Source organism: Ranitomeya variabilis, chromosome 4, assembly GCF_051348905.1.
Source record: "Ranitomeya variabilis isolate aRanVar5 chromosome 4, aRanVar5.hap1, whole genome shotgun sequence".
NCBI lineage: Eukaryota > Metazoa > Chordata > Amphibia > Anura > Dendrobatidae > Ranitomeya > Ranitomeya variabilis.
Genome location: NC_135235.1, coordinates 654,300,846 through 654,367,055, shown reverse-complemented (window position 1 = coordinate 654,367,055; position 66,210 = coordinate 654,300,846). Strand labels below are relative to the sequence as shown.

The following is a 66,210-nucleotide window of genomic DNA, read 5'->3' as shown; positions in this document are numbered from 1 at the left end:
TTTCCCAATTGCACTGGTAGATGAATACTGATTTCTTCAGCACAACCATGTAATGATCGTATATGGAAGCCTGGCAAATCACTTGTTCAGATACAAATCCTTCGGACAAGAAACCCCATTTTTCATCAGCATTATAAAAATGCTGCTGGAGAAAAGAGCGCAATAGGGTCTTACCCGAGATACAATTGACTAGGTAGATCAGGTTCTACTAACCAACTTCAGCCAAGGAAAGGCTCGTAGATATATCCTGCTGCAGCAGATCCACCAGTCCACGCGTGACCATCAGAGGCAAAAAAAAGGGGGTAAAATGTGGATTTAAACTGCGCTGCTGAATGATTCAAGGTCCAAATATGTAGCCATTAGATCGTGGATTTATTCAACGCGTTTTCAAAGTACAAGACTTCTTCATCAGGACACCACAATATACATATACAGACATTTCAGGCCTTTAATTAGATGTAACATTCAAATCCAGGCGCCAAATGAGATCACCTGACATACCAATGTTAGAGTTCAGAGATGAGCACATGACATATTCATAGTATATATTTACGGAAATAATTATTTATATGGCATTATTAATATTAAAAATTATAGTGGATGTAATAAAAAAAAAAAGGGAAAAAACGGGGTTCTATAGAATGGAACTCGAACCCGCTGTTCCAAAAAAAGAATGCCATGATTTATGGCCATACGTCGCGTCCGTCGTGCACTGGATGCGTTGTGTTTTGACGGACCGTCATCACGAAAAAACGTTCAAGGGAAAGTTTTTTCGTACATCGGGTCCTGCATTTCCTACCGCGCATGCGCAGCCAGAACTCCGCCCCCTCCTCCCCGGGACTTTTGAATGGGCAGCGGATGCGTTGAAAAACTGCATCCGCTGCTCACGTGGTGCCGAATTTTCACAACGACCGTCGGAACGTCGCGCCGACGCTTCGTGACGGCCCCGTACCGACGGAAGTGTGAAGGAAGCCTTACTTCCTATGACTCTTTTTACACCAGTGAAGTGTGCGCGATCCCTTCACAACCCAAATAGTTTGGCCATATAAACAAGAACTTGATTATAGTGATAATCTGTATCTGATAGTAGGCGGCTTTTTTGTAGAAATTTCATATAATATTCTTCTCTCGCAAATGAACTCTGTGGTTAATATAATGAAAGAGGAATAAACAGTTTTTTTATAATTTTTACATATTTAATAAATAAAGAATCTTTTTAAAATATTTTTAATTACGGTATTTAATTAGTTGTATTAAATTGATTTGGAATTAATAAAATAAATAACACATTTATGTATAAATATATTCATATATGTTTAGATTAAATCTGTTCAAGCCATTTAGCTCATATGCAATGTCATCAATTCCGGCGAGTCAAAAATCATGGCATTCTTTTTTTTTGGAGCAGCGGGTTTGAGTTCCATTCTATTTAACCTCGTCTTTTCTTTTTTTTTTTTTTTTTTTTTATTACATCCACAAACAATATGTTTTTTTTCTATGAAAAAAGAGAAATAAAAATGTTGTTAATGCCATATAAATAATTATTTTGAAAATATCCGTAAATATATACTATGAATATGTCATGCGCTCATCTCTGAACTCTGACATTGGTATGTCAGGTGATCTCATTTGGCGCCTGGATTTTAATGTTACATCTAATTAAAGTCCTGAAATGTCTGTATATGTATATTGTGGTGTCCTGATGAAGAAGTCTTGTACTAATGGCTACATATTTGGACCTTGAATCATTCAGCAGCGCAGTTTAAATCCACATTTTACCCCCTTTTTTTACCTCATTAGCAGTATAACAATAGCCTGGAAAGAAGTCCACACCCAACTAGATGGCATGCGTGGCCAATTGTTGCGTAAAACCGTGTGGCTAATGATGCTTATGATTTATCCTCAGTATTGTTCATTAACATCGGAGCAGTTGGAGTCCGATGCTTCCCACTGAACAGTTATGAGCTTTGGTGATAACAATATGTAAACCTTTTATGGAGCTGAGCACCGTAGCACCCTTAATTGTGCATTGGGCTCTCCTGGGTACTGCAGCTCAGCTCCTATTTATTTAAAGCACCACTCCAACGTTTTTTATTATTGAAGCGCTGGAGTGGTGCTTCCAATCTAAGGTTCCTGATCCTAGTCTTATACTTGCCCACCGCCTTCTTCACCTTCTATCAGCGCCGCTCTGGTCAGTCATCAGCAGGTTGTGACTTACCGGATCGCTCTAGTATGTGCTGGAGTGAGCCCGAGGTCAGTTTTCAATATAAATCTTTGGAGAGCCTTGCTCTAGCTCTCATAGACTTGCATTGAGAGTTTGTGACCATTAATTCTAACTTCTGGTCAGTCAGAAGTCATGGTCACAATATGGCACTGCGTTAACCATGGCGGTGGCAGGTAAGTATAAAACTAGGGTCCGAGCCCTTGAATTAGTAGCACCACTCCAGCACTGGGCGGGAAAAAATCCACTGGCATGGTGCTTTTATGTAACAATATACCCCTATACTGAATGCTAAGGCTGCATTCACACATCCGTCAAAGTTTGTTCCTCCATCAATAATGGAACATTTTCTCCCATGTATCATACATTTTGCCTGTGTTTGTATTTTTTAGAATTCATTTTATCTCCTCCTTTCTAAAAAAAAAAAAACTTAACACTTTTTATTTGACCATTGATCAGTTAAAAATGGTTGAAGACTAGATGGAAAACTAATTTAAAATGGATAGCTTCATTTTTCATAAATCCTCGTAAACTTGGATAGCCAGGTCTGATCTGCATAAATGGATGAGAATAGCACACGTGATAAGTTTTGTGTGTACGTGGTTCATTTAAACTCTATGGATGTTAGGTGTCGAGTTCCCGCCGCCGCACAGGGGGAATCTTGAACCATGTCTGCTGCGGTCTCCCATTCTCCTCCAGCCACAGTGGAGCCTGCTCAGCGGAGAAGTAGGTCCCAGCGTCTGACTCGGGCTGATACTGGACGACTGGTTACTGCTGCCCTTCCAGGCTCTGTCATTGTAGCCAGCAATGTTCAGCAGCGAGCAGGTCTTTCTGGGACTAAGTCCCGCTTTTCCCATACTGAGCATGCCCACGGGACGACCTCCCATTGGAGGTCTGGGGTCACATGCTCAGGTTCTGTAGCAGCTCCTATTGGACCACCAGGAAGGTCCTTGTCTGCTACAGATATAAAAGGTTTGCATGGCCGCACGGCCATGCGCTAGTATCAACCTATGTTTTGAGCCTTGCTACTGTGTGGTCATGTTTGCATGAGGTCAGGGTTGGCTGAAATAAGCCCCTAGAATACCGGCACCTCCGGTGAGGAGTTGTGTGCTATGCTGACTGCATGACCACAGTTTTGCTCTGTTTGGTAGCTGTGTTCCTCTGTGAGGTTAATAGGGCACAGCGTTTCCCTATCCTAGCGATTCTGTGAAGTAACAGAGTTTGCTAATACCGCTATATAGCGCCGCCAATTGCTAGCAACAGGTTCCTCTCCTGCACGGTGGACCCCGGGTTGCAAACGCACCTATTATTACATATATCTATACTCGGTGCGTTCCGCCAACCCTAACAATGGATCATTGTGCAGTCCATTTGAAAAAAAGCACAGACACTGATAAGAGCAATAAATGTGTGAATACAGCCTTAAATAAATTGATGAATTCATATACTCTATTTTACAAACTTCTTTTCGTGAGCCTTAACTGTCGAGACACTATTGATTTGGAGATTTAGGGATATGATCCATGTGTAATTATTAACCCCTTTACCCCTCCAAGGCTGTTGCACGTTAATAACCGGGCAAATTTTTACAATTCTGACCATTGTCACTTTTTTGAGATAACTCTTGAAAGCGTCAACAGATCCCACTGGTTCTTAGGCTATGTGCACACGTTGCGGATTTCCTGTGGATCCGCAGCATTTTTTTCCACTCAGAAACGCTGCAGATCCGCAAGTGATTTACAGTACAATATAAATCAATGAAAAAAAAAATGCTGTGCTAATGGTGCGGAAAATTCCACGCGGAAACGCTGCGGATTAAAAGAAGTAGCATGTCACTTCTTTTGTGCGGATCTACAGCATTTTTGTACCCATTCCATTATAGAAATCCGCAGGGGTAAAAACTCAAGAAATCCGCATAAAAAATTCATCAAATCCGCACCTGCGTTTTCTGCCAAGAGATGCAGAATCCGCACAAAGAATTCCAGAGGCAAATTCGCAACGTTTGCACATAGCCTTAGATTTTTTTCTCGTGACATATTATACTTCATGATAGTGGTAAAATGTATTCAATATGACTTGTGTTTATTTGTGAAAAAAAATTGAAATTTGGCAAAAATTTTGCAATTTTCAAAGTTTGAATTCTTATTCAATCAGAGAGTTATGTCTCACAAAATAGTTTACAAGTAACTTTTCCCACATGTGTACTTAACATCAGCACAATTGCTTGTGTACCATCATTTCTACTGTTTCCACTAAAACTGTAGCCTCTTTTCTGTTTGATTTTGTGGATGTGTTCTCAGAAAAGGGTTGCCAGGAACTGCCTCCCCACTGTGTGTATGATTGCCCCATAAACTTGCTCCCTGGAGCGAAATTACCCCAGACCAGATTATATAATCTGTCTGGTCCTGAAAAGCATGTCATGAAGGATTACATCTGAGAGTCTTGCTAAGGGACATATTAGATCTCCCAGTTCGCCCGTAGCGGCGAGGTTCTTTGTTAAAAAGAAAGATAGGGGGCCTGCATCCCTGTTTAGATTTTTGTGAATTACTATCCAAGACCTGTATCCCCTCCCACTCATTCCTGCCTTATTTAATCAGATTGTTGGGGCAAAATGGTTCCCTAAGGCTACTTTCACATTAGCGTCGTGCACTGCGTGCAAATCACAGTTTGCGTCGGTACGTCGCATTGCGACGTGCGTCGTACGACGCTAGTGTGAAAGTAGCCTAAGTTGGATTTCATGGGAGCCCATAATCTGATTAGAATTAAGGAGGGGGATGAGTGGGACATGGCCTTTAACACACTCCTGAAGGGCATCATTTGGTTTGACTAATGCCCCCACCATTTCCCAACATTTTGTTTAACAACATTTTTCGTCACTTTGTGGGTAGATTAGTAGTGGTGTATCTTGACAATATTTTAATATACTCACCTGATCTCAAGTCTCATCAGGTACACAGAATGCAATAGATGCTACTGCGCACGCGTGGCCGCTGGCGCCATTTTGATTAAGATTTTTGCCCATAAAACAAAATGCCTAAATACAATGAACGTATGCATATCATACATCATATCAGGCTAGTGCCGACGCCTGCATGATGAATGTTATTATTTTGTTTTTTTTAAAACAATAGTATATTCAGAATGTAAAATAGGGGGCAGGTCCCTGATGGATCAGTGACCTGTCGTATGCCCATACTGATGCATATGTAAGCAGACGCTCCAAAGCACAAGAATCTCATTAACTGAAAACTGCAAATAAAGATTAAACAACAACCATAAAGATTAAACAACAACCACAAGACGGATTTCATCAACCCAGGTATCATTTTAATCAGTATAACGGCGCAAATTTGGCAGTGTCTGTAGTTCACTGAGCACAATCCTGCTCACAGGTTCACTTTAATCTTAGACAAGGTAGATGGTCTTTGTTTTTTTCCAGATTTAATTTTATTGTCACTTACCTTACCGTCCTGGGATTAAGAACTTCAAAGCTGACGCTTTTTCTCAAAGTTCCCCTAGGGGTGGTTGTTTGGATGAAGCTTTCCCTATTCTACAGAAAGAAGTGGTCATCCCTGCCATGTGTTCTGAGCTGAACGGAGAGATATTGCAGGCTTCTTGAGCTTTCTCTAAGTTTTAAAATCCACAACCTTTTCCACAGGTCAGTGCTCAAAAAATAAGCAGCACCTGTGGAGCCGTCGCCCTTGCCGCTGCTGCCACCAATTATTATTATTAATAGTCATTTGGAGTTTCAGGTTTCAGGAATTGTGGATTCTCATATGGTTCACCGCTGTTTACAATACTTGGTGCACTGGAAGGGGTATGGTGCTGAGGAAAGGATGTGGGTACCAGCAACTGAGGTTAATGCCAGTAAGCAAATTCGGTCATTCCCTGTGGCCCATTCAGATAAACCCGGTCCCGAGGGTCCAGTGGCTCCTCATAGAAGGGGGATATTGTAACGAGGGTGTCATGTCCTCCTGGAACACTTGAAGTTAGACTTTCACGTTGGGTAATGAATCACAGAGAGTGTGAATCGTGTCCTAATTTAAATGGATATCCCTTTCCTTCAGCACTGAGAGGGTTAAGGACTTTTACATACTGGCTGAGACCTTACAGTCTGGTTGTTCTCGGCTGCAACTGCTTACCCTTTACGTCCTCTATATATACAGGCTCTGGGGTTTTATTCCCTGCCGTTGAACGATCCGTCTTCCTGTGCTGTGTGCTAAAGGTAAGTAGTTGAGGTTTGGAGTTGGAGTTGTGGCATTCTGTAGTTTGCTGTTGTTCGTGTGTGTTTATCTCCTGGTCCTTTTTCCCATTTATTCCTCCCATTTCCTATCCTCCTCCCTAGTGTTGGTTAGTGCTTTTGTATGGTAGAGGTTTTCCGTTATCCCTTTTTTGTCTGTGTCTGGTTTTAGAAATGAAATTCTGTCCCATGCCTCATGGGGTATGGGAGGGGAGGGACAGATTAGGGTTTTTACAGGAGCATAGTAAGGTCAGAGACACCGACCTCTCTACCTTTTAAGAGTACTCCTGGGACAGGGATATTTAGGGTTTCGGGTACAGTATGAGGCCCCTCTTCCTTACTGAAGCCAGCCACGCAATTTTCCCACTCGCTCCCAGGACAGGGGGCTTTCATGGGGTTCAATCCTGGTGTCCTTCCCCTCATAAACCCTAAACTTGTGGGTGTACCATGAGGTATTCTCACACAGTTTGTACAGCTTAATTCTGTACCTGGCCCTCTTACTGGGCAGATACTGTTGGAATTGGAGCCTCCTCTTGAAATAGATTAGGGACTCGTCCACACAGATGTCCCTTTGGGGAACGTACACCTCAGCAAACTTTCTGCTGAGGTGCTCAATGACCGGCCAGACTTTGAAAAGACGGTCGAAGTTGAGTTAAACTCTGGGAGGACACTGTGCATTATCATTATAAAACAATAATTTTTGTATGGCCTCAAAACATCAACATTCCAATATTGACGAAGTACCGGCTTCTTCAGTGTCCCCATATCGAGGACCAGGCCCCAAAACGTTATCATTTTTACTGTGTCAACAGGAATCTAGTTAGAAAATTATGTTTGACCCACTACGAGGTTTACAAAATCCTCAGAGAAAAAGACTTTGAAAAAGTCAATTTTCGTGAGGCCAGTGGTGTCAAATTTAATTCCTGATTGCGCCACACAATCAGAAATCAGAGGCTCATAATCTTTGGGGATTGGGGTCAGTAACGGTGGGTGCTGGTTCAGTTTCTGTCCTGGGGCATCTGCATGGCAGTTCATCATCACTTGAAGGAGGAAAAATAAAGGAAGGTGGGATCCTCTCCCTCATTACCAGTGTTGGAGGCATATGTATTCAGTGGGATTAGAGGAACATTTTGTTTATGTGTGTGGTGTTTGTGTGCATACCAAATTTTATTCAGTTGCGGGTGTGTGATTGCTTGGTGTAAACTTTTTTATTTAGAAAAGATAAAATAAAAAAACAACAAAAATGGGACAAAATAAAAAAAAATCCTTGCCAAAAAACAAGCACGGGTGCTAATCAGTGGTGTACGTCTAATCACAGAGGTGGTGCAAAGGGGGGAGAGAGAACAATTAGTCACTGAAAAAAAAAGTGGAAAACAGCGGGCATGAGTGTGGATCAGTGATTGCAACACTGATCAACCCTCAGCGGCTGCTGAATGCACGCACCGAAGTTTTGCAAAGGGGGGGGGGGAATGAACAGGGATACAAAAGTAATGAAAAACAGCGAGCACAGGCGTTGATCAGTGATTTGCGTCACTGATCAGTGCACGGCTGCTGCAGGACACACGGGAAAAAAAAACTGCCAAAAATTTAATGATCAAGTACTGATCAGCGAGGGGGTGGTAGTGAGAGGGGCAAAAAGAGGGAGAGTGGGATTGAGGTGGATGAGGAGAGATCAGGCAAGGATCAGGAACTCTTCTTTTCAGCAGGAGCAGAAGCAAGATCTGTCCTGACGCAGGCTGCTGTGACACCACAAGCACAGCACACAGAAGGGCAGAGTGACTGCCTTGTAAAAATCTGAAGCTATAATGAGGAAGTACAGGGCGGTCACTTGCAGTTCACACTGCATCTATGCGCTCTGATCAATGTCATTGTCGATTGCACCAATCAGAGCTGGCTCAAGTGAGCCTGGCATTGCCAGGCAACAGTCTATGATCGGTGCTCTAACAGCACCAATCCAAGGCTGGACATGAGGGTTTCAGGCAATCTGATTGCCTGAAATAGTGATAAACGCTGCGATTGGCTGTTCAGAATTGAACAGAAAATAACGACTTTGCCATATACCCTGAAGTAAGATGGAGCCGGAACTTTATATGTTCATTATGACTGCAGTTACGGTGCCTTATTAAAGATATGACATATCCATACGTCCAAGGTCATTAACAACCAGGCGACCTGGACGTATAGTACGTCTTAGGTCGTAAAGGGGTTAAGACATGGGGGGCAGAATTGTTTTTTTCTACAGAACGAAAAGGCTAATAAAGTCACTGGAACTTTAGTCTTCTGCTTTTGGATTTTTGATTGAAAACATTTTGCTAATTTTCAGCCATGAGTGCTATATGACAGTCATCACAGGAGCCATATGCATAAACATCACTTATGAAGCACTAGAGTGGCAGCACCGAAATGGCCAATGGAAATGTTGACTTCAGTACAGAAATGGAAAACAGCTAGAAAACTGCTCCTGACCTACCATGATGATCTATTGGTCCTATAGATCATCATAGTAGACCCGGAGCAGTTGATCTAGTTTTGGAATCTAAACTATCTTGTCACCACTGTCTCTGACAGTTGAATTTTGATACATAACTAGCAAGTTGTATGGACATTATATAGAAATTGTATGTAGAAAATGTAATTTTAAGGTTATATTATTAAAAATAATAATACAGTTTATTCTTGACAGATGACTGTACCATGAGATCAATGGAACAAGTAACATCCGCTTTTAGATCAGGTGATCTTCTTGATACATATGAGGAGCATGCCATAATCCAAGCTATACCATCAGCTCTTCACATTGAAGATCTATCATCTGATCATTTTAAACGACTTCTATCATCTGATTTTTTAAAGACTGTTAAGAAAAATAAAATACACAGAAAAGATGTTAAAAATCAAAGAGTTCCCACAGGAAAAAAGTCATTTTCATGTCCAGACTGTGGAAAAAGTTTTGCTCGCAAGTCCATTGTCATTGCTCATCAAAGAACTCACACAGGGGAGAAGCCATTTTCATGTTCAGACTGTGGAAGATGTTTTAACCATAAATCAGATCTTGTTAGACATAGAAGAACTCACACAGGGGAGAAGCCGTTTTCATGCTCAATGTGTGGGAAACATTTTAGGCAGAAGTCCATTCTTGTTACACATGAGAGAACTCACACAGGGGAGAAGCCATATTCATGTTCAGAATGTGGGAAATGTTTTACAAATAAATCAAATCTTGTTACACATCAAAGAATTCACACAGGAGAGAAGCAGTTTTCATGTCTTGAATGTGGAAAATGTTTTATCCAGAAAATAGATCTTGTGAAACATCAGAGAACTCACACAGGGGAGAAGCCATTTTTATGTTCAGAGTGTGGGAAATATTTTAAGCAAAAATCAAGTCTTGTTACACATCAGAGAATTCACACAGGGCAGAAGCAATTTTCATGTATAGAATGTGGAAAATGCTTTAACTGGAAAGTAGATCTCATTAAACATCAGAGAATTCACACAGGGGAGAAGCCATATTCATGTTCAAAATGTGGAAAATGTTTTACAGATAGGTCAAATCTCGTTAGACATGAGAGACGTCACACAAGGGAAGAAATATTGTCATGTTCAGAATGTGGGAAATATTTTACAGATAGATCAACTGTTGTCACAAATGAAAGAAATTATATGGCAGAGAAGCCATATTCATGTTCAGAATGTGTAAGATGTTTCTCTTGAGTATAAACATTTTCTAGACCTTCAAAAAATAAAATAAAAAAGTTGAAGAAACCATATTCAGTCATATTTAAATTGTGAACGTTTCTTCCCACATCAAAAAAATCTATTTAAACTTCTATCATTTACTTATTGTCATTTTTGTACTTGTATTATTGGAAAATTGCATGACAAATAGCTAGTCAGTCACATGAGTACACAAGAAATGGAAAATATTTTAGAGCCTAAATTATTAAGAAATGTATGCAACTACCTGTAGACATTTGTTAGCCAAAAAGTAAATAGAATTTAGATAAAAAATTGATATATACAGTACTGTACAAAAGTTTTAGGAAAGTGTGTACAAATCTTGCAAAATAAGAATGCTTTAAAAATAAGGCTAGTTTCACACTAGCATTTTGAGGAGCTGCGAAGGGCTGCGGACTTCCTCCGTGAAGGCCCGCCCTCGGCTGCACCTCCACGGCTAGCTCCGCCAACTTCTGCATGTGGCCGGCATGCTGCCTGCGTACCTATCTTTAACATTAGGTACGCAGGTCGTGCGGCTGTATGCGGATGCTTCCGCATGCGTCGTTTTGACGATGCGGAAAAAAAAAAGAAATTGCTACAAGCTGCGTCCTACGCTGGTCGCCGCATCGTCAAAACGACGCATGCGGAAGCATCCGCATACAGCGGCACGACCTGCGTACCTAATGTTAAAGATAGGTAAGCAGGCCGCATGCCGGCTGCACGTAGAAGTAGGTGGAGATAGCGGCGGAGGTGCAGCCGAGGGCGGGGCTTCACGGAGGAAGTCCGCAGCCCTCCGCAGCTCCTCCAAACGCTAATGTGAAACCGGCCTTAGTTAGCTTGTTTCTATCAATTAGAAAAATGAAAGAAACCTAAATTAAACCAATATTTGGTATGACTGCCCTTTTCCTTCATCTTGAATTTAGTTTAAGAGCTTGGTAGGGAGGTTGTTCCAAAACTCTTGGAAAACTAACCACATCCTTCTGTGGATGTCACTTGCGCAAATCCTTCTGTCTCTTCATGTAACTACAAGACCGTCTCAGTGATGTTGAGATCAGGGCTCTGTGGTGTCCATACTTTCACTTTCAGGGCTCCTTGTTCTTTACACTGAAGATAGTTCTTGGTGATAGTGGTTGTATGTTTAGGGTTGTTTTCCTACTGCAGAGTAATTTTAGAGCCAATCCGACACCTTCATGATTATATTGCTGGATGGATAAGTGTCTGACTTAATTTCTCTACATTGGCCCAGAGAAATCTGGCTAAAACTGTTCTTCATGAAAGAATTGCAGCCAAAACCATACCTTTGACATGAAAACAAGGCAAAGTGACTCAACTATGCATGAATAAAAATGGAAAAACTAGAGAGATAAGAAGAGACAACTAGATTATTACAAGTGATGGAAAGCCTCTCATATGATGATAGGTTGGAAAAGTTGGCTCGTTTAGCTTAGAAAAAAGATGCCTCAAAGGGGATCTCATTTACATGTATAAATATATGTGTGGTCAATACAAAGGAATGGCACATGACTTATTCCTTCCAAAGAACATACTAAGGACCAGGGGGGCCTCATTACGAGTGGAAAAAAGGCGATTCCGACAGCTAAATAGGAAAAGGTTCTTTACGGTTAGAGAAGTCAGAATGTGGAATGCCCTACCACAAGAAGTAGTAATGGCAGACACTATAACAGCTTTTAATAAAGGGCTGAATGACTTCCTCAATACACCTAACATTGTGGGTTATAGTTAATTTAGTGACAAAATGTACAATTGGTGGAGAAAGGTTAAACTTGATGGACCTAGGTCTTTTTTTTTCAACCTATGTAACTATATAAGATAGTCTTATCTAGTGGCAAAAGGGTGTAGGGAATTAAAAAATCTGCTCACCTGATGGGGTTGTGAGAGTCACATGCTGTAAAGGCTGTTGCAGGATCACCAGTGGGATTGGATGCAATCAAATAAAGTAGAGGTTTGTAGACCTTAAAACGCGTTGACTCATAAAAAACGCCATCATACCACATTTTGTCTATTCTTACTTTGGAAACTTGGCAGCATGGATTTTGAATCATCAGATTCCTCATTCTATTGTAACTATGCATAAAACATAGGAACTGGGGTACAGCAGGAGCTCTGAACTGATGAGGCAAAATGTGAAATATTTGGCTGCATCAGAAAGTAATTTGTTCACAAAAAGGGCTGGATGGCGAAACTATAATGAGAGTCTGCAGGAAACCATAAAGAATGGTGAGGATCCTTGTAAGTTTTGGACTGTTTCAGTAAATGGAGTTTGGGGATTTACTGTATTTTTTGGACTATAAGATGCACTTTTTCCCCAAAACATTTGGGAGGAAAATGGGGGGTGCGTCTTATAGTGCGAACGCAGGCTTACCAGAGGATTGCGGCAGAGATGTTGCGATGCTGTGGTGGTGGGCGGTGCGAAGTGCACCTGAGCAGGGTTCCTTCTTCAGGATGCTAGCAGCAGAAATGTGGCAGTGTCGTGGCCCGGTGTCCACGGTGAGCAGAGTGCATCACCATTTTCCCTGCGGCCATCTTCCTGAAGCCGTAGGCCTCCAGAGGCTTCAGGAAAATGGCCACCAAAGGCCGCGCATGCGCAGATTGAAATCTCGGTGGCACTCGGTTTCAGAAAAATGGCCTCTGGAGGCCCACGGCATCAGAACGATGACCGCAGGGAAACCAGTGATGCACTCGGCTCTGCTTACCGTGGACACCAGTCCGTGGTGTCGCCACATTTCTGCTGCCGGCATCCTGAAGAAGGGACCCTGCTCCATGATCCGCAGCATCGCACCTCGGGACTGCAGCATTGCCCCACTTCTGGCACCGCCGGCATCCTGAGGATGAGACCCTGCTCCAGCTCTGCCTCACCGCTGACATCGGACCTGCAGCATCTCACCCTGGGATTGCAGCATTGCCCCACTTCTGCTGCTGCCAGCTTCCTGAGGAATGGACCCTGCCTTCCGTGACCCCGTTGTACCACCACTGGCTCTCAGGTAAGATACCTTAAATTCGTACATTAAGACAAACCCCATCTTATAAAAATCTTTTTTCTGCTATTCTCCACCCCAAAATTTGGGGTGCGTCTTATGGTCCGAAAAAATAATACCATCAGGGATAAATCCCACATACTCAGCAGTTCTTGCTTCACAGGGGACTTTAACTCTTCCAGCCTCAGGGGATTCGGAGATGGGCAACACTATAATTGATTAGAAGAATCATATTGCATCTATCCCTACTAAACAAGACATGGAGCCATACAGTGGGGAAAAAAGTATCATAGGTACATTATAGGTAGACCACAACTATGAGAATCAAAATGAGAAAACAAATCCAGAAAATCACCTTGTCTGATTTGGCAAGATGTATTTAGCAAATTATGGTGACAAATAAGTATTTGGTCACCTAAAAACATGCAAGATTTCTGGTCCCCGGTCACTCGACAGTTGTGTCGTGACATTAACTCTGACTATTATTTTTTCTGATTCTGACAGGGCAATTGCAGCAGCTCATTTTGGAGGTGGCGGATTTGCGCATGGTGGTTTTACAACACCCTGTTACATCTGGTGTGGGGATCTCGCCCTCCAGGCAAACAATTACGGAGCCCAAGGTCGCATTACTGGACAGGTTCTCTGGGGGGGTGACAAGTTTTTAGTGTTTTGTGAGGCCTGTAAACTTCACTTCCGGTTACGTCTGGTATCCTCAGGTACAGAGGAGCAACGATTCTTATTTCGCTCTTTCAGGGGGACCCACAAGCATGGGCATTTTCTCTTCCGTCTGACTCACAATCACTCCAGACAGTAGAGTGATTTTTTTCAGGCACTGGGCCTTGTGTATGATGACCCTAATCGTGTCTCCCTAGCTGAGTCCTCTATACATCAATTTCGCATGGAGACCGCCTAGCGGAGGAATATTGCTGAGTTCTGGAGGTGGGCCAGAGACACTAGGTGGAATTACCTTGCATTCCACAGTCAGTTCTGTGAGAGCCTTTCAGTGAGAGTAAAAGATGCTCTAGCACTCAATCAGATTTCTGACTTCCTTGAGGCAGCCATGTCTCTAGCGATCTGGGTTGATTGCTGTCTTCGCCAGAGACATAGTGAGTCACCACTGGGGGCGGGAGGTCCGAGGTCGAGGGTGGCCTATACCGAGCCAACTGTGGAACCCATGCAGGTGGGTGCGGCATCTCATCCAGGTAAATGGTTGTCCGACATAAGGGTTGTGTGTCTGTTGGGGTAAAAAGAACTTTTATGTGAGCACATGTCCATCCCGACTTGTATTCAAACAGCTGCTGGAAAACTAGTGGGCCCGGTTTGTGGGGAGGTTGGCAACCCAGGTGTACTTGTTACCTCGGTGGGTAGGACACAATTTTTCCTACCAGCTTCATTACACGTGGGTGGAAATAAGGTGGATGCTTGTCTTGTGCTTTTCTGGACAGTGGGGCGGGTTTCATATGGATGATGCTAGGTTCAAATGGGACCAAGGCCTCGTCCAACATACATTGCGCAGACCCATACCTATTATTGCTATTGACTTCGCCCCCTAAGACAGGGGCACTTTATGCAGGTGGTCGAGACTTGCGGCTACAGGTGGGGGCTATACACACTGATGTGTTAAACTGCTATTTGCTTGAGGTCCTGCCCTCACTTGTGGTACTGGGACTTCCTTGGCTTGCCTGCACAATCCGGTAATTGATTGGCAGACACAGGAAGTGGCTAAATGGAGTACATACTGTCAAGTACACTGCTTGGGTACCTGGTTGGCTGTGGTGGATACCCATTCCGTGCCCAATTACCTGTCAGACTTTTGGGATGTGTTTTCTGAGCAGGGGAGCCAAGAAATCCCCCCCACCATCCTTATGATTGTGCCATCAACCTGGTTCCTGTGCCAAGCTGCCCACGAGCAGACTGTATAACATCTCAGGTCCAGAGAGGCAGGCCATGAAGGATTATATTACATAAAGTTCGGTTAAGGGTCATAAGAGACCATCCTCATCTCCCTTTGCTGCGGAGTTCTTTTTTGTTAAGAAAAAATATGGGGGTTACGTCCTTGACTGGATTTCCAGGAACTCAATGCGATCGCTGTCCGTGATCCATATCCACTTCCCTTGATTCCTGACCGTTTTAATCAAATTGTTGGGGCAAAATGGTTATCTAAAATGGACTTAGGGGGGCATATAATGTCATCCACATTAAAGAGGGGGATGAGTAGAAGACTGCGTTCAATAAGCCTGTAGGACACTATGAGAATCTGGTGATGCCTTTTGGGCTGTCGAACGCGCACCCCATCTTAAAGCACTTTATTAATGACATCTTTAGTCACATGGTAGGCAGGTTTGTTGTAATCTACCTGGACGATATTCTTCTTATTTATTCACCTGACCTTGAGTCACTCCAGGGACATGTCAGGCAGGTCTTACGCATACTATGCAACAATAAATTGTGTGTCAAACCCGAGAAGTGTATGTTCTCTGTTAAAGAGATCCCTTTCTTAGGATATCTGTTGTTTTCCACCAGTTTTCGCATGGATCCGGCAAAAGTCCAGGCGGTTTTGGATTGGGATCATCCAGAGGATTTGAAGGTGTTACAAAGATTCTTGGGTTTCGCCAACTACTACTGTAAATTCATAAAGAACTTTTCAGTAGTAGCCAAACCTCTTACAGATATGACCAAGAAGGGGATGGACTTTTCCAAGTGGTCCAGTCCTGCCACGGAGGCATTTGACATGTTGAAGAGGTGTTTTGTTTCTGCGCTGATTCTTGTGCAACCTGATGTTTCTCAGCCTTTCAATGTGGAAGTTGATGCGTCTGAGGTGGGAGTGGGGGCTGTATTGTTGCAAGGTGCATCTACCGGTAAATGGCAACCATGTGCTTACTTTTCAAAGAAACAGTCACCAGCTGAAATTATGAAAATGGTAATAGGAAACTCTTAGCTATCAAATGGGCTTTTGAGGATTGGCATCATTTTTTGAAGGGAGCTTTACACCCAGTGGTTATCACAGATCATCAAAATCTGGTATACTTCGAGTCGGTGAAACGTCTTACACCATGACAGGCAAGATAGTCATTATTCTTTACCAGGTTTAACTTTTTTGTTACTTTTAGACCTGGGAACAAAAATGTCAAGGCAGATGCCTTGTCAGTTGCTTTCCTGAGGGAGAAGTGCAAACCAGTTCCTATTCAAAAAGGGATAGTTTTGGCATCTGTGCTCCAATCTGTAAAAAAAAAAGAGGTTTTTGATGCTCAGGTGGATGCCCCTGCTACCTGTCCACTTGGTAAACGATTCATTCCAGTCAACCTCCGTCATATAGTCCTCAGTGAACATCATGATAGCTGTTGGCTGGACACCCTGGGAATAAGGCCACCGTGGATCTACTTACTCAGCGGTTTTGGTAGTCAGGTGCTCATAAGGATGTTTGGGAGCATTATCTGTGCGCGTTCTAAGACCTCTCATACTCGTCCATCCAATCATTGGAGATTCCCAGCAGACCTTGGACCCATTTGTTGGTCGATTTTATTATGGATCTACCCATGGCTGTAGGGAACACTGTAATCCTGGTGGTGGTGGACAGGTTCAGTAAAATGTCTCATTTTATTACTTTACCAGCTTTGCCTAATGCCAAATCTCTGGCGCAATCTTTCACCAAGGAAATGATTAGACTGCAGAGGATTCCTACCTATATTGTTTCTGATCGGGGGTGCAGTTTATCTCCAACTTTTGGAGGGCGTTTTGCACTCGTCTGGGGATCCTTTTGTCCCTTCTGCTATTCATCCGCAGTCTAACAGGCACACTGAGCAGGTCAACCAAAATTTAGAGACGTTTCTCAGATATTTTTTGTCTGAGAACTAGGAGGACTGGGTTACCTACTTACTGTTGGCTGAATTTGCAGTAAACAATCGTTGTCAGGAATCAACCAGTAAGTTCACGTTTTTCGGGGCATTTGTGTTCCATGCTCAGTTTAGTTCTTCCAATTTGAATCGCCCTTCTGGATTACCGGAGGAAGAACGGCTTTCATCTTCCATATGGCAGGGGATGACTCATTATTTGCCAAAGATGGGTTCCAGATATGAGTGGGGCTGATCAGAGACATATGGTGGGTCTGGACCTATGTGTTGGTGGCTTGGTGTGGGAGGAGGGAGAGATGTTGGTTTGAGAAGGATTGCTGGAGGAGTTAGAAGTGACTGTTGTTTGGTTTGTACGCTAGGTAATTTCTTATCCTTCTCTGTTTTGCTTTCTTCCCCTTCCTGCACACCCCTGATGGATACCTCCTGTTATATGAGAGTGAATATTTTGTATGTGTGAAGTTTTCAGTTTACCTTTGTCTTTGTTGCCCAGTTTGTCGGGTTGGTGCTCCTCGATGCACAGTAGCGCCCCCACTTCACTGTGTGGGGGAAGGGGACAAATAAAGGGCTAGTTTAGGAGATAAGGCAATGGCAGAGGCCCCCGCATCTTCGCCATCTGATGTATCCCAGGAAACAGGGCAAGCTAGGGCGTCCCCTAGTCTTAGGGCTAGGAAAGGAGCCCCTGGTCCCAGGTCACTCGACAGTTGTATCGTGACATGCTGAGCAGTACTAGTACAGCGCATGTCGGTAAGGGGTTAATTTGATTGATGACCAAAAAAATTGCAATCGCCACAATAATATCCGGATCAGGGGTATAACTGAAAGCATCAATGTACAAGCGATTATGCCAACACTGCGGACATTATTCCGGAATATCCTTGGTGATCCTATTGATAAGGAGCTGGAGATCGACAGGGCACACCGTACACTGGACCCTCATGGCCCAGATCCTGAGCTTCCAAGAGACATCTGTCGCATACATTTTGGCAATGTAAAAGAGGCAATTATGAGGAAAGCAGGGGAATTGGGCTCTGTCAATTTCAATGGAAGATGCATACACTTACTCACAGATCTATCCCGAATGTAACATAGTAACATAGTTAGTAAGGCCGAAAAAAGACATTTGTCCATCCAGTTCAGCCTATATTCCATCATAATAAATCCCCAGATCTACGTCCTTCTACAGAACCTAATAATTGTATGATACAATATTGTTCTGCTCCAGGAAGACATCCAGGCCTCTCTTGAACCCCTCGACTGAGTTCGCCATCACCACCTCCTCAGGCAAGCAATTCCAGATTCTCACTGCCCTAACAGTAAAGAATCCTCTTCTATGTTGGTGGAAAAACCTTCTTTCCTCCAGACGCAAAGAATGCCCCCTTGTGCCCGTCACCTTCCTTGGTATAAACAGATCCTCAGCAAGATATTTGTATTGTCCCCTTATATACTTATACATGGTTATTAGATCGCCCCTCAGCCGTCTTTTTTCTAGACTAAATAATCCTAATTTCGCTAATCTATCTGGGTATTGTAGTTCTCCCATCCCCTTTATTAATTTTGTTGCCCTCCTTTGTACTCTCTCTAGTTCCATTATATCCTTCCTGAGCACCGGTGCCCAAAACTGGACACAGTACTCCATGTGCGGTCTAACTAGGGATTTGTACAGAGGCAGTATAATGCTCTCATCATGTGTATCCAGACCTCTTTTAATGCACCCCATGATCCTGTTTGCCTTGGCAGCTGCTGCCAGGCACTGGCTGCTCCAGGTAAGTTTATCATTAACTAGGATCCCCAAGTCCTTCTCCCTGTCAGATTTGCCCAGTGGTTTCCCATTCAGTGTGTAATGGTGATATTGATTCCTTCTTCCCATGTGTATAACCTTACATTTATCATTGTTAAACCTCATCTGCCACCTTTCAGCCCAAGTTTCCAACTTATCCAGATCCATCTGTAGCAGAATACTATCTTCTCTTGTATTAACTGCTTTACATAGTTTTGTATCATCTGCAAATATCAATATTTTACTGTGTAAACCTTCTACCAGATCATTAATGAATATGTTGAAGAGAACAGGTCCCAATACCGACCCCTGTGGTACCCCACTGGTCACAGCGACCCAGTTAGAGACTATACCATTTATAACCACCCTCTGCTTTCTATCACTAAGCCAGTTACTAACCCATTTACACACATTTTCCCCCAGACCAAGCATTCTCATTTTGTGTACCAACCTCTTGTGCGGCACGGTATCAAACGCTTTGGAAAAATCGAGATATACCACGTCCAATGACTCACCGTGGTCCAGCCTATAGCTTACCTCTTCATAAAAACTGATTAGATTGGTTTGACAGGAGCGATTTCTCATAAACCCATGCTGATATGGAGTTAAACAGTTATTCTCATTGAGATAATCCAGAATAACATCCTTCAGAAACCCTTTCAAATATTTTACCAACAGTAGAGGTTAGACTTACTGGCCTATAATTTCCAGGTTCACTTTTAGAGCCCTTTTTGAATATTGGCACCACATTTGCTATGCGCCAGTCCTGCGGAACAGACCCCGTCGCTATAGAGTCCCTAAAAATAAGAAATAATGGTTTATCTATTACATTACTTAGTTCTCTTAGTACTCGTGGGTGTATGCCATCCGGACCCGGAGATTTATCTATTTTAATCTTATTTAGCCGGTATCGCACCTCTTCTTGGGTTAGATTGGTGACTCTTAATATAGGGTTTTCATTGTTTCTTGGGATTTCACCTAGCATTTCATTTTCCACCGTGAATACCGTGGAGAAGAATGTGTTTAATATGTTAGCCTTTTCCTCGTCATCTACAACCATTCTTTCCTCACTGTTTTTTAAGGGGCCTACATTTTCAGTTTTTATTCTTTTACTATTGATATAGTTGAAGAACAGTTTGGGATTAGTTTTACTCTCCTTAGCAATGTGCTTCTCTGTTTCCTTTTTGGCAGCTTTAATTAGTTTTTTAGATAAAGTATTTTTCTCCCTATAGTTTTTTAGAGCTTCAATGGTGCCATCCTGCTTTAGTAGTGCAAATGCTTTCTTTTTACTGTTAATTGCCTGTCTTACTTCTTTGTTTAGCCACATTGGGTTTTTCCTATTTCTAGTCCTTTTATTCCCACAAGGTATAAACTGCTTACAGTGCCTATTTAGGATGTTCTTAAACATTTTCCATTTATTATCTGTATTCTTATTTCTGAGGATATTGTCCCAGTCTACCAGATTAAGGGCATCTCGAAGCAGGCAGGAGCAATGTCGAAGCAATGTCACTTGCTTAGAGAAGAATATTGAAACCATTACCTGTTGCCCTTCGGGAAAATGGCCTGATGTACTGATGGAGTATGTGATGCTCTGATTAAGCATTCATAATGCAGACTGCTGACAGGTCACTGATCCCTCAATGACCCGCCCCCTAGTTTGCAGAATGAATACCAGCACATACTGAATAAAAAAAAAAAAATGCTTCTGCAGGCAGGAGCCAGCTGTGGCACCTGCACTGCAGTGTAGTCGCATGTTTTATGTGCACTTAATTCCTTTTACTTTATTGGTTAAAAATATTGACCACTGCTAGGTATGACCGGGACACATTTGAGATTGACGGCAACAAATTGGAAGGTGAAAAGGACTTCAACCTTCTTGGATTAATGATTACTCAAGATGCAGCAACAACATCGTAAGACAATAGAGCAGAACAGGTAGAGGTTGAAATCATGCAACAAATTAAATATGCAGCATATAATTATAGGGTCCTCATTATGGGGGACATTAACTATCCAGATATTCAACACAATTATCATTGCACTATCCAACAATCCCAAATGACACTTTTCATTTTCTCCTCAATCTAAGAGTACAGGCCCCCACCACCAACCTCAGCTCTGGCAATCTGGCCAATTATCTCAAAGAGAAAAAAACATCTGACAGGAAATTTTAGCTCACTTTCTGTCTTTGTTCCGGTCACTGAAGGAGTAAACGGTCTCTTTGTATCTTACTACCTGCACCAGTGACCCTATTCCCTCACATCTCCTCCAGTCCCTTTCACCTAACTAAAATATTTAATCTCTCTCTCTTCTGGTATCTTTCCTTTCTCATTTAAACACACCAACATACTGTACATCCATTACTTAAAAAACATCCCTCAACCAGAACTACACTGCTAATATAGACCTGTCTCTAATCTTCCCTTCATCTCTAAACTTGATCCACTCCTGTCTATTCCACCTGACTCTAATCTTCCCTTCATCTCTATACTTGATCCACTTGTCTAATCCACTGTCTCTCAGATAACTCTCTACAATCTGGTTTCCTTTCTTCACACTATACTGAAAGTGACCTCACTAAAGTCTCTAATGATCTACTAGCAGTGTCAAGCAGTGACCGATGTCATATGCAAGCGTCACTATGTGTCCCCCAGGATGCGCAGAAGCATATTGAGGCCGCGGGAGTGCATGGCAGTCACAGGCATAGCTGTGATTGCAATGCAAAATAAAAGTTAGTGTTGGTCTTGGGCAAGCTATTTTCCCAAGGCAGATCTAAGAAAACCTGCCATGGGCTTTTATTTTATAAGTGGACTACAGGATGTTAGTGAGGTGGTCTGCTTCCTGCCAGGACAGACCTTCCATGTGGCCGATGGCCACAGGTTCCTTGCAAAAACCCTGCAGCAGGGGGTTGGGTGTGTCAGTCTTGGTTTGCAACTTAGCAGAGCAGGAGGCTCTGCAAAACTTCTGCCTGTGTGAAGCAACATGGAGCCAAGCGGAGCAAAAAGGCCTGGCACACCTTAGTGTATATGGCGGTGTATTCGCTGACGGCAACCGGCCTTAAATACTGACTGTTTTGTTTCCTGGCTGCGATCCAGAGGATACCCTTTTGTTTTCTATTTTGTGAGTATGCTGAACATTAAAGAGACTTTGTTTTTGAACTTTCCTGTGGTCATTGCCTGTCCATCACACTGTATCCACCCCGCTGCACTACAACAGCTAAGTCTAATGATCAATATTCCCTGCTGATTCTCCAGGGTCTCTCTGTAGCATTCAACAATGTGCATCACCAGGTCCACCTCACTATGCTCAGTTCTATTGGTCTCAAATATACCGTTCTCTCCTGGTTCTCCTACCTCTCTGACCGCTCCTTCACTGTGTCTTTGGTTGACTGCTACTCTCCTCCTTACTATTATTATTTATTTGTATAGCACGATTGATTCCATGGTGCTGTACATGAGAAGGGGTTATATCAAAATGCAAATATCACTTACAGTAAACAAACTAACAATGATAGACTGGTACAGAGGGAAGAGGACCCTGCCCTTGCGGGCTTACATGCTACAGGATGATGGGGAAGGAGACAGTAGGTTAGGGGTTGCAGTAGCTTCGGTGGTATTGAGGTGGCAGCGTGGTCATTACAGGCTGTAAGTTTTCTTGAAGAGATGAGTTTTCAGGTTCCGTCTGAAAGATCCAAATGTGGTGGATAACCTTACTGTCAGGATTCCTCAAGGATCAGTCCTAAACTCCCTCCTGTTATCCTTATAAACTGCCCCTATTGGACAAACCATCAGTAGATTCAGTTTTCAGTACCATCTTTATGCTGATGACACCTAATTATACACCTCTTCTCCAGACATCATCCACGTACTACTACAAAATACCAGTGTTTGTCTTTCCGCTGTCTATAACATTATGTCCTCTATCTAAAACTGAATCTGTCAAAAACTGAACTACTACTGTTTAATTCCTCCACTAACTTACCTATATCCGATATTGTAATTTCCATATGTGGGTCTACCATTATTCCCCATCAAAATGCCCACTATCTTGGGGTCAATCTTGATTCAGATTTTCATTCACCCTCTACATCTGAACACTTGCTCACTTATATCACCTACACCTCAAAAACGTCTAGAATTCAAGCTATCCTTACTTTTGATTCTGCAAAAACCCTTACTATCACTCTTATTCATTCCTGTCTGCATTATTGCAATTTTCTACTGATCGTTCTTCATCTTACTAAACTCTCTCCTCTCCAATCCATCCTGAATGCAGCAACCAGGATCATATTCCTTTCCAACTGCAACAATGACACCTGTACACTGAGTCAGTCACTGCACTGGTTGCTTATCTGCTAGAGTTCAATACAAACTTATCACTCTCACCCACAAGGTGCTCCACCTTACAGCACCACCCTATATCTCCTCACTCGTCTCAGTCTATCACCCCACTTGTGCCCTCAGTTCTGCTAATGACCTAAGACTAACATCCTCTACAATCCAAACCTCCCACTCCCATCTCCTAGACTTCTCAAGTGCTGCGTCAGTTCTTTGGAATGCACTATTCAGGACACTTCTATTAATCCCCAATATCCACAGTTTTAAGCATGCCCTAAAAATGCACTTCTTTCTTTGGCCTATCTCCTCACCACACTTATCTAACTATCCCTGTTTTGCCCATAAAAGACTTTTGTCAAAATCAGGACTCTTGTAGCATCTGTTCACACACCCTCCACTCACTTATTAGCCCTCTGTGTCTGTACTTGTAGTGATATTGTCTGGGGATTGGTTCATGCAGCGTTATGTGAATCCTCCTACGTATTTTATTCATGGCTGGATTGTACAGTACATTCATTTTTTACCATTCACCTTTTGTGCCTCCCCTGTTTCCTCATAGATTGTAAGCTTGCCAGTAGGGTCCGCATTCCTTTTGGTATCTGTTAATTTATGTGTTTTTCTTTCTATAATGTCTTTATTGTCTGTACATGTTCCCTCTAAAATGTGAAGTGCTACCGAATATGTTAGTGCTATAGAAACAAAAACTATTATTATATAGGACATCCAGAATCTTCTGGTTGTGCTAAAAGCTGCAAGTTCTTATTCGCAGTTCAAGACAATTACCTCTCTCAGTTGGTAGATGAACCAGGGGAGATAATCTGCTGGATCTGGTCCTGTCAAATAGACCAGATACAATTTCAGATCTACAGGTGCGGGAGAATTTGGGCTCAGCGAACATAATATGTTAAGTTTCAAAGTAATATTTTCCCTAAATAATTCTCTACACTGCTCCCTATCTAACTAATCCCTAAATGTGTTTTTTTACTGCACTTAGAGAGGACTCTCACACTGGACGTCACATTAGGCTGAGGATGCACTCAAATCCCTGTAGTGTCTATAACCCCTCCTGGAATAGGATGTCATAAGGGGGCAGCGCTGCAGTTGTTGAATTGCAGCCCACAGAAGATGTCCTAAATCCATGGATCTACTGCAGGAGAGGCGAGTGCAGCACCGGCACTCTGCTCCTATCATTTACCGATGCATCTTCTAGCTGTGAAACAAGAAGTCGTCAGGGGGCAGAGATAGAAGCAGGTAGTGACACCAGTGCCGCCCCATAACTTCTAGCACTGCCCTCGTTATTGAGCGACACTGGTGTCACTCACTGCTTCTGGATTCCAATACCATGCAGTCAAAACACCACTGTTTTTTCATTAGTAAGAACACTGATTAAACCTGATGGTGTAACTTCATCCTGCTCTGACTGAGATCAGTGATGTTCTATATAGTCCCTAATGTTCTCCACATCCCCCCACTAATTCACGTGCTGAAGGCAAAGTAGGATAACTATGACCTGCAGTTGGTAGTAATACTTCTCGGACAACTGATGCCAGTTGTGGTGCTTCTACTTGCATTCTCATTGCTAGGTGCCATATGTATTTTTTTTTCTTTTACATAACCCTGTCCATTTCAACTTTTTCTTTTACTATGATAGAATTAACTTTTGTCACTCTTTTGGAACAGAATTCCCCCCTTTCCAAAGGGAAAAACCAAGAAATTCTAAGTACACTGCATGCCTTGAAAAACAACAAGGCCACAACACTACTGTGCCATATACATATCCAAAAATTAATAATATATCAATTCTAATAATAAAATGGGCTTACAAAAAAATGAATGATTTCTGAAATGCACAATTAGCGAGGCAAAAAATCACAGTTAGATTGTCTGCAAGTTGTAATATGCTTATTTTCCCATTTATTTAACACATACCTATTTGTAAAAACGATCAACCAAGAAATGTTAGCTGCGCATCCAAAAAAGAGAACGAACAACTACAGTTTTGTTGTGGCATGAACATATGTCATAGTTGGCTAATAAAACAAGGGTGCAAAAATCAGTAGTTTCTGACACGCACAATATTTTTTTGTAATTCTATTTTGTATTTTATTTGTTAAATTTCCCCCTTCCTCGAAATGATTGATGAAGAAATGTTAGGTCCATGGCATGCCCAAAAAATAACAGCAGCAATAAGTCTCAGTACTGTATTTGGTGTGCTATATGCATATGTTAAATTAGACTAATAAAGGTGGTGTGCAAAAAATCAGTAGTTTGGAGACAGTCTCACGTAGTGTCATACTGGGGTGTCGAGGGCCCACCAGTAACATTGTATTTGGGGGGCCCACTTTTCACTTGCATACAAATATTACTCTGCCCTCTTTTGCAAATTTACCTACACCTCTATATAATAATAAACTGGGTAGTTTGGTTAATGAATGATGAGATGCTGCTTTTTTCTAAACAGAGTAAATCAAGTGAATTATGCCAAGTACTGACCATACAATGGGGTTGGGGGCCCATGTCTGCAGAGGGGCCCACCGGGGGATTCCCCTGTTCCCCTATGGGCCAGTCTGAGCCTGGTCTCACGGATCAAAGTCTTTTTTTGTAGCTTCATTTTGTAGTTTTTTGACACAATTTCCTCTTTCTCAAAAATCCAAGAAATGCTGGGTACACTCCCATAAACAACAGTTGCAACAAGCCGCAATATAGACATTTCGCGTACCTACGTCAAATTAGACTAATTTGATTTGTGTGCAAAAAATGTGTACTTTGTCACTTCCTCACAAAGTCCGTATGTTGCAGATTTAATTTTATTTTTCTGTTTTTATTTCAGCAATCTTGGTGATTTGCTTTTGCATGTGCGCTGATAAATGCTGTAACACACAGGATCTGTAGATATTTTTCGCTGGTTATTTTCTTTTCGTACCTCTATGACTAAGATGTGACAATCTTTCACAAACCAGAGTAACCTGCTGCATTCCCTGCTTTTGCTTTTATGCAGGCTATTATAGTTATTGCAAATTGTTCAAATTCGTCAGGTTGAGCAAGTTACTATATATTCCACAAGCATTTGGGAAGAATTGAATCGATTTCCTCATCTCTAGTATCACGTTTTCAACTTGCTGTAAAACATTTACCACACTCATTATATGAATATGGAGTCTTCCTTCTTTGATTGTTTTGATGGTCAACAAGATTTGATTCCCTGGAAAAAAATATTTCCTGCATTCTAAGCATGAAAATTGCTTCCCATTTGTGTGACTTCTATGATGCTTACCAAGGTATGATTTTTTAGGTAAAACGCTTCCCAAATTCTGTGCATCAAAACGGCTTGTCCCCTGTGTGTATTCTTTGATAGACCTCAAGATCTAACTTCTGTTAAAAATATTTCCCATGGAAATGGCTTTTACCTTGTGTGAGTTTTTTGATGGCCAATAAGATGTGTTTTTTTAGAGAAACGTTTCCCACACTCTAAGCATGAAAATGGCTTGTCTCCTGTGTGCACTTTTTGATGGTCAACAAGAGTTGATTTCTGAGAAAAACATTTCCCACATTCTAAGCAGGAAAATGGCCTCTCTCCTGTGTGACATCTCTGATGCTTAGCAAGATGTGAATTCTGGCTGAAACACTTCCCACATTCTGTGCATAAGTATGGCTTCTCCCCTGTGTGAACTCTTTGATGTTTAACAAGACCTGACTTCCGTTTAAAACATTTCTCACATTCTGAACATGAAAATGGCGTATCCCGAGTATGAGATTTTTGATGCTGAAAAAGATTTGATTTCTGAGGAAAACTTTTCCCACATTCTAAGCATGAAAATGGCTTCTCTCCTTTGTGATTTCTCTCATGTCTAATGAGATTCCAGTAACGGTTAAAAATTGTTCCACATATAGAACATGAATATGGCTTCTCCACTTTGTGAATTCTCTGATGTATAGAGAGTTTTGAACTAGATGTAAAACATTTCCCACATTCTGAACATGAAAATTTCCTTGCTTCAGTGTAACTTTTCTCTGATCTTTCATTTTCAACATCCCTTCTGTTTTTTTTATTTTTCTCTAATGAGTCAGAAGATAAGACCTTTTGAACAGGATTAGATGATACATCTTTGCTGTGGAGGGCTGATGGGTTATCTGGAATACTGACATGCTCTTCATATGCAACTTCTGCGATACTATCACCATCTGCTTTCCAATATGAAGATATTAAATGTCCCTTTGCACTTCTGATCCTGTCACCTGGCAAAAATAAAACAGATTTATTTATTTTTGTATGATATACCGTATTTTTTGGACTAGAAGACGCACCGAACCATAAGGTGCACCTAGGTTTTAGAGGAGGAAATTAGGAAAAAAAAATTGAACCAAAAAAATTGTCAATTCTGTACTGTAATATCCCCTATCCTGGTGTATATGGTCCCCTCATCCCCATTCTGATACACATGGCCCCCTCATACCTATCCTGGTGTGCATGGCCCCATCATTATTTTGGTATGATTGGCACCATCCCAGTCCTGGTATGATTGGTCCCATCCTTATTCTGGTATAATTGTCCCCATCCCGTTCCTGGTATGATTGGTCCCATCCTTTTTCTGGTATAAATGTCCCCATCCCGTTCCTGTTATGATTGGCCCCATCCTTTTTCTGGAATAATTGGCCCCATCCTGTTCCTGGTATGACTGGTTCTATCCTTTTTCTGGAATAATTGGCCCCATCTCGTTCCTGGTATGCATGGCCCTATCAGAAAACATAAAAGTGCATTTCTCTTAAGTATCGGCACACGTGACCGCCGGCCACAGCAGGAAGCCGCTGGCTGACACTGCACGCTACTAAAGAGGAATGGATACTCACCGCTCTCTGCGATGAATGCTCACGGTGAGTATTCCGGCAGCTCTGCTCTGCTTGTGAGCAGCATATGACGTCCCTGCCATGCGCTGCTTACAAGCATTAAGCAGCTGCTGGCACTGGAGCAGGATGCTGCAAGGGAGTGCCGTGTAGGTGAGTGTAATGTTCTTTGTTTTTTAAAATCTTTCCTGATGGGGTAATGCATACCAGGAACGGGATGGGGCCAATTATAAAAGAAAAGGGATGGGACCAATCATACCAGGAACAGGATAGGTCATTTATCACAGGATGCCAGAAAAATTAATATGCATTGCCCTCCACGCCCATGGGCATGGAATGCAGTGCATATTCATTTCTCTTTAGCAGCGGGCACAGGAGTTAGCTGGAGCAGCTGGTTCCAGTCTCCTGTGACCCGATGCTCTGCCAAAACCGCTCCTCCACCTCCCCACCACAGCCAGAGCCCATACATCCAGACTAAGACGCACCACCCATTTTCCTTCACATTTTGGGAGGGAAAAAGTGCATCTTATAGTCCAAAAAATACGGTACTCTTTAGTAAGATATTGATCATTTATGACCTTTCTATATAAATATTTCTATACAAATTGTAGGGCAAGTAGTAAAATTGTATAGAAAATAAAAAATGTGACCAACCCAGACTTCTGATAAATCACTGTTCAATGTCATATATTAAAATCTAATTTTGTAATTAAATCTTAAATCATAGACCACGACTTCACATTTCTTTGAAGCAATGGCAAATACATGAGTATAATAATTCAAAGCTTAGAATACTGAAGCATTCCATAATGCCCATGTAAATGTATAAAAAAAAATTCTGAAGCTTTTGAGGGATAGGAGATTTCTTGGTCATCTTATGGTTGTTTTGAATAAGATGAATATTCCCCATTATAGTTATAGAAAAGAAACAGGCATGTTATCAATATTAACATCTTAAAGGGGACCTTGTCAAATGAAGCAAAGTAGCTCCAAAGCAGCACTGAGCCACCATCATGCTTCACGCTAGACAGGGCGTTCTGTATATACCATATTTTTCGGAATATAAGAAGCACTTTTTTCCTCCAAAAATGTGGAGGAAAATGGGGGGTATGTCTTGTAGTCCAGATATATTGGCTCTGGCTAAGCTGGGGGAGCGTTATCGGAGGAGCAGCGGGTCACAGAGGCAGGAGCTGGCAGCTCCGGCTAACTCCTGTGTTCGCTGCTAAAGAGAAATGAATATTCACTGCATTCCACGCCCATGGGCGTGGAGGGAAATTAATATTAATTTCTTCCTGGCATCCTGGTATGATTGATTGGCCCCATCCCCTTGCTGGTATGATTGGCCCCATCCCCTTTCTGGTTTGATTGGCCCCATCCCAGTCCTGGTATCCATGGCCCCATCAGAAAAGATTTTAAAAAAAACCCCTTTACTCTTACCTTCCTCCGCTCCTTCGCAGTCACAGCGTCCTTCTCCGGTGCCAGCAGCTGCTTAATGCTTGTAAGCAGCACATGGCAGGGACATCACAAAGTGAGCACAGTTGCCGAAATACTCACTGGGTGTTCATCAGAGATCGAGGTGAGTATCCATTTATCTTCAGCAGCGCGCACACGTGACCGCCGACAGCAGCACGAAGCAGGCGGCTGACAGTGCGCTACTGAAGAGGAATGGATACTCACCGCTATCTCTGATGAACACCCGGTGAGTATTCCGGCAGCTGTGCTCTGCTTGTGAGCAGTGCATGATGTCCCTGCCATGCACTGCTTACAAGCATTAAGCAGCTGCTGGCACCAGAGCAGGACGCTGCGACTGCGAGGGAGCGGAGGAAGGTAAGAGTAAAGGTTTGTTTTTTTTCATCTGATGGGGCCATGGATACCAGGACTGGGATAGGGCCAATCATACCAGCAAGGGGATGGGACCAATCAGTCATACCAGGAACTGGATGGGGCCAATCAATCATACCAGGAACGGGATGGGGCCAATCAGTCATACCAGGAACTGGATGGGGCCATGTATACCAGGAACGGGATGGGGCCAATCAGTCATACCAGGAACTGGATGGGGCCAATCAATCATACTAGGAACTGGATGGGGCCAATCAATCATACTAGGAACTGGATGGGGCCAATCAATCATACGAGGAATGGGATGGGGCCAATCAGTCATACCAGGAACTGGATGGGGCCAATCAATCATACCAGGAACAGGATGGGGCCAGTCAATCATATCAGAATAAGAATGGGACCATGCATGCCAGGACTGGGATGGGGCCAATCATACCAGAATAAGGATGGGGCCATGCATACCAGGATAGGGATGAGGGGAAAATATTTACCAGGATAGGTGATCTTAAAGGGAACCTGTCACCTGAATTTGGCGGGACCAGTTTTGGGTCATATGGGCGGGGTTTTTGGGTGTTTGATTCACCCTTCCCTTACCCGCTGGCTGCATGCTGGCCGCAATATTGGATTGAAGTTCATTCTCTGTCCTCCGGAGTACATGCCTGCACAAGGCAATATTGCCTTGCGCAGGCGTGTACTCCGGAGGACAGAAAATGAACTTCAATCCAATATTGCGGCCAGCATGCAGCCAGCGGGTAAGGAAAGGGTGAATCAGACACCCGAAAACCCCGCCCATATGACCCAAAACTGGTCCCGCCAAATTCAGGTGACAGGTTCCCTTTAAGTACAGAATTGACCACATTTTTTGCTTCATTACTTTTCCCCCTAATTTCCTCCTCTTAAACCTAGGTGCGTCTTATGGTCCGGTGCGTGTTATAGTCCAAAAAATACAGGTAATCTTCTTCATTTTTTTTATATAGCGCTAACATATTCCACAGCGCTTTACAGTTTGCACACATTATCATCGCTATCCCCGATGGGGCTCACAATCTAAATTCCCTATCAGTATGTCTTTGGAATGTGGGAGGAAACCGGAGAACCCGGAGGAAACCCACGCAAACACGGAGAGAACATACAAACTCTTTGCAGATGTTGTCCTTGGTGGGGTTTGAACCCAGGACTCCAGCGCTGCAAGGCTGCAGTGCTATCCACTGCGCCACCATACTGCCCTAGGTACATTATTTTTCTTCCTCCAGACTTTCCACTAATTTAGTAGGCCCCCAAAATTTAAATTTTTGTTTCATTGCTCTTTCTGCCACATCCAGGCAGTGTGGCCAGTGTTCCTTTAACTTTGAACTTGTGAATTGTGCTTCCAAATATTTTCTTAGGATCATTCAATGCCTTTAAGATCTTTTTACGTCTTTTTTTGTGCAAGGTAAGAATCTCTTCCAACTTTTTGGAACCCTCTCTTGACAACCCAAGAATATTAGTAAACTTGAGGCCATTGCCAAGACGAATGGGCCAAGGCTCCATAGGAACATTGCAAGAAGTTGCTGTCTACCTAAGCGTCATGTTTGCAGCAGGTCATAACAGCTAGAGGGGCCCTACTAAGTACCAAAGATACTTGTCATAAAAGGGTGAATAATTATAAAACTGCAGTAGACTGTAAAAGTGGAATTGTGTATTGAATTTGGTAAAACCACTTTAGTGGAGACGAGCTATTTACATTTTTCTGGTTTAATTGTTTTGTTGCAAACAGCAGAAAGTTTCTACATTTTGCTAATAAATCAAAGTGGCAATGGGGTTGAATAATTAAGCTAGCAGCTGTAACTTTGAAGTGGATGCTTACTTACAACCAGAATGTATCCATTAAAAAAAATGAGATCTGGACCCTGATGTTTGTCAGCAAAACTACTTGAAACAGCAACAGCCTCCTTCTTAATAAAATCTATCTAAATGTCTTGGATATTCTGACTTCAAAACCTAAGATAAAATCAAAATGAGCAAATACCCTGAGATAAGTAAATAAAAATTAGCAATAGTACATAAAAATAACATAGGGTACTTAGTTAACATAATTTTAATTAAAAAAACATAAAAGCTATTCCACCATGTCAAAGCGACGCTATTTAAGACGGTCCTAATATTTGCTCATTTTGGTTTTATAGGTTTAGTGGCCAGTGTTAACATGCGCCTACACTCTGCATGCATACCAACTTATATTCCAGTTTTAGGTTTTTGTTTCAGGATTTTGCACTCAGTGCATATAAGGGCTTGGCCTCCCTTTTCTTTGAGCTGTACATTACATTTATATAGCTTTCTGTGGCTGGGTGTCCATAAGTCACGGATTCGATCCTGCTCGGCCCTTACTCACTTTTTTATCAATATTATGTTTCCTATATTATTTTTATGCACTATTGCTATTTATTTACTTGCTGCAGGATAATTGCTCATTTTGGTTTTTTTTTCTTAGATTTTGTCTGTTTAGTGGCCAGTGTGAACATGCACTTTAACTGGAATACAAGTAGGTATGCATACAATGTTTAAGGGATCCTGTCACCCCCAAATTTGAAGGTGAGCTAAGCCCACCGGCATCAGGGGCTTATCTACAGCATTCTGTAATGCTATAGATAAGCTCCGGATGTATCCTGAAAGATGAGAAAAAGAGGTTAGATTATACTCACCCAGGGGCGGTCCCGCTGTGGTCCGGTCCGATGGGTGTCGCGGTCCCATCTTCTTACGATGACGTCCTCTTCTTGTATTGTATAGGCGCAGGCATACTTTGTCTGCCCTGTTGAAGGCAGAGCAAAGTACTGCAGTGCACGGGCGCCGGAAAGGTCAGAGAGGCCCGGCGCCTGCGCACTGCAGTACTTTGCTCTGCCCTCAACAGGGCAGACAAAATACGCCTGCGCTGGAGCCGCAGCATGAAGACAAAAAGAGGACGTCATCCTATGAAGATGGGAGGCCCCGGACCGCGAAACCCATCAGATTGGCCCAGGTGAGTATAATTTAACCTCTTTTTCTCATCTTTTAGGATACATCAGGGTCTTATCTACAGCATTCTGGAATGCTGCAGATAAGCCCCTGATGCCGGTGGGATTAGCTCACCTTCGATTTTGGGGGTGACAGGTTCCCTTTAATCTCTTTAGGTTTTTGATTCTAACAAACTTCAACAACAACAGATATTAAAGGCTGTTGGAAAAAATTGCAAAGGGATTGTCTTAATCTTTTTGAAACTATTTAAACTTTGAGAAACTGTGCAAAAAGACACTGCAGTATTGTAAATTATTCCAACTCCAAAAATAGCTGCGATAACAATTACGTGAGATTCTGATAAAGATGACTTCCGCTAAGTTCCAAGAGCATTGTGTTATTTGTAGTGCTTGTTTGGAATAAACTGATTGTTTTAGTTACTTTGGTATTCTCTAAGCTCAAAGAAATTATGTAACAACACGAAAAGGGCTAGTTACTGTTGAATGTTATGGAAACTTCTATAACTGATTTATTTTAACTACTGGAAATAATTAAAAAGAAACCGTTCATTTTTTATTCACTCTTCGGGCAAATTTCTACTGTATTTTTACATCCTTTTTCATCACCTTTAACAACATCATATTTTAACACATTTATTTAATATTTTGGCAGAAGGCAAATCTAAAGCTGACAAACCTGAAACACCACTGATCTCACAAGCAGCACAAAATGATACCAGCCAGTGACTGAGAAGAATCTGAGACTTTATTACATTTAGTGGTTACTACTCACCTGGGTAGTCATCTGTAGGAATCTCCTCATTACACCACTCATCATCCCTCACATATGTCTCTGTAGTATTAATGTGGGTCAGATCTTTACCCTGAAACAAATATTGTAAAAGTCACTGACAGATGGAGAAGTCACATCTATGATCAGCTCTAATCCTGCCATCTCCACCGTTCTCATGACACAAGTATAAAACATATAATACTGGTGGATAAAACAAGACTGAGCACAAGATCTTCACAGCCATCTACACATCATAGAGGAGATCTCATGACACCTTCTCTCCATCTACCTGATGATCCAGGGGAACATCGAGATCTTCTTGTTTACAGTCCGGTGGGAGAAGAGGACGGGGACACTTCTCTGGTGTTGTCCTCTTACTGGATAGAACTGGAGGAAACACATACAGGAACTGAAATAATTCTTTACATACAGATAATTATAGGCCGTGTGTATTTAGACCTGTCTATTACCTGGTGATGTGAGGGGCTCGGGAACCTCCATCATGACGTCCTTATATAAATCTTTGTGTCCTTCTAAATACTCCCATTCCTCCATGGTGAAATAGACAGTGACATCCTGACACCTTATAGGAACCTAACACAAACAATGATACCATCATCACCCCAACCCCTTCATAGCGTTACTGTATAATGTCCCAGCATTCCCGCAGTGTCACCTCTCCAGTCAGCAGCTCAATCATCTTGTAGACAAGTTCTAGGATCTTCTGGTCATTGATGCCCTCATGTATCAGGGGGTGAGGTGGAGGCCCAGTGATTGGGCTCAGGGGTCTTCCCCATCCCTCAGACACAGGGACCTGACAGCGCTCACTAGAGATCTTCTTCACTACTGTGTAATCCTGGTTATGAAGAGACACATTAATAAATCTCACTACAGACATTTCCAGAGTCCTCACCTCTCCAGTTCTGTCCATCTGTTATTCCCATAGATAAGAATGATGTAATGTGACGTCATCAGAATCTCTCACCTCTCCAGTAAGCCGGAAGAGGATCTCTAGGGTGAGGTGCAATATCCTCTCCACAATTTTTCCCTTATCCATCTTTGATGGAAGACGTGTCAATCAGGAAAATTCTCTTATGTAGAAAATCTCCACAGAGAGGATCCAATATTGTAGAAATCTGAATGAGAAGATAAGAATTTATATTTATTATTTTACATTTTCTCAAGAGGAAGCTTACGAAGGGTAATAAACCTGCTTCTCAATTTTCATGTTATTAAATTGCTTTAGTTAGATGGAATATAAAGTAGCAAGTTGACACTTGACTTGCTTTTCCTATCTGTTAGTTCTGATATGACACTTTTTTTTCCAACATAGTGTACAGCTTGCGGCCAAGAAGATCAGCGACCAGAGCTTGGGGGAGTATGCACAGTAACTATACTACAGGCTGAAGAGTTAACTCCTAAGACCCCAGCCACCTCTCTCCAGTACATTGTTTTCTATACATCAGTTTGCTGTTTAGATATCTCCCTCTCAGCTCCTGACAAGCTTCTATAAATCTTTCAAAAACACCAGACTCCACCATTGGCAGCTTCAATAGCAGTTTTCATGCCTCCCACTTTTCTCTCACTTTCCTAAGCTGTGGGCTATCCAAAGGCACTATTAGCTCTACATGCAATTATAGTGGTTACAGTGTACATTTCAGAACAAACCACTGATAACTGAATCTGTTTTTAGATCGACACAAGTTCTTCTAATGCTACAGCTCTGCTGAACAAAACTGTCACTCAAGGAGGAGTTCCTGCCTCTGTGAGAAACTAGGAAATGAAAGAGACTGGAAAGCTGTATGCTGCTGAACACAAAAGCGGAGACTATCCTTTTATTGACAGAGCATATAATACCTTCACATGGACACTACAGCTAATCACTCGCCACAGAGGTGTTATCAACATGCAAGTCAATTGAATAAAAGGATGACAACCACCAGTGCCGCACTTCACATACAATGACCACGTATGTAAGAGTATTAAACTGGCAACTGACATCTGAATTAGCATAAAAATGATGGAAGATCCAGGCTTTGTGTGAGCTACTTACAATACACCCACATTAGGGCCTCATTGATACATCAGCTTGTTTTACGCAAGAGAAAAGCGCACCAAGATTTTCGGACAACGTTTGGTCCAAGTGTCACCAGATTTTCTCGTACGTGAAAAAAAAAATCTCTATTCTTTTCCTGTCTAGCAGTGCATGCATATTGAACTTGGAGCGCCCCCACGTCAGGGCAATGGGGTACTCGGTCCCGGGTCCCTCTCGGTTCTGGGGATGTCACGGGCGTCCAATTAAAGGTGTAGTTTGGACGGTATTCGTGACACCACCTGTGGTACTCGGTCAGGGTGACTGACGCTGCTTAGGGGTCCGCTGGAGTGATGTTATGGCAGCAAGATGGTATACCTTCCCACAGGTGAAGTGTATCCCCAGGGCTTCCCAGTGTGTAGATGGTAATGGTGGACGATGTGAGGTGCAGGAAATAACGAGGACACAAGGTTGCAGTCTCTTTACCTTGTACTGGAAGCTTCAGCATCCACAGTCCAGGGTATGGACCACAGGGTAGGCAGAGTCCGGCCTGTCCAAAGGCAAATCCAGAGTCCCCTTATCCAGGTGGAAATCAGTAGCCTTCCTACTAGCGCCTGTGTGTTCTAGTCCCTCCCTGCTGAGCAACTCGGAAAGGTCCTCACAACTTTCGTGGATGTTTCTGATGTCTTCTCTCTGTCCCCCAGATGGTATGGATAGGACAAACCCGTATGACTGGGATGGCCTGAGGCTTGTTTATAGGGACCCTAGAGACGCCCCGACCCCCACAATTTGCCACCGTGTCTTCTTAGGTATTAAGGTCGGGCAGCCAACTTGGAATTGACTGTCCTGCCAGTCTCTGAAGTAATGCATAGAGTCAATTACTCCCTCGGTGTTCCGGCCACGCGCCTCAGAAGGAGGCTCCCTGTCTCGGGGCAGAACTCCTCCCGGTGTTTTCTCCTTGTGCTGTGACTTCGTTTCTCACTCTCTACAACACAGTTCGCGTCGTGTCCTTTCTTTGGATACTGCCGCACGTGGGGCAGGCGCAGCTCCGTAGCTTTCTATCCCGCTAGGCCTCTGTCAGGATCCCACCCCTGACAGGGACCCTCTGTCTGCAGCTCAGATGTTCCTCCTTTCCCTCTGTCTGCCTGACAAGTGTTGCCTGTGCAAAGCCCAGCCAACGTCTCTCTGACTTTCTATCCAAACCACCAGTTTTATCCTTCTGTGAGGAGTGCCCTACTAGATAGGAGCATGGCTCTCCCTGGTGGATTGGAGTGTGAAGAAAGTCTCCACCACCAGACCCACTACCAGAGAACCAACCACATCAGGACCAAGAAGGGTGAGTAGGGTAAGACAGATACAGGAGTATTATCCCTGAGTGTGCAAAGGCAGGTGACGTACTACGAGTCCGACACATAAAGACACATACAGATGTGGCAAAGGATCAAGCAGGGGGCATGGATAATTAATCTGCAAGGCATGGTCTGGGGAGACGTACTGAGAATCACTAAAACAATGGGCTATAGTGAAACAATCAGAGCAGTCTGTACTCATGACTGACGTGACACAGCAGAAAGGAGAGAAAGTAGAGATGTACTTTGGACGGTTACAGCTGAAATTTGCAGATGTGGGGTACAGTCCCATAAACCCACTCGATGTTAAAATATTGGTAAATGCATTTATTGACGGTATGAACAAAGGCTTACGAGACGCAGTACAGACAGCCAGACCTGAATGGAGAAATGTAGATCCAAAAGACCTCCTGAAGATGGCTAAAGGAGTTGAACAAACCAGGACAATAAGATGACCTGTCATGTATACTGGAGCACAAGGAAAACAGTGGAGACGTAGTGAGGGACCTAAGGACTTAGAAACAGTGAAGTGCTCGAATTGTGGAGAAAATGGACACTAAGCCAACCACTGCAAAAACCCTACAGAGTAGACTAAGCAGACCAATCTCCACCTCCTTCACCTTCAGACTAGGAAACTGGCAATCTAGTGAGAAATGTGTGCCCTGTTCTTGTCCCCTCCGGACCTGGTCTTGCCTTGATGACCACCATAACAATGCCGGGAGGGAAAGAGACAGAATTCTTGATTGACACTGGGGCAGCCGGGACTGTGGTACACAAAGACTTGATAATGCCAGACATAATTACCAACAAGACTGTGGAATGTGTGGGGGTGGAAAGACAAGTGACAGAAGCCCCAATGACTAAACAAATAAGACTAAAATTATGAGACAGCCAAGAGGTGCTTACAAAACGTATTGTTAGTGACAATACCCCTATGAATTTGCTGGGAGCAGATGTGTTGAGTGCTATCTAGGCCACCATACAGTTTCTCTTAAGGGTATTGCAGTCAAAAGTCCCCTTTCACATAAACACTTCGGTAAGATTGCAGAAATGATGTATATGACAAGAGCAGTGAAAGTAACACCTGACACCAAAATGTCTGAGGATGGGGAAATGAGACAGGTGCCAGACACAGTTTGGGCAAGGGGAAAAGCTGATGTAGGTCGGCTGCTCATTTCCTCCGGTCATGATTAAATTGAAAGAAGAAACCACTCCTCCTTGTTTAAAGCAATACCCCTTGAGCCTAGTCAAATCAATGGCCCTGAGCAGGGATATTAAAGAGTATGTTAAGGCAGGGGTTCTAGTGCAGAGATCTTCCCCCTGCAACACCCCTTTGTATCCCATTAAGAAGAAAAAGGACCCAAGGGTTCCCCTGACACTTACAGAATAGTTCATGACTTTCGGGCTATTTATGATGTTACAGTGAGTGTGACCTCAACTGTCCCTAATACACACACCGTACTGTCACAGATCCCAGCGACATCAAGATGTTTCACAATCACTGATTTGGCAAATGCATTCTTCACCTCATCCACAGATTGTACTATTACAGTACATGGATGACCTCCTGCTCTGCTGCCCGGACCAGATGTCCTTGCTGTTGTTTTTGGCAGGAAAGGGTTGCAAAGTCTCATGTGACAAACTACAGTATTGCAAACAAAAGGTGACATTTTTAGGCCACAATATTGCTAAAGGTGTATGAAAAATGTCCTAGTATGTGTAGACTCTTCTCTGGTTGGCTGGAAGCCTATCTGGTAAAATGTGCAAATGCTAAAATAACTGCAGACAAACTGATGAAAGAACTGATCTGCAGGGATGGTGTCCCAGAAACCATAGAAAGCGATAGGGTACACACTTCACAGGAGAAATAATGAGGGAAGTCATGCAGGCCCTGGGAGTACAGCAAGCATATCATGCACCATATAGACCACAAAGTAGTGGGAAAGTGAAGAGACTTAACGGGACACTTAAACTAAAAAATTCAAAGGCCATGGCAGACACAGGAAAGAGCTGGGTAGAGTGCTTGCCTCTTGCACTCTTTTCAGTCGGACACACTCCAAATAGAAAGACAGACTTGTCTCCTTTTGAAGTCCTGTTTGGTAGTGCACCAAACACTGGTCTGTACTTCCCACAGGTGCTACAAATGCAACACGGTACTATGACAGCATATGTCCATGCCTTGCAGAAAAGACTTAATGTGGTGCATAAACATGTGTTTTCATCCATTCCAGATCCTAAAGCCAGTGCAGATGTACATCAGCTGTATCCAGGTGATTGGGTGGTCATACACAGACACGTGAGAAGGAGCCTAGATCCATGGTTTGACGGCCCGTTTTAAAGTCCAGCTGACCACATTCACCTTAGTGAAACTTGAGGGAAAGCCCACCTGGATCCATGCTAGTCACTGCAAAAAGATCTTTTCACCAGCAGAATGACTGTTCTCCTAATCACCTTGCTGGCAGTGGTAGGATTTTTGCACCCTACAGAGACACTGGATAAACTTTTAAATGGTGACAGGGACAACAAACTTATTCAACATCATGCTTTTCTTATAAAAGACGCGGAAGGACAAAAAGTGCCAGACTTTTGGATCTGTACACACAGCCCAGTATCTGCAAGGAAGCCAAGGAAGGAGCCAAGGAAGGTATTAACACCACACTGCATACACAATGAGACTTGAACTCAGATTTTCTAGGTTCCTTAAGGTTCTTAATGAGACTAATACAATATAGAGACTCCTTTTTAAATCCAGCCAATTGGCTTATAGCGGCCTAGCAGGATTGATTATTTTTGGTATTTTACAGACTTGCATACAATTTTTATTGTTTTGTTTATTGCTTTATGTAGCTGTAAAAGCGCTAATATATGCATTACATAAGTTATTGAAGAGTGTATGTTCAAGGAAAGAATCTAAGGCTGTGCCATCCGTATTGTATAATAGCCCCCGGACAACCACCGCTGACTAGGGAAGTGAGTGTCCACACTGAGGGTGGATGGGCGAAGCAGGTAGAAAGCCCCCTTATGGGTACTAGACCCATGAGACAGTAGCTCCTTTGTGGACATCAGCTAACCCTGTGGCAGAGGTTATACCATTTACAAAAGGGGGAAATTCATATAGAAGGGTTAATGTTTTGCCTTTAATTGCTAGAATGAGTTTAGAATTTGTAGTCTAGGATTCAAGGATTTTATACTTCTTATCTTACATGTTTTCAATAGTCAGCAAATAGCATGTTCTCGGTACATGGGAAATAAAGGTCAGCATGACCCGGGGTAAAAAGGGGGGCTACATGAGTTACATTTGTTGTAATTGGTATAAAATACTGCCTCTTGCTGCATTACATCAGATAAAAGTGACTTTGCTCACAATCTGTGTGCATCTTCCTTTTTCTTCAAGCACGCTTGTCAATGGAGGGCATAATTCCACAATTTGGCCTCACTGGTAATCTGGCATGTCTGACATTGGGTCAGAACGTAAACAGCTACAACACTGAGACAATGTGATAAAGTAAAAAAAAAATTATAATGTGTAAAAATATATTTTTAACAAAATCCCCAAATATAGAAAAAAAATAAAATAAATATTTCTCCAATAAATGCATTTATTTATGTAGACTAAAAAAACAATAACAGTACACATATTTGGCACCACCGCGTCCATAACGACCTGCTCTATAAAACGATCTCACTAGTTAACCCCTTCAGTGAACACCGTAAAAAAATAAATAAAAAACAAGGCAAAAAACAACGCTTTATCATCACACTGCCAAACAAAAAGTGCAATAAAACACGATCAAAAAGATGGATGTAAATAAAAATGGTACCGCCGAAAACGTCATCTCGTCCCGCAAAAGAAAAGCCGCTATACAGCTCTATCAGCAGAAAAATAAATAAGTTATAGCTCTCGGAATAAAGCGATGCAAAAATTATTATTTTCTCTATACAGGAAATAAATATATCTTGTGTTGTGAATTTGCTTTTTGCTCCCTCTAGTGGTTACTAGTTTTTTGACTCTGGTTTTTCTGTCATTCCTTTTATCCGCACCTGGGTCGTTAGTTAGGGGTGTTGCTATATAAGCTCCCTGGACCTTCAGTTCAATGCCTGGCAACGTAGTTATCAGAGCTAGTCTGCTGTGCTCTTGTCTACTGATCCTGGTTCCAGTTATATCAGCTAAGTCTGCCTTTTGCTTTTTGCTATTTGTTTTGGTTTTGTATTTTTGTCCAGCTTGTTCCATATCTACATCCTGACCTTTGCTGGAAGCTCTAGGGGGCTGGTGTTCTCCCCCCGGACTGTTAGACGGTTCGGGGGTTCTTGAATTTCCAGTGTGGATTTTGATAAGGTTTTTGTTGACCATATAAGTTACCTTTCTTTATTCTGCTATCAGTAAGCGGGCCTCTTCTTCTAGTGTTGGCGTTAGGAGTAGATATATGGTCAACCCAGTTACCACTGCCCTATGAGCTGGATTTTTGTATTCTGCAGACTTCCACGTTCCTCTGAGACCCTCGCCATTGGGGTCATAACAATCTTGGTACCGTGTTAGCCAGTAGATAGAAAAATATTTAGAATTGAGAGTCCTCAATTACCATGGGTGATAAACAGTTACGTCCATAATTATTCAAGTCAAGACTACAAGATACCAGGTACTTTCAGCTGCGTCACTTCTAATGTGGTGTATACATTTCTGTCTCCGAAATCATAACATTATGGACATGAAATTACTTGTATTAAAAGGTAACTTCAAATCGCAGAAAGACAGGAGAGTCTGGGAATATAAACTGATGACGACCTTTGACACTCTAACTGCAGGAATGAATGTGTCACACGGATTTATGTCTTTTTACATTAACTAAGGAACTTGCCCATCAGACCATGTGGGGTCATCACAACAGAGACCCTAATCACAAGACAATAAAACAATCCTTATCTAAGAATTGGCCCAATATTTATGGACGTAACTGTTTATCACCCATGGTAATTCTACTTCATGTCACCTGGCTTATCCATGGTTTTTTTGTCCCCTTTTTTTTTTTCTATACTATGTTGTGCATAAATATGTGATTCTTCAGAATTTGTTTTAGTCTTTGCCTGATGAAGAGACGTATGTAGTCTCGAAAGCTTGCAATTTGTTACCACCTTTTCAGTTAGCCATTAAAAGGTATCAACCACTGAGGACTCTCAATTCTAAATATTTTTCTATTTTCACTATAAAAGTTATTATTGTGTAAAAGCGCCAAAACATAAAAAAAAGATACAAATGAGGTATCTCTGTAATCGTACTGACCCGAAAAATAAAACTGCTTTATCAATTTTACCACACACAGAATGGTATAAATGCCCCCCCCCAAAAGAAATTTATAAATTGCTGGTTTTTGTTCATTCTGCCTCCCAAAAATTTGAATAAAAACTGATAAAAAAAAGTCATGTGCCCGAAAATGGTACCAATAAAAACGTCAACTCGTCTCTCAAACAATAAGACCTCACATGACTCTGTGGGCCAAAATATGGAAAAATTATAGCTCTCAAAATGAGGTGCAAAAACGATTTTTTGCAATAAAAGGCGTCTTTTAGTGTGTGACGGCTGCAAATCATAAAAACCCGATATAAAACCCACTATAAACAGTAAATCAAACCCCCCTTTATCACCCCCTTAGTTAGGGAAAAATAATAGAATAAAAAAAAGTATTTATTTCCATTTTCCCATTAGGGTTAGGGTTGGGATTAGGGTTAGGGGTGTGTTGGGGTTAGGGTTGAAGTTAGAATTGGGGGGTTTCCACTGTTTAGGCACATCAGGGCTCTTCAAATGCGACATGGCGTCCGATCTCAATTCCAGCCAATTCTGCGTTGAAAAAGTAAAACAGTGCTCCTTCCCTTCCGAGCTCTGCCGCGCACCCAAACAGTGATTTACCCGCACATATGGGGTATCAGCGTACTCAAGAGAAATTGCACAACAACTTTTGGGGTCCAATTTCTCCTATTACCCTTGGGGAAAAAATTGGGGGCGAATAAATCATTTTTGTGGAAAAAATATCATTTTTTATTTTTACGGCTCTACATTATAAACTTCTGTGAAGCACTTGGGGGTTCAAAGTGCTCACCACACATCTAGATAAGTTCCTTGGGGGGTCTAGTTTCCAAAATGGGGTCACTTGCTGGGGGTTTCTACTGTTTAGGCACATCAGGGGCTCTCCAAACGAGACATGTTGTCTGCAAATTATTTCATCAAATTTTGTATTCAAAAAGTCAAATGGTGCTCCTTCCCTTCCAAGCCCTGTCGTGTGCCCAAACAGTGGTTTTCCCCCACATATGGGGTATCGTTGTACTCAGGAGAAATGGTACAATAAATTGCATGAAGCAATTTCTCTTGTTACCCTTGCGAAAGTAAAAAAAATTAGGTGTTAATAAAAAATGTTGTGAAAGAAAAGTAAATGTTTATTTTTTCCTTCCTTCACATTCTAAAAATTCCTGCGAAGCACCTGAAGGGTTAATAAACTTCTTGAATGTGGTTTTGAGAAACTTGAGGGGTGCAGTTTTTAGAATGGTGTCACATTTGGGTATTTTCTGTCATATAGACCCCTCAAAATGACTTCAAGTGTGAGGTGGTCACTAAAAAAAATGTTTTTGCAAATTTTGTTGTAAAAATGAGAAATCGCTGGTCAACTTTTAACCCTTATAACTTCCTAACAAATTTAACAAAATTATGTTTCCAAAATTGTGCTAATGCAAAGCAGACATGTGGAAAATGTTATTTTTTAAACTATTTTGTGCGATATGACTCTTATTTAAGGGCATAAAAATTAAAAATTTTAAAATTGCAACATTTTCACCAAATTTTCTTTTTTTTCACAAATAAGCACAAGTCATATCGAAGAAATTTTACCATTATTATAAAGTACAATATGTCACGAGAAAAGATTCTAAAAATCACCAGGCTCCATTGAAGCGTTCCAGAGTTATGACCTCATAAAGTGACAATGGTTAGAATTGAAAAAAATGGCTTTGTCAGAAAGTTGAAAACAGGCTTCGGGGTGAAGGGGTTAAATTGTATGGCAAAAGATCAAAAACCTTTAGAACATCATGTGACCCGGCCCCAATAGCTTTCTGCCCCATAACCAGCATTCTTCACTGTGGAAAGACTTTTTTCATTATTATAATTTATTCCACCCAACACTGTGGAGAGACAATGCTTCTCTATTATCCTCATGTTAACAGGCACGCGGATGCAACAGCACAGAAAATGAGGAGGCAGTGGTACTACACAAACAACTATTTATTTGGCTAACGTGAATTTCTACAATGGGGAAAATAACTATTTGATACACTGACAATTCTGCAAGTTTTCCCACCTACAAAGAGTGGAGAGTTGTGTAATTTTTAAAGTAGGTACACTTCAACTGTGAGAGACAGAATCTAAAAATTAAATCCAGAAAATCACATTGTATGATTTTTACATAATTAATTTGCATTTTATTGCAAGAAATAAGAATTTGATACAATAGCAAAACAGAACTAAATATTTGGTACAGAAACCTTTGTTTACATTTACAGAGGTCAGACATTTTCTGTAATTCATGACCAAGTTTACACACCGTGCAGCAATGATTTTGGCCCACTCCTCCATACAGATCTTTTCCAGATATTTCAGGTTTAGGGGCTGTTGCTGAACAACATTGAATTTCAGCTCCCTCCAAAGATTTTCCATTGAGATGAGGTCTGTAGATTGGCTCGGCTATTCCAGAACCTTTAAGTGCTTCTTACTGAGCTCCTTAGTTGCCCTGGCTATGTGTTTCAGGTCATTGTTATGCTGGAAGACCCAGCCACGACCCATCTTCAATTCTCTTACTGAGTTACAGAAGTTGTTGACCAAACTCTCGCAAGACATGACCACATCCATCCTCCCTTCAATATGGTGCAGTCATCCTGTCCCCTTTGCAAAAAAAGCACATCCAAAGTATGATGTTTCCCCCACCATGCTTTACAGTTAGGCTGGTGTTCTTGGGGTTGTACTCATCCTTCTTTGTCCAAACATGGCAAGTAGAGTTGATTCCAAAAAGTTCTATTTTGTTCTCTTTAGCCAAATTAGCTTCTTCCATTCCTTTTCTGGATAATCCAGATGGTCATTGGCGAACTTCAAATGAGACTGGGCATGTGATGGTGTGAGCAGGGGAACCTTGAGTGCCCTACAGGTTTTAAATCCATGACGGCATAGTGTGTTACTAACAGTAATGTTTGAGACTGTGGTCCCAGCTCTCTTCAGATCATTGATCAGGTTCTCCCATGTAGTTATGGGCTGATTTCTGACCTTTTTAGCATCATTATTACCTCACAAGGAGCCCCAAGCCAAGGAAGATTGACAGTCATCTTGTGTTTCTTCCATTTTCTAATAAATGTGCCAACAGTTGTTGCCTTCTCACCAAACTGCTTGCCTATTGTCCTGTAGCCCATCCCAGCCTTATGCAGGTCCACTATTTTGTCTCTGGTGTCCTTAGACAGCTATTTGGCCTTGGCCATGGTGGAGAGGTTGGAGTGTTATTGATTGACTGTTTCGACAGGTAACGAGTTCAAACAGGTGCAATTAATACAGGTAATGTAGTAGTGCAGAATAGGAGGGCTTCTTCAAGAAAAACTAACAGATCTGTGAGAGCCAGAATCCTTGCTGGTTGGTAGATGATCAAATACTTCTTTCATGCAATAAAATAAAAATTTGTAATTATTTAAAAATCATAAAATATGATTTTCTGTTATTTTATCTTTAGATTATGTCTCTAACAGTTGAAGTGTACCTACAATAAAAATTACCTTCTTTTCAATTTTTTTTGTAGCTTAGAAAACTCACATAAAACAAGTTTTATATGTGTATGTATAACAGGCATCACTCTCACTACTGGACCCGTCACCATTGCCTTTTCTCTAGGCGGCTCAAAATGTCACAGAGGCCCTAACAGAAATCAACGATACTACCCACTAGGCCGCAAATCCAAGATTGGTGAGTTACTTGATACTCTATTCACAATAGCCACCTTTTTTCCCTGAAGCGTGGCTCCGGCCCACAATATGTAATGTATGACTATGCTGGAAGTAACAGCTTACACAAACATCTCAAAGGGGTTACATACAGAGTTATAGATATCATTTACAATAAACAAATTTACAATGACAGACTGGTACAGAGGGAAGAGGACCCTGTCCTTGTGGACTTACATTCTACAGTATAATGGGGAAGACACAGAGGGACTAGGATGCAGCAGATCTGGTGGTGGTGAGGCGGTAGCTCGGGTGGTGGTGAGGTGGTAGCTCGTGTGGTGGTGAGGTGGCAGAATGGTTATTTGTTGTGAATTTGGATTCTGGGCTCCCCCGGTGGCTACTGGTGGAATTGAACTTGTGTCATCATCTTCCCTGTTCACCTGTTCTCATCAGATCTGGGTGTCGCTATATAACCTGGCTTCTCTGTTAGTTGCTTGCCGGTCAACAATGTTATCAGAAGCCTCTCTGTGCTTGTTCCTGCTCCCAGACATCTACTAGATAAGTTGGACTTTCGTCCTTGTTTGTTTTTGTTTTTTGGTTCCAGTTCACAGCTGCAGTTTCGTTACTGTGTCTGGAAAGCTCTTGTTGATCAGGAATTGCCACTCTGGTATTATGAGTTAATGCCAGAGTCCTAAAGTAATTTCTGGATGGTGTTTTGTTAGGGTTTTCTACTGACCATGAAAGTGTGCTTTCTGTCTTCTGCTATCTAGAAAGCGGACCTCAAATTTGCTAAAACTATTTTCCTGCTGCGTTTGTTATTTCATCTAAAATCACCGCCAATATATGTGGGGGGCCTCTGTCTCCTTTTTGGGCATTTCTCTAGAGGTGAGTCAGGTCTTATATTTCCCTCTGCTAGCATTATTTAGTTCTCCGGCCGGCGCTGGGCATATAGGGATAAAAAGTAGGACATGCTACCTGGCTACTTCTAGTTGTGCGGTAGGTTTAGTTCATGGTCAGTACAGTTACCATCTTCCAAGAGCTTGTTCCTATATAGGCTTATGCTAGTTCTCTGGCCATGGAGTTCATGACAGTTTGACCGGACACTAAAAGGTTAAAATCCTTGGCTGAGAAAGGAGAGAAATAAGAAGTCTGCTGAGAGTTTTTTTTTTTTTTTTGTGCTCTTAATTGGATCACTTGCCAGTCTGTCTATGCTGCAGTCTTTCTTTTTTTTCTCTCTCCTTCTAATCTTTGAATGGCTCTGTGTGCACCTGTCTATAATGGATCTTCAGAGTGTAACTGCAGGTTTGAATAATCTCGCCACGAAAGTACAAAGTTTGCAAGATTTTGTTGTTCATGCTCCGGTATCAGAGCCGAGAATTCCTTTGCCGGAATTCTTCTCAGGGAATAGATCTGGCTTTCAGAATTTTAGAAATAATTGCAAGTTATTTTTGTCCCTGAAATCTCGTTCTGCTGGAGACCCTGCACAGCAGGTTGGGATTGTGATTTCCTTGCTCCGCGGCGACCCTCAAGACTGGGCTTTTTCATTGGCACCAGGGGATCCTGCGTTGCGCAATGTGGATGCGTTTTTTCTGGCCTTGGGGTTGCTCTATGAGGAACCTCATTTGGAACTTCAGGCAGAAAAAACTTTGATGTCCCTATCGCAGGGGCAAGATGAAGCTGAAATTTACTGCCAAAGATTCCGTAAATGGTCTGTGCTTACTCAGTGGAATGAGTGTGCCTTGGCGGCTACTTTCAGAGAGGGTCTCTCTGATGCCATTAAGGATGTTATGGTGGGGTTCCCTGTGCCTGCGGGTCTGAATGAGTCCATGACAATGGCCATTCAGATCGATAGGCGTCTGCGGGAGCGCAAACCAGTGCACCATCTGGCGGTGTCCACTGAGAAGACGCCAGAAAGCATGCAGTGTGATAGAATTCTGTCCAGAAGCGAGCGGCAGAATTTTAGACGGAAAAATGGGTTGTGTTTCTATTGTGGGGATTCTACTCATGTTATATCAGCATGCTCTAAGCGTACTAAAAAGCTTGATAAATCCGTTTCCATTGGCACTTTACAGTCTAAATTTATTTTGTCTGTGACCCTGATTTGCTCTTTGTCATCTATTACCACGGACGCCTATATCGACTCTGGCGCCGCTTTGAGTCTTATGGATTGGTCCTTTGCCAATCGTTGTGGGTATGATTTAGAGCCTTTGGAGACTCTTATTCCTCTGAAGGGGATTGACTCCACCCCATTGGCTAATAATAAACCACAATACTGGACACAAGTAACTATGCGTATTAATCCGGATCACCAGGAGACTATTCGTTTTCTGGTGCTGTATAATCTACATGATGATTTGGTGCTAGGATTGCCATGGCTGCAGTCTCACAACCCAGTCCTTGACTGGAGAGCTATGTCTGTGTTGAGCTGGGGATGTAGGGGGACTCATGGGGACGTACCTTTGGTTTCCATTTCATCATCTATTCCCTCTGAAATCCCTGAGTTCCTGTCTGATTATCGTGACGTCTTTGAAGAACCCAAGCTGGGTTCACTACCTCCGCACCGTGAGTGCGATTGTGCTATAGATTTAATTCCGGGTAGTAAATACCCAAAGGGTCGTTTATTTAATCTGTCTGTGCCTGAACATGCTGCTATGCGAGAATATATAAAGGAGTCCTTGGAAAAGGGACATATTCGTCCATCGTCATCTCCCTTAGGAGCCGGTTTTTTCTTTGTGTCAAAAAAAGACGGCTCTTTGAGACCATGTATTGATTATCGGCTTTTGAATAAAATCACGGTTAAATATCAATACCCATTGCCGTTGCTGACTGATTTGTTTGCTCGCATAAAGGGGGCCAAGTGGTTCTCTAAGATTGATCTCCGTGGGGCGTATAATTTGGTGCGGATCAGGCAGGGGGATGAGTGGAAAACCGCATTTAATACGCCCGAGGGCCACTTTGAGTATTTGGTGATGCCTTTTGGTCTTTCTAATGCCCCTTCAGTCTTCCAGTCCTTTATGCATGATATTTTCCGCGATTTTTTGGATAAATTTATGATAGTGTATCTGGATGATATTCTGATTTTTTCGGATGACTGGGACTCTCATGTCCAGCAAGTTAAGAGGGTTTTTCAGGTTTTGCGGTCTAATTCTCTGTGTGTCAAGGGTTCTAAGTGCGTATTTGGGGTTCAGAGAATTTCCTTTTTGGGATATATTTTTTCTCCCTCTTCCATTGAGATGGATCCTGTCAAGGTTCAAGCTATTTGTGATTGGACGCAGCCCTCTTCTCTTAAAAGTCTTCAGAAATTTTTGGGCTTTGCCAACTTTTATCGTCGATTTATTTCTGGTTTTTCGGATGTCGTTAAGCCATTGACCGATTTGACTAGACAGGGTGCTGATGTTGCTAATTGGTCCCCTGATGCTGTGGAGGCCTTTCAGGAGCTTAAGCGCCGTTTTTCTTCTGCCCCTGTGTTGCGTCAGCCTGATGTGGCTCTTCCTTTTCAGGTTGAGGTCGACGCTTCTGAGATCGGAGCTGGGGCAGTGTTGTCGCAGAAAAGTTCTGACTGCTCCGTGATGAGGCCTTGTGCCTTCTTTTCCCGTAAATTTTCGCCCGCTGAGCGGAATTATGATGTTGGGAATCGGGAGCTTTTGGCCATGAAGTGGGCGTTTGAGGAGTGGCGCCATTGGCTTGAGGGGGCCAGACATCAGGTGGTGGTATTGACTGACCACAAAAATTTGATTTATCTTGAGACCGCCAGGCGCCTGAATCCTAGACAGGCGCGCTGGTCATTATTTTTTTCTCGGTTTAATTTTGTGGTGTCATACCTACCGGGTTCTAAGAATGTTAAGGCGGATGCCCTTTCTAGGAGTTTTGAGCCTGATTCACCCGGCAACTCTGAGCCCACAGGTATCCTTAAGGATGGAGTTATTTTGTCAGCCGTTTCTCCAGACCTGCGGCGGGCCTTGCAGGAGTTTCAGGCGGATAGACCGGATCGTTGTCCGCCTGATAGGCTGTTTGTTCCTGATGATTGGACCAGTAGAGTCATCTCTGAGGTGCATTCTTCTGCATTGGCAGGTCATCCTGGAATTTTTGGTACCAGGGATTTGGTGGCAAGATCCTTCTGGTGGCCTTCCCTGTCACGAGATGTGCGAGGCTTTGTGCAGTCTTGTGACGTTTGTGCTCGGGCCAAGCCTTGTTGTTCTCGGGCTAGTGGATTATTGTTGCCCTTGCCTATTCCTAAGAGGCCTTGGACGCACATCTCGATGGATTTTATTTCAGATCTGCCTGTTTCCCAGAAGATGTCTGTCATCTGGGTGGTGTGTGACCGTTTTTCTAAGATGGTCCATTTGGTTCCCCTGCCCAAATTGCCTTCTTCTTCCGAGTTGGTTCCCCTGTTTTTTCAAAATGTTGTTCGTTTGCATGGTATTCCTGAGAATATCGTTTCTGACAGAGGAACCCAATTTGTGTCTAGATTTTGGCGGGCATTCTGTGCTAGGATGGGCATAGATTTGTCTTTTTCGTCTGCTTTTCACCCTCAGACTAATGGCCAGACCGAGCGGACTAATCAGACCCTGGAGACATATCTGAGGTGTTTTGTGTCTGCTGACCAGGATGATTGGGTTGCTTTTTTGCCATTGGCGGAGTTCGCCCTCAATAATCGGGCCAGCTCTGCCACCTTGGTGTCCCCGTTTTTCTGTAATTCGGGGTTCCATCCTCGATTTTCCTCCGGTCAGGTGGAATCCTCGGATTGTCCTGGAGTGGATGCGGTGGTGGAGAGATTGCATCATATCTGGGGGCAGGTGATGGACAATTTGAAGTTGTCCCAGGAGAAGACTCAGCTTTTTGCCAACCGTCACCGTCGTGTTGGTCCTCGGCTTTGTGTTGGAGATTTGGTGTGGTTGTCTTCTCGTTTTGTCCCTATGAGGGTCTCATCTCCTAAGTTTAAGCCTCGGTTCATCGGTCCGTATAAAATATTGGAGATTCTTAACCCTGTTTCCTTCCGTTTAGACCTCCCTGCATCCTTTTCTATTCATAACGTTTTTCATCGGTCGTTATTGCGCAGGTATGAGGCACCGGTTGTGCCTTCCGTTGAGCCTCCTGCTCCGGTGTTGGTTGAGGGTGAGTTGGAGTACGTTGTGGAGAAAATCCTAGACTCCCGTGTTTCCAGACGGAGACTCCAGTATCTGGTCAAGTGGAAGGGATACGGCCAGGAGGATAATTCTTGGGTCACTGCATCTGATGTTCATGCCTCCGATCTGGTTCGTGCCTTTCATAGGGCCCATCCTGATCGCCCTGGTGGTTCTGGTGAGGGTTCGGTGCCCCCTCCTTGAGGGGGGGGTACTGTTGTGAATTTGGATTCTGGGCTCCCCCGGTGGCTACTGGTGGAATTGAACTTGTGTCATCATCTTCCCTGTTCACCTGTTCTCATCAGATCTGGGTGTCGCTATATAACCTGGCTTCTCTGTTAGTTGCTTGCCGGTCAACAATGTTATCAGAAGCCTCTCTGTGCTTGTTCCTGCTCCCAGACATCTACTAGATAAGTTGGACTTTCGTCCTTGTTTGTTTTTGTTTTTTGGTTCCAGTTCACAGCTGCAGTTTCGTTACTGTGTCTGGAAAGCTCTTGTTGATCAGGAATTGCCACTCTGGTATTATGAGTTAATGCCAGAGTCCTAAAGTAATTTCTGGATGGTGTTTTGTTAGGGTTTTCTACTGACCATGAAAGTGTGCTTTCTGTCTTCTGCTATCTAGAAAGCGGACCTCAAATTTGCTAAAACTATTTTCCTGCTGCGTTTGTTATTTCATCTAAAATCACCGCCAATATATGTGGGGGGCCTCTGTCTCCTTTTTGGGCATTTCTCTAGAGGTGAGTCAGGTCTTATATTTCCCTCTGCTAGCATTATTTAGTTCTCCGGCCGGCGCTGGGCATATAGGGATAAAAAGTAGGACATGCTACCTGGCTACTTCTAGTTGTGCGGTAGGTTTAGTTCATGGTCAGTACAGTTACCATCTTCCAAGAGCTTGTTCCTATATAGGCTTATGCTAGTTCTCTGGCCATGGAGTTCATGACAGTTATTGCAGGCTGTAGGCTTTCCTGAAGAGATGCGTTTTCAGGTTCTGTCTGAAGGATCCGAGGGTAGTGGATAATCGAACGTGTTGAGGCGTGTAATTCCAGAGGATGGGGGATATTCCGTAGAAATCTTGGAAGTGGTTGTGTGAGGAACGGATAAGTATTAAGGAGAGTAGGAGGTCTTGGGAGGATCGAACATTACGTGAGGGAAGATATTGGGAGATTATTTCAGAGATATAGGGAGGGGACAGGTTGTGGATGGCTTTGTAGATCAGTGTTAGTAGTTTGAACTGGATTTGTTGGGGAATTGGAAGCCAGTAGAGGGCTTTGCAGAGGGGAGAAACAGAGGAGTAGCGAGGAGAGAGGTGGATTAGCTGGGCAGCTAATTGTTGAGGACAGACTGGAGTGGTGCGAAAGAGTTAGCGGGGAGGCCACAGAGGAGGGTGTTGCAGTAATTGAGGCAGGAGATGATGAGGACATGCAGAAGAGTTTTAGTAGATTGAATGCGGAAGAAGGGATGGATTCTGGCAATATTTTAGAGTTGAAGGCGACAGGAGGTTGCAAGAGTTTGGATGTGTGGTTTGAAGGACAGGGTAGAGTCTAGAGTTACCCCGAGGCAGCGGATTTCAGATGCGGGAGATAGTGTGATGCCATTTACCATAATAGATAGATCGGGTAGGGTGGATACACGAGATGGAGGAAAGATGATGAGTTCGGTTTTGTCATTGACATTGAGTTTTAGGAAGCGAGAGGTGAAGAATGAGGATATGGCTGATAGACACCCTGGGATTCGGGACAGCAGAGAGGTGACATCTGGGCCAGAGAGGTAGATCTGAGTGTCATCTGCATACAGGTGGTACTGGACGCCATGGGACTTTATGAGTTGTCTTAGGCCAAGGGTATAGATGGAAAAAGTAGGGGCCCCAGGACAGAGCCTTGAGGGACTCCAACAGAGAGAGGGTGGGATGAGGAGAAAGTGTGGGACTGGGAAATACTAAATGTGTGGTCAGGAAGGTATGAGGCAATCCAGGGCAGGGCAAGGTCTTTGATGCCAAGGGAAGAAAGAATCTGTAGCAGTAGGCAGTGGTTGACTGTTTTGAGTTGTCTTTTAGCTTTGGCAGTAAGTCATTAGTAATTTTGGTCAGGGCAGTTTCAGTGGAGTGGTGGGAGCGGAAGCCAGATTGGAGGTTGTCAAGGACAGAGTTACATAAGAGGAGTTTTGAAGCAAACGGGAGCTGTGAAATGGGGCGATAGCTGGGCATAGCAGTTAGGTCAAGGTTTGTTTTTTTGAGGATGGGTTTGATGGTGCATGTTTGGAGGGGAAGGTACCAGAAGAGATGGGCTTTATATAATTATTAACTGCACCACAGCTGTAACCTGACCCAGTGGCTCCTCTACCTTTTTTCCTCAGTGGATGTGTGTTCTGCTCTTCAGTTCCTACCATTATCATTCTCTCCTCTTTCTCTATTCCTATTATCTTTGGGCAGCAAATGGCGATGTTTGTTGGCAGACATTCGGCTTAAACACTATTGTGTTTATCTCTTTACTGCTCCATCTCCTTACAGTTCCAACCTTCTCCTATCTGTGACAAATAGTCATGTTACCACATATAACGGGCTGGGTGGTGGAACCACTGTGCTAAAGCACAAGGAGGACCCGGAGGAGCGTGACTAGGAGCCTCACCCAGTCTGACCATGGACACTGCAGTCCATGGAGAGACAAGGGAAATGATACAGGTGCTACTCCAGGACTGACCTTGTGTAGTTGGCAGCTGAACCCTAGGAGCGAATAGCTGGAATGGCCTGAGGGAATGTCCAACAGATGCAGGCAGAGAAGGCAGGAACCGCAGGTGCAGACAAGAGTCAGAGGGAGAGATGAGCACTTGTGGGTGCAGCTGGCCCGGATGCCGTTGAGGTGAGCACTGGCGAGTGCAGCTGGCTCGGTTGCTGCTGAGGTGAGCACTGGCGAGTGCAGCTGGCTCAGTTACCGTTGAGGTGAGCAATGGCGGGTGCAGTTTGCTTTGCTGCCGTTGAGGTGAGCACTGGCGGGTGCAGCTGGCTCGGTTGCCGCTGAGGTGAGCACTGGCACGTGCAGCTGGCTCAGTGTTATGGACCTGGTGGTTAGGTGCACCAGGAATGACCTGATAGTTAAACACGGAATCGGGACGAGCTCTGGGGAAATGGGAACTCTGCTGACCGCAAACCCTACTCCTATCAACACAACTAGAAATAGCCGTGGAGCGTGCCTGACTCTGCCTAGACGCCTCTTCACAGCCTAAGAGCTAACTACCCCTAAAGAAAGGAAACAAAGCCTCACTTGCCTTAGAGAAATTTCCCCAAAGGTAAAAGCAGCCCCCCACAAGTATTGACTGTGAGTTAAGAGGAAATCACAAACACAGGATGAAATAGGCTTTAGCAAAGAGAGGCCAGTCTAACTAAAAAGATTGAGGATAGAAAAGGGATCTTTGCGGTCAACACAACAAACTACAAAAACCACGCAGAGTGTGCAAAAAATACCCCCGCACCGACTCACGGTGCGGTGGTGCCACTCTGCACCCCCAGAGCTTCCAGCTAGCCAGGCAGTTTCATGATAGCAAGCTGGACTAGAACTTAGCAAGAAAAACCCTAAGTAACAAATGAACAAGCCGGAACTTAGCTTTTGCTGGAGTAGACAGGTCCTCAGAAAGATCCAGGAGAGATCTGAACCAGTACTAGAACATTGACAGCTGGCATGGAGTAACGATCTGAGTGGAGTTAAATAGAGAATCCTAGCCTAGCCCTAAACGAGGGCAGCTGGGGAAGGAATCTCAGAACCAGCAGCTCCCCTCACAGCCACCAGAGGGAGTCCAAGGACAGAACTCACCGAAGTACCATTCATGACCACAGGAGGGAGTTCGAGAACGGAATTCACAACAGTACCCCCCCCTTGAGGAGGGGTCACCGAACCCTCACCAGAGCCCCCAGGCCGATCAGGACGAGCCAAATGAAAGGCACGAACTAAAATCGGCAGCATGGACATCAGAGGTAACAACCCAGGAATTATCCTCCTGACCATAGCCCTTCCATTTGACCAAGTACTGAAGTTTTCGTCTCGAAATACGAGAATCCAAAATCTTCTCCACCACATACTCCAACTCCCCCTCGACCAACACCGGAGCAGGAGGATCAACGGAGGGAACCATAGGCGCCACATATCTCTGCAGCAACGACCTATGAAACACATTATGGATGGCAAAAGAAGCAGGAAGGGCCAAACGAAATGATACAGGATTAAGAATTTCAGAAATCTTATAAGGACCAATGAAACGAGGCTTAAACTTAGGAGAAGAAACCTTCATAGGAACATAACGAGATGATAACCAAACCAAATCCCCAACACGAAGTCGGGGACCAACACGGCGACGGCGGTTAGCGAAACGTTGAGCCTTCTCTTGGGACAAGGTCAAATTGTCGACCACATGAGTCCAAATTTGTTGCAACCTGTCCACCACAGAATCCACACCAGGACAGTCCGAAGGCTCAACCTGCCCTGAAGAAAAACGAGGATGAAAACCAGAATTACAAAAAAAGGCGAAACCAAAGTAGCCGAACTGGCCCGATTATTAAGGGCGAACTCAGCCAATGGCAAGAAGGTCACCCAATCATCCTGATCCGCAGAAACAAAACATCTCAGATAAGTTTCCAAAGTCTGATTGGTTCGTTTGGTTTGGCCATTTGTCTGAGGATGGAAAGCCGAAGAAAAAGACAAATCAATGCCCATCTTAGCACAAAAGGACCACCAAAATCTTGAAACAAACTGGGAACCTCTGTCAGACACGATGTTCTCCGGAATGCCATGCAAACGAACCACATGTTGGAAAAATAATGGAACCAAATCAGAGGAAGAAGGCAATTTAGGCAAGGGTACCAAATGGACCATTTTAGAGAAGCGATCACAAACCACCCAGATGACCGACATCCTTTGAGAAACAGGAAGATCTGAAATAAAATCCATGGAAACATGCGTCCAGGGCCTTTTCGGGACCGGCAAGGGCAAAAGTAACCCACTGGCACGAAAACAGCAGGGCTTAGCCCGAGCACAAGTCCCACAAGACTGCACAAAAGAACGCACATCCCGCGACAAGGAAGGCCACCAAAAGGACCTAGCCACCAAATCTCTGGTACCAAAAATCCCAGGATGACCAGCCAACACCGAACAATGAACCTCAGAGATAACTCTATTAGTCCATCTATCAGGGACAAACAGTTTCTCCACTGGACAACGGTCAGGTCTATCAGCCTGGAACTCCTGCAGCACCCGCCGCAAATCAGGGGAGATGGCAGACAGAACTACCCCCTCTCTGAGAATACCAGCCGGCCCAGGAACCCCAGGAGAATCAGGCACAAAACTCCTTGAAAGGGCATCAGCCTTCACATTCTTAGAACCCGGAAGGTACGAAACCACAAAATTGAAACGGGAGAAAAACAGCGACCAACGAGCTTGTCTAGGATTCAACCGCTTGGCAGACTCGAGATAAGTCAGATTCTTGTGATCTGTCAAGACCACCACGCGATGCTTGGCTCCTTCAAGCCAATGTCGCCACTCCTCGAATGCCCACTTCATAGCCAACAACTCCCGATTGCCAACATCATAATTACGCTCAGCAGGCGAAAACTTTCTCGAAAAGAAAGCACATGGCTTCATTACAGAGCAATCAGAACTTCTCTGAGACAAAACAGCCCCTGCTCCAATTTCAGAAGCATCAACCTCGACCTGAAAAGGGAGCGAAACATCTGGCTGACACAACACAGGAGCCGAAGAGAAACGACGTTTCAACTCCTGAAAAGCCTCAACGGCCGCAGAGGACCAATTCACCACATCAGCACCCTTCTTGGTCAAATCAGTCAACGGTTTAACAACACTAGAAAAATTAGCGATGAAGCGACGGTAAAAATTGGCAAAGCCCAGAAATTTCTGAAGGCTCTTCACAGATGTAGGCCGAGTCCAATCATAAATAGCTTGGACTTTAACAGGATCCATCTCGATAGTAGAAGGGGAAAAAAAAAAATGGTCTCAGAACTTCTCTTTTCCCTCTATTGAGATGCATTAACACTTTGTGGGCCAGCTGTACTGTTATGGACCTGGTGGTTAGGTGCACCAGGAATGACCTGATAGTTAAACACGGAATCGGGACGAGCTCTGGGGAAATGGGAACTCTGCTGACCGCAAACCCTACTCCTATCAACACAACTAGAAATAGCCGTGGAGCGTGCCTGACTCTGCCTAGATGCCTCTTCACAGCCTAAGAGCTAACTACCCCTAAAGAAAGGAAACAAAGCCTCACTTGCCTCAGAGAAATTTCCCCAAAGGTAAAAGCAGCCCCCCACAAGTATTGACTGTGAGTTAAGAGGAAATCACAAACACAGGATGAAATAGGCTTTAGCAAAGAGAGGCCAGTCTGACTAAACAGATTGAGGATAGAAAAGGGATCTTTGCGGTCAACACAACAAACTACAAAAACCATGCAGAGTGTGCAAAAAATACCCCCGCACCGACTCACGGTGCGGTGGTGCCACTCTGCACCCCCACAGCTTCCAGCTAGCCAGGCAGTTTCATGATAGCAAGCTGGACTAGAACTTAGCAAGAAAAACCCTAAGTAACAAATGAACAAGCCAGAACTTAGCTTTTGCTGGAGTAGACAGGTCCTCAGAAAGATCCAGGAGAGATCTGAACCAGTACTAGAACATTGACAGCTGGCATGGAGTAACGATCTGAGTGGAGTTAAATAGAGAATCCTAGCCTAGCCCTAAACGAGGGCAGCTGGGGAAGGAATCTCAGAACCAGCAGCTCCCCTCACAGCCACCAGAGGGAGTCCAAGGACAGAACTCACCGAAGTACCATTCATGACCACAGGAGGGAGTTCGAGAACGGAATTCACAATAGCTCAGTTACCGTTGAGGTGAGCAATGGTGGGTGCAGTTTGCTCTGCTGCCGTTGAAGTGAGCACTGACGGGTGCAACTGGCTCAGCTGCCATTGAGGTGAGCAGTGGTGGGTGCTGCTGGCTCGGCTGCTGTTGAGGTGAGAGCTGGCGGGTGCAGCTGGCCCTGTTGCTATTGAGGTGAGCACTGGTGGGTGCAGCTGGCTCTGCTGCCGTTGAAGGAAGCACTGGCAGGTGCAGCAGACTCGGAAGTAAGTACAGGAACCTGAGAACTGACAAGTGTGTTAGGAACAAATTCACAACATTGCACAGGCACCTCCATGTTGGAGGAGGCGGTTTAAATAGAACGAGACCTCCAGCTATTAGTTGGGGACACTTTTGAGGAACGCACGTGGCCCCTTTAAGAAAGAGGAAGGGTGCGCGTGCTCTAAGCACAGTGTCTGGAGACCTGCTAGGAGTGCATGCAACCCAGGCAGCAGCAGACCCGGAAGCGGCAGGATGGGAGCCTCGGCATTGAGTACGCTGATGTCTCTGCAGGGAGATAGGGACTGCAGGCACTATACCACAGCTGTGTACAATACTGACAGGCATCTGGGGAACCTCCACCAATGGAACAGTGATCTCCTCCTCCAGCCATCTGTCAAGAGCATTAATGAACTACTGTATGTATAGGTTTATAGAGCTGGGTGGTCTAACAAGAATTATTTGGAGAGCACTGCTTCCCGATAGTGAAGGAAGCTGGCTAAGGGGATGGAAAGCGAAGGGCCTGGAGCACATGCTCCTGTGTAGCCGCAACACAGATCTGTTTCTTCCTATGCTGAGGCTAGATTAAATACTGGTTTTGGAATTGAAATATTTGTCTTTAAACACAAAATTAATTGAAAAGACAAATATTTCAAGGACAGATTCTGTTTACAGTTACGTGGAACTCACAGTGCAGCACCCCCTTACATCTCCTCTCTTATTTCTGTCTATCGGCCTAGCCGACCTCTGCGCTCTGCAATTGACTTTCAACTAACCTCTGCATTAATCTGTACCTCTCACTCCCGTATCCAAGACTTCTCCGGTGCTGCACCAATCCTCTGGAATGCTCTACCCCAAGAAGTTAGGACCATTCACAATTTGCAGTTTTAGGTGCTCCCTCAAAACATATTTGTTCAGAGCTGCCTATCACGTTCCTTATTAAAAGTCATTTTATATGTAAGGGTGCGTGTGTAGCCCATTCACTATCTCCAACTATCCCCCAATCCCTGAAGATGGCTGGACCATCATTGTAAATACAACATTGTAAATACACACCTGTACCTTGTATCTCCCCCACCTCATTGTAGATCGTAAACTCTCATGAGCAGGGTCGTCTTATTGTGCTTTAATTATGGTATTGTTAATGTTGGTACTTATGACTTACATTTGAAACTGTTAAACTGTAAAGCGCTGTGGAATATGTTGGCCCTATATAAATAAAGATTATTATTATTATTATTATGACTGCGATGGGGGTTACTTGTGCCCTCATGTATGCCAATCTTTTATGGTGTTTTTGGGATGTGAAATGATATAATCTGATTCCAGCAGATATGTATCATCAATTGTGTCATGGTGCAGTTTCACAGATAATATGTTTTTCATTTGACCTGATGGGGTTTCTGGAATAATTTATCATAATAAGGCTAATGTTAAATTGACAAGCAGTTACAGCCGGTGTCAAATATTGAAAGCGGTATGAAAACTAAAAGAAACTCAGAATTTTGTGTGTGTGTATATATATATATATATATATATATATATATATATATATATATATATATATATATATATATATATATATATTTATTTGTGGTGGCCATATTGGCTCCCCGCGATTGCTCTATTTACATGCTGCCATAACAGCATTGACAGCAAGCTCCAGCCGCTGCTGTTGCAGTCAGATTCTGTTTCTCTAATACAACTTCTTGTACGGAGCCCAAATTACTTATATGACAGTATTCCCACGCAACCACAGGGAGAACATACAAACTTCTTGCAGATGTTGTTGTTGATGGGACTTGAACACAGAGCACCCACACTGCAAACCAACAGTGCTAACAACTGAGCCACTGCACTGCTCTTAGGCTTCGTTCACACTTCCGATTTTACAATCTGCACAGGATCCGTCAAAATGTTGAAATGACGGATCCTGTGCAGATTGTAAAAAACGGGTGCACTGGGCCCATTTTTCTGACGGACCCGTCGAGGCTATGTGCACCTGTTGTGTATGCATCTTCGCAGCGGTTTTCTAGTGCGAAAACGCATACACAAAACAACCCAGGTTTAAAAATAATTAAAAAAAATTTAAAAATCACGATATTCTTACCTTCCGGTGTCCCGCGCAGCGTTATCGATGCTCTTGATGCTCCCGGCAGCTAGCGTTGCCAGTAAAACCTTGCATGCAATGATCAATAGTAAAAAGAGAGAGAGAGCAAGCGAGAGAGAAATTCCCTGATGGGAAATTCTTCCACGCATGTTCAGTTTCAAAAGACCGACATGATAAAGGGGTTACGTACAACATTTATAGATGTTGCTTACAGTTAGCAAATTGACAATGACAGACTGGTCTAGAGGGGACAGAACCCTGTTCTTGTGTACTTACTTTCTACGGTGTCCCCCTTTTATGGGATTGTGGTATTTGTGTGTGTTTATTTTGCTAATTGCAGATATTAAGTTAGAAATGCAGCTTAGAATAGGGCCTAGTAAAATCTGTGAAATCAATGACACCTTGTGTTACCAATGTGTACAATGTCCTTAGACATTATTTTCTTCTCTGTCATTACAGTGGAAGATGTTATGAGACATTGGAGAAGCATTCGGACCAGTACCGAAGAGAAAGGCAGCAGCGGGCCAGGAGTGGCTCATCTGCTCCTGGCAAAAGAAAATACATTTATTTTGACCGTCTGTCCTTTCTGGATCCCAGTATGGATCTCAGACCGTAAGTACAAAGCACACATATGTTAGGAATGGGCATAGATGATTGTAATTTTTTTGTTTTTAACACTTTTTCAAATTACAGAACTCAACCCAACCTCACTGAGAGGGAGACAACAGGTTCAGATTCAGAGGCACTCATAGATCCTGTTGGTGAAGGAGAAGAGGTGGCTGGCCCATCTACGGCTCCTTCTAGGATTGTCCCTCCAGATCAATCTTCGGATGCCCCTCAGGTTTCTCATGCACCTGGGCCTGATGTTGCAACACCACCCACAGATGCCCCAGCTTCACTGATGCCGAAGGATACTGGCCACAGCAGCAGCCCAACTGTTCCTCTTGAGGCCTCATCACAGCCTGCTGTGACCTCACGCCGTGGCAGCAGAAGGAGAGAGATTAGTGCAAGCAGAAGAAATGTGGACACTGGTGTCTTAAATTATTTGGCCAGGGCTACTCAGGATGAGGGTGAGGAGTTATTTGCTCGTAGCCTGGCCCGGTATCTCTGTACCATTCCCCGTGAGGTGACTACGTGTGAGAGGGTGCATGCAGATCCTTCTTGACGCATGCACACCCCCAAATGACCCTAACAATTTGTTTGAGTACATTGAGAGTTGGCAGATGTCACCATCTAACCTCTTACGTATGCCAAGAAATCAACCAGTGCATGCTCAAGAGGGATCTGCAGCACCTCCTCCACATGGGCCTACACCTCAACCCTATCCCCAACAGAACCCACCAATGTCAACTAATTACCCAATGGCATCCTTCCACCAACCTTACCAATATGGCCACTTGTCTAGACCCAGTGTTGGAGACTGGTCCGAACCTGGGTTTGGACGACATGGTCATATTGGTGGGGGTTATGACACACACAACTTATATTATCGTCATGATGCCCATAGTATGGACCCTTATGGCCAGTACTCAAGTGGTCAATCTGAGAAGGGCCAGATTTTGGGGCAGGCCCAACAGAGCACAACAACAGGGTGAAGGGCATTTGGGACAACAAAGGCAACAAGAGCAGCAACCTGAACTGCCGCCATCACCTCCACCAACATATCATAATCTGTAAAAAACGTTTTTTTGTTGTTGCAAATTGTGTGTGATATACACTCAATTTGATAATCTGCTGTGATAGCAATGTGTTTATTTGTTGATTATTTTTCTGTGGCAAAGTTTTACTGGCCACAAAAGACATATGCTGGCAATATATTTAATGAAAGTTTCAAATTGGCTAAACAAAACATTTATAAAAACTATTTTGCAAGCCAAATTCTTTGTGTTTGTCCAATCATTATGACATCATAGTCAATCATATTATGTTGATAGAAATCTAATAATTAAGTCAAATCAACACATATAGTTCAGTAATTCAATGTTGAATTTTATATATATAGTATAGGAATAAACAAAACAATTACATCTGAGATACAGCATAATCCTGCCAGGGAGTAGCACCCTGAGGAGAAACAAAATAATTTGTGTAAATATCCCTCACTTTTAGGCCAGAAAGGGGACACCGCGGAGGAGGGCCATGTGGTGTAGGACTACCCACATTATTAGTCAACAAGTCTTGAACACTATCAGCTGAGGAGCAATCATGATGTCACGTAAAATTGTGTAAAACAACACATGCTTTTATTACTTCGTTATCATTAGCCTCACTCAGCTGAATGGCAGACTGGAGGACACGCCATTTGGCACACAGAATCCCGAAGGCACACTCCACCAGTCGACGCGCCCTGGAAAGCCTCAAATTAAACACCCGCCGCCGGTGGTCCAGGTTGCGCCGGGGATAAGGCCTCATCTTGCCTTGTCAATTGGAAGACCTTATCTACCACAAGAACATATGGCACGGCTTCAGCATTGGATCCTGGGAGTTGTCGTGGTGGTGGGAGGTCAAACAGGTTTTCATGTAGCCGCTGACCCATAATGGACGAATTGAAGACCCTACAGTCTCCAAATCGCCCATAGGCCCCAATATCTACAATTATAAACCTGTAGTTACTGTCAACTACAGCTAACAGAACTACAAAGAAAAATTGCTTATAATTGAAGAATTGGGTGCCCGAGTTCGGCGGCTTACGCACCTTGATATGTTTCCCATCCAGGGCTCCGATGCAGTGAGGGAATTGGCAAGTGACATTAAATCCACGGGCTATTTTGAGCCAATCAGCCATTTTTGGCTCAGGCATGACAAGGTCGAGGAGTTTTGACCATATTTCCATACATGTTGTACGCACAATGCCAGAAATAGTGGATCGTCCGATGAGATACTCCAGATGTAGTCCGGCATAGGACAATCCAGTTGACAGGAATCTGAAAGTACAGACCAAATAAGATTAGCTAAGTAAAAAACAAACAAACCAGAGTTAAAAACAAAAAATTAGAAATGTACAAAGGCAGGATTAACAGTGTAACTGGGTATGTAATTGAACATTGTAAATACATATTTTGTATCAGCTTTGGCTCTAATTTACACATATAATTTTATGGAGCTGATAAGAAACAACATAAAAAAGAAAACATCATCAACATACAGTATGTGAGGATGGTGAATACATACCGTAAGGTAAGGAGAAGACGCTCCTCTGCGAACATGCATTTTCGCATCCTGGTGTCCTGAAATGTTAGTCCTGGACGTACTTTCTCCAACAAGATGTCAAAGGTTGGTATTGTCATTCGACAGTAAAGATAAAATTTGTAAGGATGTGCACACAGAGCTGAATAGAGCCTCTGAAAATGTCCTTTACTGACGCGTTGTCTCAAAAGTGGATGCACCCACATTCTTCTCCTCCTTCGCGGATCCACTATCACGGGGTATGGCTGGCCAAAGCGACGAGACAACACCCAATTAAATAACACCCGCTGACTTGTGGTGAAATGCAGCAGCTCAGACATGGTGCCAACATAACAACAATACACCAACAGATGCACACCCACAAAATGGCCAGATGGGAGGCTGCCACCTGTTGCAGAGGCTTTAAATAGGGTTGGTGATGATGATTTAAATAAAATTCAGGCCTGAAAACCGTTAAATGTCAATTTTGTAAGGTTGCGAGGAAATAACGCATTACGGATGTCATACGGATTACATACGCAGAAGTGCCAGCGCAAAATACACTGCCACACCCTGCCTACGGATGACATACGGATCACTATTTTGGAAACATTTCTGCGTATTACGCATGTAAAATACGGACTGTATTTGCCTACGCTGAGTGTGACGCCAGCCTAAGGGGGAACATTTCTCCTTGTGGAGAGTGCTGAGCAGGAGTAAAGAGACTTTTAGCCCATGCAATGTTCGTTTGGAAATTCAAATATGCAAATAGAGGCAAGCTCGTTGAAGACTGACGGCTCTCACTGTCAATGCACCTTACAGGAATTTAGTAGATCAGGAGATTCTAGTTATATTTTTGTATGACATATCCATTTTTCTACATTTCCATGATTATAAAAAAAAACAAAAAAAACATTACAATCTCCACCCCAGAGAGAAAGCCTCATCTGTCCCCAAACCGGCGTGACCTCCCCTGTATACAGGAGCACAGCCAGCGTCCTATTACTGTACATATACACATGGCGGAGCTGGGGGCACTATCTCCGGGAATGGAGGGGTTACTGCCCCCTGCCCCCACCCAGTAATGGGGAATCTCCAGCACCTACCTCCACCCGCAGAGCGGCACACCACATATATGGCTGTTCTGTGCGCACAGGACCTGGGATGAGGTCACAGGAGGGGAGGAGTCAGGGGGTCACATGATCAGGGGCCTCAGTGTCTGCAGGACTCTGCTGTGCTGGTTGCCATTGGTGCTGGGATTACATGAAGAGACAGGATTTCCACAAACCCCCCTCCCTCCACACAGGAAAAATTGGTCGTAATGCTGGAAAAATTGATAATTTTTGGAACACCACTTATGATTAAGCTATTGCTACTTTCATATACACAGCATGGAGGGCATTTGGCACCAAAGGTGGATCATTTTTGGACTGTTTTTTTTTTTTTAATTGTAAGAAGCTTAAAAATAACGCCAGTTCAATGTGTTGTTACACAGGTTGTTGTTTACCACCAGTTACCAACTGTTTAGCCGTAGCCATATATGTTGAGGTAACTTTGATACTACTAAGGCTGTATTTGCATCAAAGGAGTGAGATACAGTCATACAAGTCATTAGCGCAACATTCACCTATTTTTAGGACAAGAGGAGACTTTTTTCGAATATGGTATTTGCAATGCATCACAATTCCTTGGAAAATTCAGCAAAGCTGGTGAATTGTAATCTAAAAGATTTTATCATCTCCTTTATAAAGAATACATAGAATCGGTAGCTTCAGTCTCAGTTTCTACTGGGTCTTTAGAAGCCGAAACATGATGAATACAGAGTTTCACGACAGCTCATACTCCTTGCCAAATATTTTTAAAAAATACTTCTATTTTAGGATATAGCTCTAGACGAACATTCATGTTGTTACTAGGGATTAATACCAATATAGAAAAGCCTATATTATGAGTTCTGTAAAACCTGCCTCCCAAGCTGCCCCCTTCTATGAGACCTACCTAAAACTTTCAAAAAGTCCATAGTAATTTCTTTATTCTTTCCACATTAATAAACATGGAAGATAATAAAGTTCCATACCACAAGAACTTCTTAGATAAAGTTTAAGAATGCACCTGTTTGTTACCACTAATAAAGGAGATAAGCTTTGTAATGAAACATGTTCAAGCAGAAACATCCTACATACATTTTTATTATTTGAACATTATGGGATACACCACCTAATTGTGAAGCCCAAAATGAACTTTTCTGTACAGTGTACTCATTTCTGCCTTCTCATTTTTTATTTTCAGACATCTTGAATTTCATATTTCATCTTGGAATTTTCTCTACATACTCAATTAATTTTGTATTGTATCACCACATCAATACATGAATATCCATAGCAAGCATCCTATCTTAGCTGTAATGTACCTTATTCTAATTGTATGACAGGAGCTGTCTAATTATCATCAGTAACTGTGCTGGTAGTTTTTGTCCATTTCTGTTGAAAACTTGTGTGGTTCAGTCCATGAAGTTTCATAATACCAGTAGTGATGAGCGAGTATACTCGTTGCTAGGGTTTTCCCGAGCACACTCTGGTGGTCTCTGAGTATTTGAGACTGTTCGGAGATTTAGTTTTTGTTGACTCAGCTCAATGATTTACAGCTGCTAGCCATCCTAAGTACATGTGGGGGTTGCCTGGTTGTTAGGGAATCCCCACATGTACTCAGGCTAGCTAACAGTCATAAATCATGGAGCTGCAGCGCTGAAAACTAAATCTCCGAGCAGTTATAAATACTCGGAGACC

General features: G+C 43.2%; 2 protein-coding genes across 4 annotated transcripts in view; one reads left to right on the top strand and one right to left on the bottom strand.

Annotated features, from left to right (window-relative positions):
• Positions 1-10,232, top strand: part of LOC143767487 (uncharacterized) — a 23,210-nt gene extending 12,978 nt beyond the window's left edge. For both annotated transcript variants that reach the window (XM_077255873.1, XM_077255874.1), the window contains exon 7: positions 9,145-10,232. In XM_077255873.1, the coding sequence (XP_077111988.1) occupies positions 9,145-10,175 (1,031 nt within the window). In that variant the 3' untranslated portion in view covers positions 10,176-10,232. The remainder of the gene's footprint in view (positions 1-9,144) is intronic.
• Positions 10,233-25,032: 14,800 nt separating this feature from the next.
• LOC143767448 (gastrula zinc finger protein XlCGF66.1-like) lies at positions 25,033-64,572 on the bottom strand. 2 transcript variants are annotated; one of them, XM_077255786.1, is made up of 8 exons: positions 63,431-63,795; positions 62,955-63,183; positions 34,571-34,721; positions 34,262-34,441; positions 34,056-34,179; positions 33,875-33,972; positions 33,586-33,676; positions 25,033-27,375 (listed from the first exon to the last, which is right to left on the bottom strand). In XM_077255786.1, exons 3-8 carry the CDS (start codon positions 34,640-34,642, stop codon positions 26,543-26,545), a joined length of 1,398 nt encoding a protein of 465 aa, XP_077111901.1. In that variant the 5' UTR covers positions 34,643-34,721; positions 62,955-63,183; positions 63,431-63,795; the 3' UTR covers positions 25,033-26,542. The 2 variants fall into 2 exon arrangements, with proteins under 2 accessions (XP_077111901.1, XP_077111903.1); XM_077255788.1 differs by lacking the exons at positions 62,955-63,183; positions 63,431-63,795 and adding an exon at positions 64,531-64,572.
• Positions 64,573-66,210: the final 1,638 nt, after the last annotated feature.

Bases quoted from the DNA above. Each gene is read 5' to 3' on its own strand.
- LOC143767448 (XM_077255788.1), bottom strand. From the start codon at position 34,642: ATGGATAAGGGAAAAATTGTGGAGAGGATATTGCACCTCACCCTAGAG. The intron at 34,442-34,570 runs GTGAGAGATTCT...CTTCATAACCAG, and splicing joins TCTTCCGGCTTACTGGAGAG to GATTACACAGTAGTGAAGAA. The intron at 33,677-33,874 runs GTAGATGGAGAG...TATTTGTTTCAG, and splicing joins ATGTTCCCCTGGATCATCAG to GGTAAAGATCTGACCCACAT.